Genomic DNA, 72089 nt, shown 5'->3' with positions numbered 1-72089 from the left:
TTCGCTCGGGCAGCTCACAGCCCAGTGTTATGATGTTGATTTCTCTAACGTTAATTAACCCGGCATTCCCTCTCTCTCCATCACCCCCACCCAAGTCACACTAGCTTCTCGTTTTCACCCACCAAACACCAAACACTTCAGTCTGAAGAAGGGTTTCGACCCGAAACGTCACCCATTCCTTCTCTCCTGAGATGCTGCCTGACCTGCTGAGTTACTGCAGCATTTTGTGACATAAACAGCTAACAATGGCGTGTTTCGTTTCTCATCGTTACTTTTTCGCATTTCTTTCATTCATTGTTCTTTATCTCTCTACCTCTTCATCGTCTTGATCCCCTTTCCCTGACTCTCAGTCTGAAGAAGGGTCTCGAACCGAAACGTCACCCATTCCTTCTCTCCTGAGATGCTGCCTGACCCGCTGAGTTACTCCAGCTTTTCATCTCTGACTAGGATTAGTGTCCTAATTCTCCCACTAATCTTGAATGTCCCGATTGCACTTCCAAGCACTTCGGCCCCGAAGAGGGAATTGTAGGAAGAATCTGCAGATTTTGCTCAGTTTAAATGTTAATATTTATATTTCGGAAGCCTAATTATCTTAATTTGTCTGACAGTATATTTCATGGTTTTCAGATTTGCCTTTCTTTAAAAAAACACATTGTGTACTGAACTGCCGTAATCAGGAGTCAGTTGGAATAACACTCCCACCGCCTACCAGCCCCACCCTTTAGTATTCAGCTGTTTTCACTTGAACTACCTGACAAGGAGATACATGAAAGGGTCACTTTCACAGCTTCTGAGCTGTGCCAAAAATGGTCTTGGCACTTGACAGCCCTGGATCAGTTTCGCACAATCAAAAGCAATTCGGAAAGCACCTTGTAAAAATTGGGCAATTTACTCACTTTATTTTCTTATTTAGTTCTTTGGAATGAAAATTGAGATGTATTCATGTTAAAAATGCCAAGGCAGGAAGCTTGTGATTAAAACTGAAACAAAAGCCTGCCAGATATGCCATGGTCTGTTTCACCATGGATGCTGCCCGGCTTGCTGAGAATACCCAACACCTTCTGTTGATAAAATGTGCAAGAAGCGGACTGCAGATGCTGGCTAAGCTACTCCAGCATTTTGTGTCTCTCTTCGGTGTAAACCAACATCGGCAGTCCCTTCTTTCACATTTCATCAACAGATGTCGGGTATTCTCAGCAAGTCAGGCAGCATCCACAGTGAAAAGAACAGCAGCAGCTGACAGGGTTTGTTTTGTGTAGGAAGGACATAAATGTAAATATTAACATTTATACTTAGCAAATATACATACACACTCTCTCTCACACACACACACACTGACACACACACACACACACACACATACACACACTGACACACACACTCACTCTCACACACACACACACTGACACACACACACACACACACACACTGACACACACACACACACACACACTGACACACACACACTGACACACACACACTGACACACACACACTGACACACACACACACACACACACACACACACACACACACACTGACACACACACTGACACACACACACACACTGACACATACACACACACACACACACACACACACACACACACACACACACACACACACACTGACCCACACACACTGACTCATACTAACACACACACTCCCTTTATTTTATTATTTAGTGCCTTGGAATGAAATTGAGATGTATTCATATTAAAAATGCCACGGCAGGAACCATGTGATTAAAACTGGAAAAAAAAACTGTCAGATCTGCTGCTGTTCCTTTCACAGTGGATGCTGCCTGGCTTGCTGAGAATACCCAAAATCTTCTGTTGATAAAATGTGAAGGAAGGAACTACAGATGTTGGTTGACATGGAAGATGGACACAAAATGCTGGAGTGATTCAGCCAGCATCTGCAGTTCCTTCCTACACATTCCGTCTGCTCCACTGTGAAATCTCCTCAAGGTATGCCTACTTTGAAGAAGTTCTCCTCCTCTCTCCGACAAGAGTTTTGCAACACCCTCTCTCATTGCACCCCCCTCTGTGATTCTATGTACCTTTTCATATCTCTCTCCTGACTCTCATTCTGAAGAAGGTTCTCAACCTGAAACGGCACCTATTCCTTTTCTCCAGAGATGCAGCCTGTCCCGTTGAGTTACTCCAGGTTTTTGTGTCTGTCTACTGTTGATGTCTTAGATTACCAGAGTGCAGTATTTCTCACATGGAAACCGTGTGCCGACTCAATGATCTTATTGTCACCTTTTCATTTCACCGGCAGAGAAACAGAAGATCTATCAAGGTGTGAGGGTGAAGATCACAGTTAAAGAACTTTTGCAGCAGAGGAGGGCACTTCAAGCGGCAACAATAACCACCACAATGGTATGTACATCTCCCCTTTGCATGCCAACTATGTAATCAATGCACAAGACCACTCACAGCCAACAAACATCAACTTTGTCAAACAAAAGGTTCATTTCATGAAGCATGGCAACAGTAAAAAATATTAACTGCCGAGAGAGGCCTATCTCACATGCCAGCACAGTTTGATCGAGATGGAGATTGTAGGTTTAAATTCCACTCGAGAAATGTTAGCACAAAATCCAAATCAACACTCCACTGTGCATTGCTAGAGGGTGCTCCCCTTATTTAAGATACAGCCTATCTGCTCTAGGTAGACACAAAGAGCTGAAGTAACTCAGCGGGTCAGGTAGCATTTTGAAGAAAATGGATAGGTAATGTTTCAGATCAGGACCTTTCTTCAGTGATTCTGGGGGGGGGGGGGAGGTGGTGGGGGGGGGGGGGGGGGGGGGGAGGTGGTGTGGGGGTGTGTGCGGGGGTGGGAGGTGTGGTGGTGGTGGTGGGGAGAACTGGAAACAAGGAAAGACCAGGACAAATCAGGGCCGGCAACGGATGACCCTGATTTCTCTCTGTCGTTTAGAGTGTACTATCTTTACATATTCTGTTGTGCTGCAGCAAGTAAGAATTTCATTGTTCTATCTGGGACACGTGAAAATAAAACACTCTTGACTCTCTTTCATGACCTCAGGTAGGGTGGTTAGAAAAGAGCAAACTTTCTGTCCTGGGCACTTGTAAGCTACTCAAGCGAGGTGCTGTTCTCATTCTGGTAATGGAGGAGGCTCAGGGGCAGAGAGGTCAGTGTGGGGAATGGGCAAGTGCCTTGTATACACTGGAATTTAGAAGGATGAGGGGGGATCTTATTGAAACATATAAGATAATTAGGGGATTGGACACATTAGAGGCAGGAAACATGTTCCCAATGTTGGGGGAGTCCAGAACAAGGGGCCACAGTTTAAGAATAAGGGGTAGGCCATTTAGAACGGAGATGAGGAAGATTTTTTTCAGTCAGAGAGTGGTGAAGGTGTGGAATTCTCTGCCTCAGAAGGCAGTGGAGGCCAGTTCGTTGGATGCTTTCAAGAGAGAGCTGGATAGAGCTCTTAAGGATAGCGGAGTGAGGGGGTATGGGGAGAAGGCAGGAACGGGGTACTGATTGAGAGTGATCAGCCATGATCGTATTGAATGGCGGTGCTGGCTCGAAGGGCTGAATGGCCTACTCCTGCACCTATTGTCTATTGTCTATTGTCTATTGACCGAACGTCTGCTGTTTCAGGTGGTTGACATGTTCTCAAAGGGCACATTCCTTGCTGTATATGTCCATGATTCAATGAGTAGGTTACACTGCCAGCGAATGTTTGGCAAATGGACTACAGTATGGGGAAGTGAGAGTTATCCATCTTCATGAGATGGATAGAAAAGCAGAATATTATTTAGCTGGCAAGAAAGAATGAAGAATACTATTGTACAGAGGGTGCCTTCATACGTTTAATGCAAAGTTGAGATGAGGGTACAACTTATAAACACGAAAACATGGAATATTCACCTTTCTTGCAAAGGAGGGTGATTATAAACATTAAGAAGCTTTGTTTCAACTGCACATTTTGTTGAGACCACACCAGAGGGCTGCATACAGTTTTGTTTCCTATAAACTGGAAGTCATTTGCATTGGAGACTGTTTACCAGAAAGTAAACAGTCTCCAGAGGACTACCAGAATGATGCCTGGATCAGTGGGTATTAGTTCCAGAAAGAAGATGAACTGGATTGATTTCTTGGTGTTTTCTTGAGATAGAGTTCATTAGGCTAGATCAATACCTTTTAGACTTCAGAAGATTTGGAGATGATTTTATTGTAATATGAGATTTTAAACAATCTTAGAAGGTAGAAGCTGAGAAGAGTTTTTTCCTTCATGTCCAAACGTTGAACTCAAGGACATAGTTTGGCTTCAGATCCGCCATTTAATTTAGATATGATGAGGAATTTCTCTCAGAAGATTATGAAGCTTTAGAACCCTTTATCCCAGAGAGTTACCAGGTATTTTGCATATCACTGTACCTTAATTGGTACACGTGACAATAAAAGGCCTTTGAAACCTTCGAAGCCTTTCCCAAGGTCAAGTCATTGGCAGATAGTCAAAGTGAGTTTGGAAGTGTCCTGGTCTTTGGGAAGGTTATGGTAAACAGGCTGGTAAGTGGAGCTGTGCCTAACATTAGATCACCACGATCTTATTGAATAACGGAGTCGGCCTCTGGGCCCCTGCTCATACTTCCTGCATTCTAACGTATACTCATGATATCCCAGGTCAAGAAAGAAGACAGTTTAGCTCATTGTGCTTCTGCTGGATCTTTGAAAGAGCTAGTCCCAATCTTCTGTCTTTATGTTGCTTGCGATCTTTTATTTCAACGGTATATCCAATTCCTTTTGGAAGTGTAAAGTTGGATTTGCTTCCATCAGGATTTCCCTGCAGTGCAGTCCAAACCCCACCAATCTGCTGCAGAATAACTATCCATCTCCACTACATCTGGAAGATGTCCTAAATCCATGGATTGTCTCACCTGAGCAACACTTCCCTCTTTGAGCAGTTATTTGGATATGTGAACGGCTTCACCTGCCCAATGAAGCTGATTGGGGCCAATTGGGACCTCATTGTTGAGGACTTTGGACAGGGGAAAAGGTGCTGATGTTGGTTCGCTTCTCCTTGCGGTGAATTTGTAAGACTTTTCAAGACTATGTTGTCTACATTCCAGTGCCAAGAGATGAATCAGTTCTCAGAGTCATATGAGTAATGTCTTTCCACATTCAGAGTATCCAGAGCATTTTACATTTAACGTTTTTCAGCCACAATTTTGGAAGTCACTTCGGTGGGAAGTGGAGCAGGCACTTTCTGCAAAGTTCTCCGTAGACAGGGATGCACAGATTTCCGGCAACAGGTTCAGTGGTAGCGGTCAGGAGATAAGTTTTAGCCAGTACATGGGATATTTCTGGAGTTCCCAATCAGCAGGAGATTCACAGTGGCTAAAGGCTAGGTAAGTGTCTGAACATTTGCCCTTTGCTTCTCCCATTGAGAGAGAGAGTGCAATGTTCCCTAGTCCTTCCTTCCCATCATTGCTGCAGAACTGATGCACAATACTGGAAAAAAGGATTTTGCCAGCTGCATTGTTGCTTAAAAGATAAATGCAAATACATAGTTATTTCTAATGCAGCTTAATAGGACTTTGGTTAGGCCACACGGAGCATTGTTTGCAGTTCTGGTCACCCCATTGCAGGAAGGACCTGGAGGCTTTGGAAAAGGCTGCAGAGGAGGTTTAGCAGAATGATGCCTGGATCAGCGGGTATTAGTTACGGGGAGAGGTTGGACAGACTTGGATTGTTTTCTCATGAGCATCGAAGGTTGAGGGGGGAGGCCTGATAGAAGTGTGTACAATTATAAGACGCATAGTTAGGGGAGACAGTCAGAACCTTTCCCAGGGTGGAAAATTCAAGTACTAGAGAGCATAGCCTTAAGGTGATAGGGGCAACATTTAAAGGAGATGGGCAGGGCAAGTTTTTTTACACAAAGGTGGGTGAGTGCCTGGAAGACATTGACCTGGTGGAGCCAGGTACATTAGTGGTGTTTAAAAGACTTTTGTGGATATGCAGGGAATGGATGGTTAGGGTTTATGTGTAGATAAGTGTTGGTTTTGGCATCATGTTGAGACATTGTGGGCTGCAAGGCCTGTTCTTGGGCTGTACTTTTCCACGTTCATTTTTTTGTATTGAAATGTGTACAAGACCAAGAAAATACCACAGTTTGTCCATTAACCCAAAATAGGTCACCTCTGCCATCTCCATGCTTCCAGCAACCACCAGAGTTTAGATACGGTTTAGTTTAGAGATACAGTGTGGATAAAGGCGCTTCGACTCACCGAGTCTGTGACGCCCAGCAAACCTCTATGGTAACACACTGGAGACAATTTACAATTTTTATTGAAGCCATTTAACCCACAAACCTGTACGTCTTTGGAGTGTGGGAGGTGCAGTCACTGGAGTACCCAGGGAAAACCAAGGAAGTCACAGGGAGAACGTACAAACTCCGTACAGACAGCACCCATAGTCAGGATCAAACCTAGGTCACTGGCGCTGTAAGGCAGCAACTCTACCGCTGCGCCACCGTGTCGCCCTTGGTTTTTAATTTAGAAAACAACCATTTGTGGTTCCAATGCTCTGAAAATGTAAGAAGGTTCATAATTCTGGACACCGAATTATCTGTATCTGTGCCAATCTGTAACATTTTTGATTCTGGTAACTTGTCTGGGAAATTAATAGAATGTCAGTATCTTTGAAATTATTTCAATTTTTGAAGTTTTCTAACAGATATTATCATATCATATCATATATATACAGCCGGAAACAGGCCTTTTCGGCCCACCAAGTCCGTGCCACCCAGCGATCCCCGCACATTAACACTATCCTACACCCACTAGGGACAATTTTTACCTTTACCCAGCCAATTAACCTACATACCTGTACGTCTTTGGAGTGTGGGAGGAAACCGAAGATCTCGGAGAAAACCCACGCAGGTCACGGGGAGAATGTACAAACTCCTTACAGTGCAGCACCCGTAGTCAGGATCGAACCTGAGTCTCCGGCGCTGCATTCGCTGTAAAGCAGCAACTCTACCGCTGCGCTACCGTGCCGCGGGGACAATTGTATGAGTTGGTCTCCAAGTACTTTAACCGAGGCAAACATAGTGAGGAGAGGTAATAGTGTCCTCTTGCAGGAAATGTTTCCATTGCAAAGATGAGCACAATGCTAATGCTCTGATAGTGTCCAATAGGCATTTGGTTGTTGTGCGAGTTGGATGAATTCAAATTGTTGCATTACTCCAATCCCCAAACCTTTCAAACCCAGATTGAATCATGCAGTAAAATAAAAATCCATTTAAAATGTTAAAGCTTCAAAACATACTCATATATTCCACTGTAGTTATTGAGCATGTGGGATGTGGGGTTTGTGGTTTTACTTCTGGGGAATTGGATTTTCCGTAATGCTTTTTTCAAGTTCATGTTTCAGTTTTAATGGCCCCTTAAGTTAATCGGTTTGAGAAAGAAAGACATTTATTGAGCATGTTTTTTTAATGCCTGAAAGCAAACGCAGCATCTTTGAGATTCAGTCACTTTTGTAATATAGGAAGCACAGCAATGCAACTTTAGATAGTTCCTCTGTCCCTCTCTTCCCCTCCCCCTTCCCAGATCTCCCTCTATCTTCCTGTCTCCACCTATATCCACCTATATCCTTCCTTTGTCCCGCGCACCTGACATCAGTCTGAAGAAGGGTCTCGACCTGAAACGTCACCCATTCCCTCTCTCCCAGATGCTGCCTGACCTGCTGAGTTACTCCAGCATTTTGTGATACCTTCGTCTTGATTTATTATGTGAGCTGCCATTAGTACCAATGCTAGACTCAGTCTACGTGTAGGAAGGAACAGCAGATGCTGGTTTAAACCGGTTAGACACAAAAATCTGGTGTAACTCAACGGGGCAGGCAGCATCTCTGGAGAGATGGAATGGGTGATGCTTCTTGAAGAAGGGTCTCGACCCGAAACGTCACCCATTCCTTCTCTCCAGAGATGCTGCCTGTCCTGCTGAGTTACTCCAGGTTTTTTGTGTCAATCTCGACTCAATCTAGATTTGTATCAGAACTCTGAAGGGGGGACTTGAAACCACAACTTTCTGAGTCATCCCTAATGCCTGATAACTGGACCAATCATTTAGGATTTGCATTGTCTTCAATCTTGAGAACAAAGAATTAGAAATACAGCAAACATTTTCTAATACAGAGAGAGGACTGTCACCTTGACTCCCCATTTAGAATGCGAGTTCCTGGTGATGATCTTGATTCAGTATTAGCTTCACACAAGACATTGGTGATACCCATTTTGTGAAGCACCAAGGAACGTTTTACTACATTAACCATGTTGTTCCTATTGCGATTGAGGTGCCAAGATTTTCAGACTTCCTGAAAGCCCTTCCTGAAAACGGAAAACTGGAATCTTAAGTGAAAAGACAGTTGTTTGGCTCATCAACCTTTTCTTGATTGAAACATTTACAGGCAACTTGAGGTTAAAGTTTAGAGGTTGTGAATTTCAAATTCCAACATTTTTACATAAAATAGCATCAAGATCTTGACAGCGTCAGCTACAGTTCAGCTGGTCAAACTGTTGCCTTTCATTTGGAAGGTTCTGGCTTAACAATCTATTCTCGAGGCTTGGATGCAATTATCTAGACTGTTGCTTCAGCTGGGTGCTCAACTCTCTGAGGTGCTGTCTTGAAGATGAGACATAGAAATGTCGCCCTCATAGATAAGCATGATGGGCTCCATAGCTGATGTAATGGAGAGCTGTTCTCCATGTCCAATCACCATTTACTCCCTTCTCAATCCCACTGAAAACTGATGATCAGGTCATCGCTACATTGCTTGTTATCAACAAAGTGCCTGCCAACAGCAATGATACTTCAGAAGTACATCTTTGCCACTAGAGTGCTTTGGAAGGTTCTGCAAGGATGCAGAAGACTAACAAATGTAATTTGTCTTATTATATATTTGCAAAATAACATTTGATGATGTTGGTAATAAACAACAGGCACTATTCATGATTATGATCAGATAAAGGATAAAGGGATCAGCATTTTGGACTTGAAAGCATTTTATAGGGATGCATCACAGCCTGGTTTGGGAACAGTTCCAACCAAGACCGCAAGAACTTGCAGAGGGTTGTGGCCCAAATGTTAGCCCAGACCATCACACAAACCCACCTCCCTTCCATCGACTCCATCTACACTTCATGCTGTGGCTCGGCAAGGCCACCTGCATAATCAAGCGCCAGCCTCACCCCAGTCACTTCCACCTCTCCCCTCTCCCATTGGGCACGAGGTGCAGAAGTGTGAAAATGCACACCTCCAGATTCAGGGACAGTATCATCCCAGCAGTTATCAATCAACCGAATGACCCTCTAATCAGCAAGAGTGTGGTCCTGATCTCCCATCTACCTCAGTGGAGACCTTTGAACTATCTTTAATTGGACTTTACTGGTTTATTGTCTTGCACTAAATGTTGTGCCCTTTATCCTTTTTCTACACACTGTGGATGGCTTGAGTGTACTCATGCATAGTCTTTTATTTGATTGGATAACATGCAAACAAAAGCTTGTCCCTGTAGCTCAGTACATGCGACATTAATAAACTAAACTAAACTGAACTGAACTGAACTGAACACAAAGGGCATGCCCCTGAAACATTTGCCTGCTTCCCAGTAGAAATGAAAGACTGATTTACATATTCACAAAATGCTGGAGTAACTCAGCAGGTCAGGCAGCATCTCGGGAGAGAAGGAATGGGTGACGTTTCGGGTCGAGACCCTTCTTCAGGTCTCGACCCGACACGTCACCCATTCCTTCTCTCCCGAGATGCTGCCTGACCTGCTGAGTTACTCCAGCATTTTGTGAATAAATCGATTTGTACCAGCATCTGCAGTTATTTTCTTAGACTGATTTACATACGGTTTGGCCTTGGGCATTTTAACACTGAATGTAATTGTAGCAATCTTCAAAGCTAAATTGAAGCTAAGCTGAAGCTAAATGGTGTGACATTCATCCAATTTTGATTCATATTTGATTTGTGCAAATTCAGCAGCTCTGATGTTTCAGTTTTGAAGGCTCAACAACCTGAGCTCCTTGCAGTGCAGGAAGCTGTGGAGCAACAGTGTCGAGGTGTTTAAAATCACGAGGGGAACAGATAGGCTGAATGCACAGGGTCTTTTACCCAGGTTCATGGAATCAAAAACAACAGGGACATATGTATAAGGTGAGAGGGGCAAGATTTAGTACGGACCTTAGAGGCAACTTTTTCACTGAAATGATGGTGGGTATATGGAACGAGTTGCCAAAGGAGGTAGTTGAGGTAAGTACTTTAACAGCATTTTAAAGACTTTTGGACAGGTACATGAGTGGGAACCATTTTGATGGACATGGGCTAAAAGCAGAAAAATGGACTATCTTAGATGGGGCATCTTGGTCACTGTGGATGCGTTGGGCCGAAGGGCCTGTATTTATGCAGCGGCCTGTATCTATGACTCTATGATTCTAAGTGTGCATGTAATCCGATGACCCTTGTGGGATTACCTCAATCTTGTGAATTAGTGACAGATTTAAACGCAGATGATTAATACTCGGCCGAATAAATTGTTGGGAGTGAAATTGTCCTCGAAGAGGCCCAACTTGCAATCTCCAAGATCCCTTGACGCCTCTCAATAATACGACACCTGTAGGAAGGAACTGCAGAATCTGGTTGACATCGAAGATAGACACAAAATGCTGGGGTAAACTCAGCGGGACAGGCAGCATCTCTGGAGAGAAGGAATGGGTGCCGTTTCGGGGGAGACGCTTCTTTAGACTGAGAGTCAAGGGAAACACAGAAACATAGGAAATAGGTGCAGGAGTAGGCCATTCGGCTTTTCGAGCCAGCACCGCCATTCAATATGACCATCCAAAATCAGGCTTTTTCCCCATATCCCTTGATTCCCTTCGCCATAACAGCTAAATTTAACTCGAGAGAGAAGGAGAGGGAGACACGGAGATATGGAAGGTAAGGTGTGAAAAGGAGAGATCAAAGGGGATGGCTCAAGGGAAATGTAGAATGGATCATTGTGACCTGGGAGAAGGGAAATACTACACGTTCGACAGTAGCGTTTAGGTCTGCAGCGTTAGAGTGGCTGCATCACACGAGGTAAACATTATCGGTGTGATAATGGCAGGTTAAAGTACAAGGTCTTAATGCGCACTTAACATCTGTCAATGAGATGTTCTAACAACAGAACCAGTGCAAAAACTGGACCTTCCCTCCAATAAATACATCTCCACATTCTTATGGAAACCGCTGTGATTGTAGATTATTCATTCTCCGGCTAGAAAAACTGTCTATGAAGCGGATCTGAAATCAGAGGCGCCACAGAGCCGAATCCTTGTGGGGGTTGTTTGGATGTAAACTCGATGTGCTTCGATCCCGCTGTATAAATGCACGTCGCTCATTTTAGTGTATCGGACACGCACCGGCCATTTATGTAGTCATGCCTGAGATGGGACGTGTTAGTTAAGTTCCAAGTATCAAGGGGATTTGCTCGAGTCGAGATGGATATTGCGATTGTATGTATCCAGAAAAAAAAACCGAGAGTGCAAAAGCTAAACGCCGCACACATTAGGAATTTGAAATAAATTAGAAAACGCAGGGAACACAGCGGGTCAGGCAGCATTTGTGGAAGGGGAAACAGAGTTCATGTTTAAGAAGGAACTGCAGATGTTGGTTTACACCGAAGATAAACACGAAAGGCTGGAGTAACTCAGCGGGTCAGGCAGCATCTCCAGAGTAAATGGATAGGTGACGTTTCGAGTCTGAAGAAGGGTCTCGACCTGAAACGTCACCTGTTCCTTTTCTCCAGAGATGCTGCCTGACCCGCTGAGTTACTCCAGCATTTCGTGTCTCCTTGTTTCACTAAAGAGGGATCTAAACATGAGCCGGTTTCTCCCCCCTCAAAATGGTTAACAGCCCACACTGAGTTTTGAAACGGATGCAGAGAGAGCGAGATGTCCCGAGCGAGGCAAAGTGGAGAGGGGGGGGGGGGGGGGGGGGGTGGAATAGAAGGTCACTGGATCCTGTGGCATTGCCGGCTCTTCTCGCCGAGGCCCTAGGGCAGTCCGGTCGCTGAGAGAAGAGTAGTAAAAGCGACTGAGAACAGTCCCCAAGATCCCTGTGGAAAGACTGAAGGAATCTCTGCCACACTCAACACTTGGCTTATGAGCAAGTCTGAAGACAGACACAAAATGCTGGAGTAACTCAGGGGTCAGGCAGCATCTCCGGAGCGAAGGAATGGGTGACCTTTCGGGTCCAGACCCTTCTTCAGACCCGGACCGTCTCACCGCCGACCCCCCCCCCCCCCCTCCCCCCCGGCTGAGAGGCAAACTATTCAAACAACCCATCTTTCACAAGTGCACTGCGGGCGCAGGTTCACTCTGAATCTCAACAGCATCAGTTTGTGCAAACCCCGGGCGGACCACACCCGGGATCCAGGCATGCAGTCCACCTACACATTATCCCAACCCGTTGCCCACAGCACTAGGGTCCCGCTGTCTTGCCGTGGAGTGAAACGCTTCTGAAAGTCCAGGCAATGATAAGATTCGAAGCACACGGACAGGACACACTGTTTAAAACTGACAGCGCGGTGAAACTCCCAGAATATTTCCAATGCTAAAAAGATTAGAAAGACCAGAGCTATGTGGGTACCGGGACTATCCCGGGTGATGTAATTGAAATCCGATCCAGGCAGGCTTGAGTTTAAGTCACGTGTGGGGGAAGAAACCCAGGAAAGTGTTATTCTGATCAGTATAAGAAAATAACTGCAGATGCTGGTACAAATTGATTTATTCACAAAATGCTGGAGTAACTCAGCAGGTCAGGCAGCATCTCGGGAGAGAAGGAATGTGTGACGTTTCGGGTCGAGACGCTTCTTCAGACTGATGTTAGACTCGACCCGAAACGTCACCCATTCCTTCTCTCCCGAGATGCTGCCTGTTATTCTGACCAACCTGACTGTACTATCTATCACGCTCGGCTCTACATGAACCTGATAACAAACTCCCACCCAACCCCCCAATTCCACTGTAACTCGACCCGAAACGCCACCTATTCCTTCTCTCCAGAGATGCTACCTGGCCCGCTGAGTGACTCCGGCTTTTTGTGTTTACCTTCACTGTATCTATAAGAAAATAATTGCGGATGCTGGTACAAATCGAAGGTATTTTATTCACAAAATGCTGGAGTAACTCAGCAGGTCAGGCAGTATCTCGGGAGAGAAGGAATGGGCGACGTTTCGGGTCGAGACCCTTCTTCAGATTGAATATCACTGTATCTCGTCGATTGCACATCCTTTGGTTACCGGTCTGCAAAATAAATAGCCAGGGTCGACAATGAAAAAGAAAGAAAAAAACGGTGTCTAATCGTTCCAACAAAAATCTGGACGCAGCTACTCGCCTGCCATGCACAGAAATGACACGGAGTCATCTTGCAATGGGGCCACAAGGAACTGCAGATGCTGGTGGAAAATAAAGACACAAAGTGCTGGAGGAACTCAGGCAGCATCTCTGGGGAACATGGAGGGTTTCGGCTCGGGACCTGTCCTCAGAGATGCTGCCTGACCCACTGAGTTACTCCAGCACTTTGAGTTTTAACTGGTAATGCATTTGGTTGATATCAGTGTAAGAAAGCCGTGTTCATCCCTGGCTACTCGGGCTGAGGCTGGGGTTTTTAAAAAAAAGAATCCCACACGTTTGCCTAAAGTCCACCCCTTTATTGTTCTTATATCTTTCAGCTTACCCGAGCCAACAGTGCAGAGATCGCCGAGCCAGCCGCTCTCTCTCATCCAGGTCAGTTACAAGGGACAGCGCTAACATCTCCCCAAAAAACAGAGGGTCAACTCATTTCTTTAAGGATAGTGCACCCACTCCATTCACATTAAAGTACAGACAGCACATAAGTCAGCCAATCCGCCAATCAGCTGCACAAAGAGAGAGAAAGGAATGCAGATGAATGGGTTAGGACGAATCATCCAGCGATCTCGCTAGCAGAGGTGACTCCATGTAAAAGGCCGTCATCACAGCTGCGAATGTGGAGGCACGGTTTCAACGTTATACCCTGTGAGCGCAGCCCCTGCGCTCTTGTTGGCTGAAGGCTTTTCCTCTCTCGCGTGTTGTTACCAGGCAAACGGCGACTCTCAGGTGCAGCTGAGACCTCTCCAACGCTCTCATTTTTCACCCCTGACTGGGGGAGGGGGGGGGGGGGGAGAGAAAAAAGCCAGCGGGCTACGCTTGTTTCCCAGAGCCTGTTCACCTGCCGTGACCGATTATACACCGAGCACCCTACCCCCACCCCCCCCTCCCCCCCCCACCCCCACCCCCCCCCTCCCCGCCCCACCCCCACCCCCTTCAATTGAAACGCTCAAACTGCGGGGCAGAAGCTTGGGAGACCTAAAGTAAGACGTGAATAACAAAAATGAAAATCTCCCCAAATCCACCCCCCCCCCCCCACCACCACATCCAAAAATAAAAATATTTATTCTCAAAGCAGCAGTAATGATTGTATTTAATCGCAGGACACGCGCTCCTACGTTTAAATTGGGGGTTAACTCCGGAAACATCAGTGATTCCCGCCCCTTGGAAACCTGTTCCATGGGGCATTCATGTTGGGCGATTCCTGTATCTTGTTCAGAATTATCACCGAACGAGCTGTCCGAATGGGAGGCAGTGCGCTTTAAATTAATCCGCCAGTGACTCAAGAGAAACAAGATGCAGGAACTGTGCAGGTGATTGTCGGAATTAACAGCTCAGGCAGCATCTATGGAGAGAGAAGCAGCGTTTCGGGTCGTTGGCCTTTGATCCGAACTGCTGATGAGGCATTGATCTAGACTCGAGGCTAAGTCTATGATCGGTGACGTCTCATTCCCTCCCTGCAGATCTTGCCCGCTGAGTTTTACGGCAATTTCTACCTATATATTTAAGGAATACTTCCCCTGGCTGGGATCACTGAGCCGCTGCCCCAGAGAGCCGCGTTCGATGCTGACCCCGGCTGCTGTCTGTGTGGAGTTTGCACGCTCTCCGCGTGGCCGCCTGGGTTTCCTCCCGCATCGCCAAAAAAAACCAAAAAACGTGCGGATTTGTAGGTTAATTGGCCTCTGCGAAATTGCCCCTAATGTGCAGGGAGTGGATGAGAAAGTGGGATAACACATAGCTGGCGACCGATGGTCGGGATGGGCCGAAGGGCCTGTTTCCACGCTGCATTTCTCAATCAATCCGATTAACCAAACCAACGCAAAAAAAACCCCCAACCCAAACAGCTCCAAACACATCTGAAAGGCAGCGGATTCCATTCGAGCCAACGGCATTTTAAAGTAATGTCGACTGGAAGGGCATTAAAGTTACCTCGCTGAAGGCAAGGACTGGAACCAAGTGATCAGCTCAGAGCGCAAACCACATCGCTGCCTTTATCATCAGCCCGAAATCTATCGCAGTTGCAGATATTTCGAGCCACCGAGAGACTCTCCTGGTGTTTAACAGTCCATCCGCTCGCTCGCCCGCCCTACAGAGAGCTCTCGCCACGGCGAGCAATCACACATTATCTTGTCAAAAGCCAAAGCAAAAGACTCCTGCTTATTCTTTGTTCCTAAAAGAATTCCACCCTTTCTTGTCCAATCTTCGATGCGATTTCAAGAAATTGTAATGTTTTCTTTCCCCACGTATCGCACACTGCCTTGCTTTTGGTCTGTTTTTTTATTCCCGATTGACACCACTTGCAGTTTGCAGGAGAGGCTGTTTTCACACCGAACTTGAAATAATTCCAAACGCGCACTCATCAACTTGTCAAATGCTTCCATCTGCTTGCCGGGGAAGAAATTGGTGCTAAATCCTTCTCTGTTGTATTGATTTTTTTTTTTAACTTGTCGTTCCAGCTCCTCAATATGACAACCCTCCGCCTAACGGGTGCGAATCCAGTTTCTATCAAGGCAGCCTGTTCCCAGAGAGTGCTTCGCACGGCGAGAACCCGATCTTATATGACGAGGTGTACGAGACGTGCCTGTCTGACCTCTGCGCTGACACTGCCTACACTTCCAGCTTCTGCAGCCCACCCGCCTGTTACCAGACACCAGCCCACTGCAGTCATTCAGCTGTGGTAAGTGAGCCACCCTTTGCACTTCCACCCCACGCTATTCGACGCCCTTGACCCAGTCGGTCTTTACCGTCAACGGCGTTTCCCTGTCAACCGCATCTCACTTCACCAAAACGAAGCAATGTTCGAAATGTAGCAACAAATAATTTTCAATTTTCTCCACTTCAGGTCGTTCTTTGAATTGAATTTGTAGGAAGGAACTGCAGATGCTGGTTTAAACCGAAGATAGACACACAAAAATGTCTGTGGAAGGGTCTCGACCCGAAACGTCACCTGTCCCTTTTCTCCAGAGATGCTGCCTGACCCGCTGAGTTACTTCAGCTTTTTGTGTCTATATTCGATGTAAACCAGCATCTGCGGTTCCTTCCTAGACATGTACTGTCTATGATGCTGGTTTATACCAAATATCTGCAGATAGTATAAGAAAATAACTGCAGATGCTGGTACAAATCGATTTATTCACAAAATGCTGGAGTAACTCAGCAGGTCAGGCAGCATCTCGGGAGAAAAGGAATGGGTGACGTTTCGGGTCGAGACCCTTCTTCAGACTGGCGTTCAGCGTCTCGCAGCGTCTCCTCTCAAGTCTTATGTGTTAAACATGTCATAGAATCAATACGGTGTAAATAAAGAACAACGTAGAAACAACAGGGGCAGTAGTAGGCAATTCGGCCCATCAAACCTAATCTGGTGTTCAAAATTTGATCATGACTGATTATCCAAATTCAGTACCTATTTCAGCTTTATCTCTTGATCTCTCCAGTGTGTAGAAAATATATCCAATATCATCTTCAATATATTCAATGATTTAGCTTCAACTGCCTTCTGTGGCAGATAATTCTACCGGTTCTCTCTTGGGAGCTGAATTTTCTCCTCATCTCAGACTTAAATCATTACCTGACCCCTAAAACAAACCCAATCTCTAGAATCTCTACTTTTTTTGTGACAAGAACCCATGCTGCATTCTCTTCATAAGGTCACATTTCCTTTTTGCCTGCAAACTTGGTGTTAACTATGACGTCCATTGTTAGTCATCGAGTCACAGAGCCATTTGGCAAGGAAACAGGCTCCTCTGCCCCACTAGTCCACGCTGACCTATATGCTGGTTCCATTTGCCTACATTTGGCCCATGTCCTCTAATTGAACTGTCCTCATCTTTGAGTCAGAAATTCTACGGTTGAATCCCATTCCAGAGAAGGACATTGTAATCTTGTGAAGAGTTGCTTTTCTGGAGATGTCCTTTCGGGGGGATGCTCAGTCTCGCCAATTTCCTCGAGTAGACTCAAAACATCTCATTGCACTATTTTTCAAACAAGGGAATTATTCTTGGGGCCCAATATTTATTGCTCAACTAACATTGCAAAAACACTATCTCGAGTGTTTTGACGTTTCTCTTTGATGAGTGTTGATGTACAGATTATTGAGTGTCCTGCTTCCATAGATTGGTTTCCTTGAGCAGTGTCCAGATCTAAAAGATACTTTATTGATTTTGCAAAGTCCAGAAAGGGGCATAAAAGACAGACAAATGCACCATACAAATACAAGGCAGTCATCTTCATAATCTTTTGAACAACTGGAATTTATTGAGAATCCATCAGCAGGATTCTGATGTCTGTATTTTGTGTTTGTATTTTGGGGGGCTTCATAGCAATATCACTCCAAACATCTTTCATTAGCTGCAAAATACTTTGAGATTATATAAGGTTGCAAATACAAACCTTTCTTCCCACAGGATAAGGTGGACTACCAGTTAGAAGGGTCTCGACCCTAAACGTCACCCATCCCTTCTCTCCAGAGATGCTGCCTGACCCGCTGAGTTACTCCAGCATTTTGTGTCTACCTTCGATTTAAACCAGCATCTGCAGGTTTTTTTCCCTACACCCCTAACATTGGTCAAGCCTGAGGATTAGAACTTTGCTGCTCTTGACACAAGTTGTTGTGACATGTTCATTTGAAGTATTGAATCGTCTTTATCTTGTAGTAGAGCAGTCATTGATGTCAACGATACCGAGAGAGCGATGACTGCAGGCAGAGTGGTTACTTAGGAACTTGATCTGAAATCTGCAACTTGTTCTTACCAGTATGAGCCCAGTCAATGAACGGGTGTGCACATACCGGGAGAAATTGTTGCAGATATATGATTGCAGAAGAACATAAATACCTCACAGTTAGTTAACTCCTTCCTGCTTCTCTACGTATCCGCAAGAGCTTTGCAGATTAATATTTAGTTTTCAAAATATGGATAAAGATGGCAGTGAAATAGACACCAGACAATGCAGATGCCGAAATATGGAACAAAAAAAAAAACTGCCGGAGGAAGAGACGGAAGAAGGAAGGGTTCCTTTCGACCTGCCACGTCCTTTTTTCTCCAGAGACGCTGCCTGATCCACCGAGTTACTCAAGCACTTTGTATCCATCTGCTGGACGAACTCTCTCGGCCAGGCAACATCTGTGGAGAGAAATGGACAGAGAGTTGGGTCGAGAGGCTCTGGAACAGTTCTCTCAGTGGGGTTTCTTTAGCGAGAAGCATGACAATGAATTTTCCAAGCTGTGAAAGAGCCTTTGGATGCTTGACCTATTCATTTATTTTGAGGTCAGGGGCTAAGTGATAAATATTAAACTGGACACTTGAATTGATTGATTGATTAGTTGGTTGATTGATTAGTTGACAAGTCCATGCCGACCATCGATCACCTATTCACACGAGTTTTATTCACCTCCAGCATTCGCAACAAGGCTCCATCCACTCTTCGGATTTTAAACTTTCGAGATACTTTAGAGACCCTCATACCTATTGTTTCAATACTCATACCTCAGTAAACTCATACTGTTTCCTCTAAGATATGGCACTATATTTTTAATTCTCACTTGAGTAATTAGGTAAGGACTCCATGTTCAGAAGAACTTGTGCAATAAACTATCAGCCAAGCTGATATCTTAGAACGGGCTTTGGACCAACTGTGCAGAGAAACAAAGACAAAGTGCTGGAGTTTGTACCTTCTCCCAGTGACCACGCGGGTTTTCTCCCGATGTTCCGGTTTCCTCCCACACTTCAAAGGTTTGTAGGTTAAATGGCTTGGTAAAATTGTACATAGCCCCCAGTATGTGTAGGATAGTGTTGCAGGGATCGCTGGTCGGTGCGGACTCGGTGGGCATGCATGTTTCCGCACTGTATCACTGAACCAAACTAAACACTGTGTGTAATTTTTGCACAAGATTTCAGCATCTGCAGATCCTTGTTTCTCCCGTGTATCGGTACGAGAGCTCATTACAATTGGTGACATAAAACTCTTCGAATATACACATCTGTAATTGTACCGTCCCTATTAGATTTCAGGATCTCCCGCGTACGCTGCAATGGATTACGAATATTCCACCCAGCGGGTGGCATTGTCTCCACAAGACCTCTGTCCACCTTCGCACTTGGAACCGAAATCCTTTTACCCGACTTCGGAAGACTACTTCGCCCATCAACACTACAGCTGCACGTCAGCTATCTGCTCCATCTTTTCCTGCATGCCAGACAACATGGAGGTGGGCTCGGTGTCTGAAAATGGGCCCTTCACAATCCAGGACTACAGGGACTGCTCGTCGGGATTTCTCACAGAAGATCTCTGGAGGGGAACCCTAAATGAATGTTTGGACTATTGAGATAATTATCAGGAGTGGTTTGCAACCTTCCTTCTTATGCGCCTGTAAATAATCTTAGTTGTGTTTAAATGTGAGTAATTCCTCTGAAAAATGTTGTAGTGCCAATGTGGCCAAGACATCCAAACCCAGAGTACTAGAATTACTGCTGCCTTAATTTTTCTTCATTCATTTTCTCTGTAATTTTTTTCACACTCCATCCAATTATAATGTATTTTTGCAAGGGGGTTAGTACCATATGCTGCATCCTATGTCTTTTGGTGGCCTGTTCTACCTTAGGTGTTTAGTTAGTGCGTTTAGTTTATTGTCACGTGTACCGAGCTACAGTGAGAAGCGTTTATGTTGCTTGCTAACCTGCCAGCGGTGGTTTCATGATTATATTCGAGCCGTCCACAATGTACAGATACAATGATAATGGGAATAAGGTTTAGTGCAAGCTAAATTCCAGTAAAGTCTGATTAAAGATAGTCCCAGTGTTTCCACTGAGGAAGATGGTAGCTTAAGAGTCTGACCTAGTTGGTGATAGGATGGATCAATTGTCTGCTAATAACTGGAAAGAAAGTGTCCCTGAATCTGGAGCTATGCGTTTTCAAACTTCTCTACCTCTTGCCTGATGGGAGAGGGGAGAAGAGGGGTGACCAGGTTAGACTCATCCTTAATTTTGCTGGTGGTCTTGCTGGTTGGTTTGTGTGATGGTCCACAATTCTCTGTAATTTCTTGCGGTCTTGGATGGAGCTGTTGCCAAACCATCCGGTGATTTATCATGAGAAAATGCATTCTATGGTGCATCTGTAGATGGTCAGGGAAATATAAACACGTTGGATTTTGTAGACAAAAGTTAGATACTTTTCAGAAGTCTCTGATCTGTAAATCAGGGCACTAAGATGAAGAATAACAGCTGCTCTGCTAATATGTAGGTGTTCCTGGCCTGTATGTCTTTGCTAACCACTGGATAAACCTATTGAGCCATACAGATAAGGAGAATCCTTGCTAAGTCACAAAGAGTTTCCTCAAAAGCATGATCCCATCAACATCAGCTTGCCATTTACTGTGAACTTTGGGATATTTTAGCTTAGCTTTTGTGGGAACATGCAGCACACTTGCTAATGTGTGGGATGCTTTCTCCTCTTCTTGTTAGTGAAGAGCATTTACATGTTAAGTATGCAGCAGTCAGCAAATTCCACCATCCTAACAATGAATGTAACCAGTGATCTGAAAATCCATCCAGTCCATGCACTCACAATCCCCTTCCTGATTTCACGTGATAAATATGGATGGAGAAACAATTTGAATCACCTCAGTTTATTCACCTGAAAGAACTATTCTTCCCTTATTTCAGAATTCAATCAACAGTTACTTGACTCTAATATCTTTTCTTTTCATAGAAATGTATTGATATGTTCAGGTGTGTGACATTTTTGATCTCAAACTTTGACTTTGCTGTTTGCCATGACTTTTACCACTTTGCCAAAGTTCACCCATTGAGCTATGTTACCCTAAAGCAATCAGCGACCAATCATTTAATGCACATAACACCACACCACCAACCAATTTTAAGATTATAATTTTAATGCAAGCTACTTAAATGTAATTTGTTTTTTATACCCTTAAAAAATTGAATGACCATTTATTCCAAAACTTTTTCATCATAACGTATCTGAGAGAAGAATTCGTTCTTTTTTAGTTCAGTTTACTCTTGTCACGAAGCACCAAGGTATGGTGAAAAGCATTTTGTTGTGTGTTATCTAGTCAGCAAGTGAACTATGCATGATTACAATCAAGCTATCCACAGTGTACAGATACAGGATACGGGATAAAGGATAGACGAAGAATTGTTACAAATGTGATTGCAGATTGGTTTAGTCAGAAGGACTCCCACAAATATTGACGTGCACAGAGAGGTCTACCCCCTTTTGCTCACCACCCAAAACAAGCTCAGGCCTCAATTGCCTTTAATCGGCTCAGCATACTCTTGGAAATGCAGTGCCCTGCTGAAGCTGCACATCATTGTACCGACTTACTTCCATCGTCTTGCTTCACTGTCATCACTTGAGCAACTTTCCAGTGTTGCTTCTGTTTCTGTGGTGTTCCAGATTGGCATTTGAATGCTCGTTTTAACATTGTATCCATTACGGAAATGCCTCAACTCAATAACCAAATAAATGTTTTGGCAGTTGTGTTTCCAGTTGACTGACAACTGCATATGGAGTGTAAAGTCTGCATGATGATCCAAGTACATATTATGCAAAGCTGATACGCAGTGATTGACTTCATTGCTCATTTCTCGGTCCCTGGACTAAAAGTGCACTTAGCTCCAAATTGATTTCCAATGGCCTAATGTGAATGTACAGTAGACACAAAATGCTGGAGTAACTCAATGGGACAGGCAGCATGTCTGGAGAGAAGGAATGTGTGATGTTTTGGGTCGAGACCCTTCTTCAGACCAATGTGAATGATGGGTAATGGATTGGTTGACACTACCTGGGTGTGTAGCTCTTGATTGCTTTATATGTGTTATTTCTATCGCCTGTAGGTCAATAGGCTTGGCCTTCAATTTCCATTGAAGCGTGAAATGATGGTGATTTTATAATGATTGTTACTCTGATTTGGTCAAACTCATGGATCACTCAAGTGAACATTGTTAAACCATGCACATCATCTGGAAAAACCGGGCTCATTTTGCTTTGGGAAGAAGAGGGAAAAAAAATCCTATTGATGCGTGAGTGGTTAACTAAATTTCCATTGGTGAAGGGGGAAATACTGCCGCTTTCTTGCGTGCAGCGTAGGTTCACTAGGTTAATTCCCGGAATGTCGGGATTGTCGTATGTTGAAAGGCTGGAGCGATTGGGCTTGTATACACTGGAATTTAGAAGGATGAGGGGGGATCTTATTGAAACATATAAGATAATTAGGGGATTGGACACATTAGAGGCAGATAACATGTTCCCAATGTTGGGGGAGTCCAGAACAAGGGGCCACAGTTTAAGAATAAGGGGTAGGCCATTTAGAACGGAGATGAGGAAGAACTTTTTCAGTCAGAGAGTGGTGAAGGTGTGGAATTCTCTGCCTCAGAAGGCAGTGGAGGCCAGTTCGTTGGATGCTTTCAAGAGAGAGCTGGATAGATCTCTTAAGGTTAGCGGAGTGAGGGGGTATGGGGAGAAGGCAGGAACGGGGTACTGATTGAGAGTGATCAGCCATGATCGCATTGAATGGCGGTGCTGGCTCGAAGGGCTGAATGGCCTACTCCTGCACCTATTGTCTATTATCTATTATCTATTAATCCCTTTGACACAATTTAAAATTTCAGCTTTATTAAAATAGAAATGGCACATTTCTATTTTTCCAGCTGTTTCTCGTGTGCTGGTCAGTGATTAGATTGTTTAATCTCACAGGGCAAAAAAAAATGTGGGAATAGTTTTTATTCAAATTATTCTGAATTTATTTTTCCATTTAACTATATGTCATTTGTTCAAACTGCCGAGAGAATATATTTTTCAGAATAAATGACTGGATTGTGATTTTTTAAAAACGTTTTTACTTCATGTTGTTTGAGTTTTATTCACATCAATAAAATTATTTTGCTTATGTGGAACTGATGTACTACTGAACCATTATTTCTATGTTTTGAAAAGATAACATTTTTAATGAATTCAGAAAATAAAAAAAATATATAATCCTGTGCTATGCTTCTGTGATTAATCAAACAAAATGCATCTCTGTAGGGCTTTGGGTAGGTGCAATTGGAGTATTGCATTCAGTTTTGGTTCCCCCTTAACAGGGAAGACTTGGAGGCTTTGGAGAGGATGCAGAGGAGGTTTACCAGAATGCTGCCTGGATTGGAGGGGGTTTTGCCACTGGGAGAGGTTGGAGAGACTTGGAACATTGGAGGTTGAGGGTAGACACAAAATGCTGGAGTAACTCAGCGGGACAGGCAGCATCTCTGGAGAGAAGGAATGGGTGACATTTCGGGTCGAGACCCTTCTTCAGACTGATGTCGGGGAGTGCGCGGGACAAAGATAGACTGTAGTCGGAGACAGGAAGACTGGTGGGAGAACTGGGAAGGGGGAGGGGATGGAGAGAGAGGGAAAGGAAGGGCTATTTGAAGTTAGAGGTCAATGTTCATACCGCTGGGGTGTAATCTACCCAAGCGAAATATGAGATGTTGTTCCTCCAATTTGCGCTGGGCCGCACTCTGACAATGGAGGAGGCCCAAGACAGAAAGGTCAGATTGGTAACGGGTGAGGGAGTTAAATTGGAGGTTGAGGGTCGACAAGTCAGAACCTTTTTCCCAGGCGGAACAGTGCAACTTTATAAGGTTAGAGGGAAAAGTTTAATGGAGATGTGTGCGGCACGTTTTTTCCACAGTAAGTAGTGGGGCCCTGGAACACATTGCCAGGGGTGGGTGGTGGAGGCAGATACGGGAGTACTGTTTAAGAGGGTTAGACTCCCTGTTCAGTGCTTAAAAAATAGTGCTATGTCATTCGAATTCATATGGTCTGAAGTCTAAGTCAAGAGACTGAGAGACTGTAGTCAAGTCCTAGTTTCAGAATTGGGATCAAGGATCATGGTGAGTTGGCATCAACAAAGATAAATGGCTGAGAAGTGTTTTGGGATTTTCTGTTTTTTTTTGAGATACAGCGTAGAAACAGGCCCTTCAGCCCATCGACTCTGTGCTGACCAATGATCACCGGTGCACTAGTTCTACACACAAGGGAGAATTTACAGCAGCCAATTAGCCAACAAACCTGCACACCATTGGTGTGGGGGGAGGAAACCAATTCTCCCATAGAAAACGCACACGGTCACAGGGAGAACGTACAAACTCCACACAGACAGCAGCTGTAGTCAGGATGAAACCCGGGTTTCTAGTGCTGTAAGGCAGAAATTCTACCGCTGTGCCACTGGTGCTGCCCCTTAAGTTTAGTTTTTTTAGTTTAGAGATACAGCGTGGAAACAGGTCCTTCGGCCCACCGAGTCCACGCCGACCTACGATCACACATACTCTATTTCTATGTTATCCCTGTTTCACAATTTACAGAGAGGGGATCTTATTGAAACGGATAAGATTATTAAGGGGTTGGACACGTTAGAGGCAGGAAACATGTTCCCAATGTTGGGGGAGTCAAGAACACGGGGCCACAGTTTACGAATAAGGGGTAGGCTATTTAGAACTGAGATGAGGAAAAACGTTTACAGTCAGAGAGCTGTGAATCTGTGGAATTCTCTGCCTCAGAAGGCAGTGGAGGCCAATTCTCTGAATGCATTCAAGAGAGGGCTAGATAGAGCTCTTAAGGATAGTGGAGTCAGGGGGTATGGGGAGAAGGCAGGAATGGGGTACTGATTGAGAATGATCAGCCATGATCACATTGAATGGCGGTGCTGGCTCGAAGGGCCGAATGGCCTACTCCTGCCCTATTGTCTATTGTCTATTGTCTATTGTCTAAGCCAATTAATTTACAAACCAGCACATCTTTGGAATGTGGGAGGAAACCAGTGCACCTGGAGATAACCCATGTGGCCATGGGGAGAATGTACAAAACTCCACACTGACAGAACCCGTAGTCAGGATCAAACCCGGGTCACTGGCGCTGTAAGGCAGCAACTCTACCGCTGCATCACTGTGCCACCCTCATGAAGGGTGATTTGCATCTACTTGTTTTGCAGCTTGTAAGGTTTTGTTGCGATGATATAACCTGTGGCATTGAAGACGGCAGCAGGTCGGCACCATTCTGGTTGTGCCACACCTGGAATTAACGTTTGGCTCAAAGCATTGCCAAACTCATTATCATCTTTTGACCTCTAACTGGGCTGAGACAAGAACAGCTTCCAGGCATTCTCAGCATCAAAAGGGAGCTTTAAGATGTTTGTTGGTTTTGGGAGAGCCTGAGGATCTAATATTTTGGGACTTGCCAACAAATGGGGAATCGGAGAGTTGTGCAGTACAGAACAGGCTCTGTGACCCTTCTCGTCATTGTTGATTGTTCATCAACACTAATCCCATTTGCTCGCATTAAGTTCTTCTATACCTTGACTGCTTAAGTGCCTGTTGCCTAACTGTCTTTTGAACGTAATGATTGAATTAGACTCCTGAGGCAGCAAATTCCAAATACTAACCACTCTCTGTGTAAAAAACGTTCCCCTCAACTCCCCTTTAAAACGTCTTCCTATCGTCTTAAGCCTGTGTCTTCTTGATTTTGATACACCTACCCTGACAAAGACACAAAGACATTGTGGCCATCTGAAGAAGGGTCTTGACCCGAAACGTCACCCATTCCTTCTCTCCAGAGATGCTACCTGTCCCACCAAGTTTCTCCAGCTTTTTGTGTCTGCCTTCGGTTTAAACCAGCATCTGCAGTGCCTTCCGACACATTGTGACTATCTCTTCCTATCTATGCCCATATCTTAACTCCATTTAAAATTATAAACACAAAGGATTTATGTTTGAATTAGGTGAACCCTAAGCATGCCAAACACTGGCTCAAAGCAAAGGTGTCGGATTAATTTATTTTTAATGATCAGGCAATGAAATGATTGAAACAATGGAGGAATGTTTTTTTGTTCTGACATGGATTGAAGTTTGTAAGTCATTCTAAGAGTGAGTGGGACTTCCAACACAAGCAACTACATGCAGGGAGTGGCTCCAGGCAGCAAACATTCAATGGCCCCATAAAAAACAACATATGTAGGAAGGAACACCAGATTTGATGGTTTAAACCAAAGATAGACACAAAATGCTGGAGTAATTCAACGGGACAGGCAGCATCTCTGGAGAGAAAGAATGGGTGACATTTCGGGTCTTGATTTCTCTCAAGGGCAGCACGGTGGCACAGCAGTAGAGTTGCTGCCTTACAACGCTTGCAGCGCCAGAGACCCGCGTTCGATCCCGACTACATGTGCTGTCTTTACCGAGTTTGTACGTTCTCCCCGTGGCCTGCGTGGGTTTTCTCTGAGATCTTTGGTTTCCTCCCACATGCCAAAGACTTACAGGTATGTAGGTAAATTGGCTTGGTATAAATGTAAAATTGTCCCCAATGCAGGTAGGATAGTGTTAATGTGCGGGGATCGCTGGTTGGCACAGACTCAGTGGGCCGAAGGGCCTGATCCACGCTGTATCTCTGAACTTAAAGATGCAGCCTGTCCCGCTGTGTTACTCCAGCAATTTGTGTCTAAAAACCAGAACATGTTCACTAAAATCACAAACCTATTGCCAAGCCAATAGGCTTTGTTCAATCTGTACATCTATTCTGCAAATTAAGTTGTGACTGCATCCCAGTTCAATGGTCTTCTTCTTCTTGCGTTTGAGGCAGCAGAAGTTATGAAGCTGCTTCTGCTTCTGCTGCCTCTGTTTGTTGTCGTTCGCCTGACTGAGGTCAGTTGACAGGGCTCACCACGGGGAGGTCGACAACGTGAGCCGCAGTTCAATGACGATTCGCTCAGATGCCGAGGCTGGAGCCTTGCGGGTCGGAGGTGGAGTCTCTTGGGTGGACAAGGCCCGCGGCCAACTGCCTGCGGCTGGCGCCTGGTTCGGCGCCACGGAAACATCCGGAGAGGACACCCGGCGGCGAAAGTGGAGAGGTTGGTGTGGCGGTCAACGATGGCGCTGACGGACGGACGGACGGACGGGGATGGACATGCGGAAGTGAGGACGCCGTTGCCGGGGGGGGGGGGGGGGGGGAAGGAACAAAGAAGGACCCTTCGTGGAGGAACTGCCTAGAGGGAGGGGGAAGAACAGTGGACAATGGAGAACCCAGCATGCAGGGACTGCCGTGAGGAAGGGGAGGGGTGGAGAACACAGGGGGGGTCTAGCGCGGGGGCACTTTGTAAGCGCCCTTTATGGGCGTCTATTTGCATGCCTTGGGTACGTAAGCAAAGAATTTCACTGTGACTTATCACGTGCGACAATAAAGTAGTCAATTGGATTCAGTTCAATGTATAAGCTCAGGTTTCCGATAATAGATAGTTTGACACCTGATAAATCCTTGATAGGGACTAAGGGTCAATGATCAGCATCCTCACCTGTGACACGTGCAAACTCCTGATTTGCAATCTTTCCCTTCAAACGGGAGCACCTCAGGTAATGTCCACTGGTTTCAGAGACGATGTTTGTTCCAGGTTTTCAAGCATTCTGCTATGTTTCTAGTTAGCTTGTAACCTACAATGAACTCTCATTAATCCAGTGTTTACATCTCCAGAATTCTCACGCAAACAGCAAACATTTTCTAAGAGCATTAAGCAACCATATGCATAAAGGTTCGTGCATGACCTAGATAAGATTGTTTTGGTTTTATGAAAATAATTTCGAACAGTGAATTTTATTTCATGTGTTATGCAAAACAGGTGTAAAAAGACATTAGGGGTTTGGATCCATCAGGGCAGTGCAGTTTCCTCATATTTCGCCTGGGAAGCTTGCAGCCCAGCGGTATGAACATTGACTTCTCCAACTTTAGATAGTTCCTCTATCCCTCTCTTCCCCTCCCCCTTCCCAGTTCTCCTTCTATCTTCCTGACTCCACCAATCTCCTTTTTTTGTCCCGCCCCCCCTGACATCAGTCTGAAGAAGGGTCTCAACCCGAAACGTCACCCATTCCTTCTCTCCTGAGATGCTGCCTGACCTGCTGAGTTACTCCAGCATTTTGTGAATAAATACCTTCGAAGGGCAGTGCAGTTGTTGGCTGATTAGCAACAAACATCCTCTTTGAAGTTTTGACACTTTATGAGACGGTGTGAGTGAAATCATCCATTTGAACTGTGTGACTTGGGCTGTGTTTCACATTGATACCATTTACCCCTAAAATATAAACCTGCAATGTAAAACATTGTTATTTAAAAGGGTAAGGAGATGAATATTTTAGCAATTTATTTAAAGATGTAATATAAAGATATTAAAGACATGGACTCATAGAGTCACGGAATTGTACAATAGAGAAACAGGCTATTGGCAGTCTGAAGAAGGGTCTCGACCCAAAACGTTACCTATTCCTTTTCTCCAGAGATGCCATCTGACCCACTGAGTTACTCCAACTTTTTGTGTGTATCCTCAGTTTAAATCAGCATCTGCAGTTCCTTCCTACACATTGGCCCAACTTGTCTACGCCGACCAAGATGCCCCATCTAAGCTTGTCCCATTTGCCCATATCTAGCCTATATCTCTCCAAACCTTTCCTATCTATGGCCAGTCCCATTTTCCCATGTTTGGCCCATATCCCACTGAGCCTTTCCAATCCATGCACCAGTCCAAGTGTCTTTTAAATACTGTTATAGTACTTGCCTCAATTACCTCTTCTGGCTGCTCATTCCATATTGTCATTCCATATTATATCTAATATAAAAACATTATTTAGGGGATAACTTATATTAAAAAAATTAACAAATTGCTAATAAAAGATATTATTATATATCCCTTCATCCTCCAACGTCCGTTTTAAATGATGGATCTTAATCTTCTAACCATAAATACTCACCTCCTGAGCAAAACACAAATTGCTGCAGTAACTCAGCAGATCAGGTAGCAACTGTGGAGAGAATGACCTTTCCATTCCCTCCCTGACTTGCTGAATTATTCCAGCACGTTGTGTTTTGCTGAAGAATCCTTCACCCGCACTTCCTTATGTCTCCATTTTATTGCTCACCTGTTAATCTAAAACCAGGGAATAAGAACAGGAAATGTTGGAAGTGTTCAGCAGGTAAAAACAATCGGCAGACGGTGAGGAAAGAGTTAATGTTTCAGGGAAGTAAGACACAAAAAATAGACAATAGACAATAGGTGCAGGAGTAGGTCATTCGGCCCTTCGAGCCAGCACCACCATTCAATGTGATCATGGCTGATCATTCTCAATCAGTACCCCGTTCCTGCCTTCGCCCCATACCCCCTGACTCCGCTATCCTTAAGAGCTCTGTATAGCTCTCTCTTGAATGCATTCAGAGAATTGACCTCCACTGCGTTCTGAGGCAGAGAATTCCACAGATTCACAACTCTCTGACTGAAAAAGTTTTTCCTCATCTCAGATCTAAATGGCCTACCCCTTATTCTTAAACTGTGGCCCCTTGTTCTGGACTCCCCCAACATTGGGAACATGTTTCCTGCCTCTAACGTGTCCAACCCCTTAATAATCTTATGTGTTTCGATAAGATCCCCTCTCATCCTTCTAAAAACTGGAGTAACTCAGCGGGACAGGCAGCATTTCTGGAGAGAAGGAATGGGTGACGTTTCGGGTCGAGACCCTTCTTCAGCCTGGTTAGGGATAAGGGAAACGAGAGATATAGGCGATGATGTCGTGAGATAAAGAACAATGAATGAAGATGTGCAAAAAAGTAACGATGATAAAGGAAACAGGTCATTGTTAGCTGTTGGGTGAAAATGAGAAGCTGGTGCGAGTTGTGTGGGGGACGGACAGAAAGAGAGGGAATGCTGGGGTTACTTGAAATTAGAGAAAACAATATTCCTATCACTGGGCTGTAATGTGGAAGAAGGAATTGCAGATCCTGATTTAAACCGAAGATAGACGCGAAAAGCTGGAGTAACTCAGCGGGCAGGCAGCATCTCTGGAGAGAAGGAATGGGTGACGTTCCGGGTCGAGCTTTTCGGGTCTGAAGAAGGGTCTCGACCTGAAACGTCACCCATTCCTTCTCTCCAGAAGTGCTGCCTGTCCCGCTGAGTTACTCCAGCTTTTTGTGTCTATCCACTGGACTGTGAGCTGCCAAGCGAAATATGGGATGCTGCTGCTCCAATTTGTGTTTAGCCTCACTCTGACAATGGAGGAGACCTAAATGTGGGAATGGGAAGGAGAATTGAAGTGTTTGGCAAATGTTTTGGGGTGCCTGTCTGCTGTTGTGTATCAGCGTCGGAGCAAGGAGCAAAGTTCACTGCTGGAGCTGAGTGCATCTTTCTTTCAGAGCACCTCACCACCTGATACAACAGGGCTACGCAATTAACTCTGCCTCGGGAATGTTCGGTGATGTTGTGACAACATTGCCGAGTTGGCTTTTGCGGTTAGAGTAACAATTGAAGCTTGGACTAAATCCACAGTTGCAAGGAAGCTGCAATCATTAGAGAAGATAACACGATCAACTGACAAAGCACAATACACTTCTCAGCTGACTGTTTCTTTTTATTCCTGCATGTACCTACAGATTTCCGCGCACTGGCAGTTATTATTCAATATTAAGTGCAGGTGTAAGTCAGTACTGTCCTCAAAATCCAACAGCTCCGTGCAAACAAAGAGGGAACTAACCGGCACAAGAGAGAGAGTCAAGAGTGTTTAGATTGTCACTTGTCCCAGGTAGAACAATGAAATTCTTACTTGCAGCAGCACAACAGAATATGTAAATAAATGTTGAACACATGTCCCCCACTATCTCAAAATGTGATGAACCTGAAATTCACAGGAATTCAGTTCAGAACATTTGGAGTATATTCAAGAAATTCTGCTGCAGAAATTATTATCTGAGTTTTCATCTAAATGTTTGGCCAAATATCCTCCTCCTGCGCCTATTTTCAATTTTCTATGTTTCTGTTTTCGAATAACAAACGCTGTCCTCTGACTGACTTTTGTGCAATCAGTTCAGCCCCGCGTGAGCCGCGCTTTTCTCGTGGTTTGAGCAGATATCTAATATATAAATGTGAAAGTTACTAAATAGGCAAATTGGGAGGACATGGGAGAGAATGCCAAGACTGAGATGAGTACACTGTCTGTACAGTGGGCTGGCACGAGGCACAGCGGTAGAGTTGCTGCCTTACAGTGCCAGAGTCCTGAGTTCGATCCTGATCAGGGGAGCTGTCTGTATTGAGTTTGCACATCCTCCTTGTGACCACGTTGGTTTCACCTGTGTGCTCCGGTTTCCTCCCACATTCCAAAGACGTGCATGTTTGTAGGTTAATTGGTTTAATAGTCCCTGGTGTGCAGGATAGAACTAGGGTGATTGATGGTCGGGCCGAATTACCTGTCTCCACGTTGCATTTCTCAAAAAACTGAAACTGACACACTGGAGGGTTAATTTAGACAAAGCAAGACGGAAGACAATAGACAATAGGTGCAGGAGTAGGCCATTCAGCCCTTCGAGCCAGCACCGCCATTCAATGTGATCATGGCTGATCACTCTCAATCAGTACCCCGTTCCTGCCTTCTCCCCATACCCCCTCACTCCGCTATCCTTAAGAGCTCTATCCAGCTCTCTCTTGAAAGCATCCAACGAACTGGCCTCCACTGCTTTCTGAGGCAGAGAATTCCACACCTTCACCACTCTCTGTCTGAAAAAGTTCTTCCTCATCTCCGTTCTAAATGGCCTACCTCTTATTCTTAAACTGTGGCCCCTTGTTCTGGACTCCCCCAACATTGGGAACATGTTTCCTGCCTCTAATGTGTCCAATCCCCTAATTATCTTATATGTTTCAATAAGATCCCCCCTCATCCTTCTAAATTCCAGTGTATACAAGCCTAATTGCTCCAGCCTTTCAACATACGACAGTCCCGCCATTCCGGGAATTAACCTAGTGAACCTACGCTGCATGCCCTCAATAGCAAGAATATCCTTCCTCAAATTTGGAGACCAAAACTGCACACAGTACTCCAGGTGCGGTCTCACCAGGGCCCGGTACAACTGTAGAAGGACCTCTTTGCTCCTATACTCAACTTGTTATGAAGGCCAACATTCCATTGGCTTTCTTCACTGCCTGCTGTACCTGCATGCTTCCTTTCAGTGACTGATGCACTAGGACACCCAGATCTCTTTGAACATCCCCTCTTCCTAACATGACACCATTCAGATAATAATCTGCCTTTCTATTCTTACTTCCAAAGTGAATAACCTCACACTTATCTACATTCAACTGCATCTGCCATGTATCCGCCCATTCACACAACCTGTCCAAGTCATCCTGCAGCCTTATTGCATCTTCCTCACAATTCACACCACCCCCCAGCTTAGTATCATCTGCAAATTTGCTAATGGTACTTTTAATCCCTTCATCTAAGTCATTAATGTATATCGTAAATAGCTGGGGTCCCAGCACCGAACCTTGCGGTACCCCACTGGTCACTGCCTGCCATTCCGAAAGGGACCCATTTAACCCCACTCTTTGCTTTCTGTCTGTCAACCAATTTTCTATCCATGTCAGTACCCTACCCCCAATACCATGTGCTCTAATTTTGCCCACTAATCTCCTATGTGGGACCTTGTCGAAGGCTTTCTGAAAGTCGAGGTACACCACATCCACTGACTCTCCCCTGTCAATTTTCCTAGTTACATCCTCAAAAAATTCCAGTAGATTTGTCAAGCATGATTTCCCCTTCGTAAATCCATGCTGACTCGGAATGATCCTGTTACTGCTATCCAAATGCTCAGCAATTTCGGCTTTTATAATTGACTCCAGCATCTTCCCCACCACTGATGTCAGACTAACTGGTCTATAATTACCCGTTTTCTCTCTCCCTCCTTTCTTAAAAAGTGGGATAACATTTGCTATCCTCCAATCCACAGGAACTGATCCTGAATCTATAGAACATTGAAAAATGATCTCCAATGCTTCCACTATTTCTAGAGCCACCTCCTTAAGTACTCTGGGATGCAGACCATCGGGCCCTGGGGATTTATCAGCCTTCAGTCCCATCAGTCTACCCAAAACCATTTCCTGCCTAATGTGGATTTCCTTCAGTTCCTGAGGGTGAGGGTGGATTAAATTCCTTGCAGGAAAAGAAGGAACAAAATGAAAGAAAGGCTTCACACAAATTTTCTGACATTTGTTAAACTAAATCTTGCCGAAGCTCAACATTTGGCTAGAAACTGAATCACAAAACATGAAACAAATACCAGTCCTACACAATCCAATTTTAATCTTTTATTTTTGGAATCTTTAGACTTTAGACTTTAGAGATACAGCACAGAAACAGGCCCTTCGGCCCACTGAGTCCGTGCCGACCAGCAATCACCCCGTACACGATAAGATAGAACTTTATTAATCCCAGGAGGGAAATTGGTCTGCAAGATATTTGAAACATGAAATTAAAGTGGCTGGCTTAGCCTATCTCTTTTGGACTTTACTGGGCTTTCTCTTACATTAAATATCACCCAGTATCTATACACTGTGGACAGCTTGATTGTATTAATGTACAATCTTTCTGCTGACTGGATAACATGCAACAAAAGAGCTTTTCACTACACCTCAGTACATGACAATAAACTAAACATGATGGCGAGTTACCTTCTTGAACTGTTGTATTTTTTCTGGAGAAGATACTTCCACCTCTGTTCAGTTTAGTTTTAGTTTAGGTTAGAGATACACCGAGCCCTTTGGCCCACCGAGTCCGCGCCGACCAGTGATCGATCACCTGAACACTCGGGCCAATTTAAAGAAGCCAATTAACCTACAAATCTGCATGTCTTTGGAGTGTGGGAGGAAACCGGAGCACCCGGAGAAAACCCACGTGGTCGCAGGGGAGAAGGTATAAACTCAACACAGACAGCACCCGTAGTCTGGATCGAACCCGGGTTACTGGCGCTGTGAGGCAGCAACTCTACCGCTGTGCCACAGCGCCACTCCCTCCCTGCTAGGCATGGAGACCCAGGATTCAGACCCAGTGACCATGTATTTCTAAGTCAGGATGGTGCGTGAGTTGGTGGGGCAACCTGAATGTGATGTTGCTCTCTTGCACCGGGTGCCCGTCTCTTTCTTGGTTGTCGACCTATCGGTTTTGGAGGTGATATTTAGTGGTCTGGCTGAGGAAACGTGCTGCATTTTATAAGTGTGGATATGGAGAGGAATATCAGACAGTACTCAGGAATTCTTTGAAAAATGCCAAAATTTATTATGCATTATTATTAATAGGCATACAGATGAAAGGCCAGTTAAACCAGCAAAAATGTTACATTGTGCATTCACAATAAATTATATTCTAATAAAGAATAACAAACTCAAGCTTAAACTATTTCCCAACCACACCAATAGACAAGCCTGCTGTGACAGAAATATTTTTTTAGGAATCAGGAATAAATACAAGATGATGATATCTCAAATCCAAGGGTAATGTCTGATTCGTTTTGCAACATCATTGTATACAAATGATCAAAACTTATGCATCCGTGGCAAGCAACAGATGCAAATACTGTTGGGGTAAAACCAAATTATATAAGACACATCATGCCTGAGATGACTGAAATCTCTGGGTGTATTGTATTATCGGAAGAATAGTTTTGTTTTGAGATCGAGTGTCAATATCCAGCATTCTCAGATCAGGTGTGTCAAAGGTTAGAAATAGAGCAGAGCTCATTTTGAAATGCACGAACCTTCTACTCCATTAGTAACTTGACAAGTGCGCCCATTCCTGCCCTCATTGACTATTTGTGGGCATTACCAGATTTACAGTAGGTTGGTCATTTGCTCGCACTGAAATTGGTTATTTCAAACTTGAAGTACATGATATTGAACATAGTTAACTGTCTCCTCAACTGACTCCTGACAAAATTATTTCCGCACAGGGTTCATTCACCTTGTTGAGGATCAGAGCAAAAGTTGAATGTTTTACAAGTAATAAGCATCTCCTTTCTATGCGTTGGAGCAGAACGGAAAAGGTGGAACAAACGTCCAATTGCTCTCCTAGACCTATGGCAAGGAATACCCATGGAATGACTTCAGGCTTTCTTAAGCTTCTGAAAAGATACATACATCCATGGAGCTTATCTCCATGAAACAATTTGGAGCTGAGAGGAATGACTTTGGAAGTAGAAAAATACCTTCCAAAAGATTTATTGGAAACATCAGAGAAAATGTTAAATCTTGGGCTTTCATGGCACTGAAGCAGCTTATCCGGCCCATCTTTCTCAGGATGGCCAGAGCGGAATTGAGACTAAAAACCTGCTTTACAATTTTTTTTATCCACAGATTTATGAGCCAGTTCCCAATTTTATCTATTATTGCAAAATTAGAACAATGTTGCCCTGACAGATTATTCATTGCTTGCCATGATACTGTTTTAAAGAACAATAAAGCACAACGGACTTGTATGCTGTTAAACCTGAATCCTGTGATATCCTAAAGCAAAATGCAGGCAAGCAAAACAGCCCCGCCACACTGATGCAGTGTAATCAAATCAGATCTACACCAAAAAAATATACACAGTATATATTCATATCTCAGATAGACACAAAATGTTGGGGTAACTCAGCGGGTCAGGCAGCATCTCTGGAGTGTTGAAAAGGAGTGGGTGACATTTTCAGGTCGAGACCCTTATTCAGACAGGGGAGAGAGAAACTCAAGGTACGAATAGGTACAAAGAACAAATGTATGAAAGATCTGCAAAGGGACAAATCAAAGCCAGCAACAATGATCAAGGAAAGGTGGAGCCCACAATGGTCCATTGCTGGTTGTGGAGAAGGTTGAACAACGGATCTTTTTGCATTCCTTTCATTCATTTGATCTTTGTACCTCTTCTCAGACTGACAAAGTGTATCAACCCGAAACGTCACCTATTCCTTTTCCCCAGAGATGCTGCCTGACCCACTGAGTTACTCCAGCACCTGGTGTCTAACTTCGGTGTAGACCAGCGTCTGCAGCTACTTCCTACACATTCATCTCCCAGATTGTTTGACAATCAACGATCTATTTCACAGAAATAATCATTTAAAAGTTCTGCTTTAACCTGATCCACAAATCTGCCACAGATCTGTAGAAAGGTGCATCGTTGTCACCAGGTCCTAGTCCCCAAATGCATTGGAGAAAGAGAAAACACGGAGACAAAATAACGGCCCAAGTTGTAGAAAATATGGTCCCATGTGTACATAATGAACCAAAAACAAGGCAGACAAATTGGAAATCTAATAACAAGGAAAACAAGTTGTGAGATGATCTTTTCTTGCTTGAGACGTGATTGTTTACAGGCACCCACATAATGGATGAAGATATCCCAATCCTACCAGTGACGTTTTGGCGTGTAACGCTCACTTGAACCATTTCAATCTGCAAAACTATTCTTGGCATCGGCCCAAAATCGGAAAAGCCCCTTTCTGGAGCTGATAAATATTAGTGATGTAAAGATAGAGCAATGGTAGGTATTAGCTGAGAAAATCCATATCACATTTCTCATCTGGTTTAAGAAATTTTCTGAAATTATTTAAAAGGGACCTTTGTAAGAAATTGTCATGAAGCTATTTCTGACAGTCTCACGTTACCTGAAATTGAAAGTCTGCCGTGTATTTATTTATCAATGAAATACACCAGCCAAGCCAGCTGAAATACAAGAAGCAATGGTTAAGGCAGTTTATCGAATTAATTTGCTAAATTAACCACATGTATTTTCTGGGCAGCGATATCTGTAATAGTGCAAAATATCCAGTTTTCAGGATAACACATTTGATAGATCAGGGAGGGTATAATAGTTGGAATGCTATTACCTTTGTTACTATGAGATGTTACTGAACATGTATTAACAAGTGAACAGGACTTGTATCCATTCCAGCTTACTTGTTGGTAGACACAAAATGCTGGAGTAACTTAGCAGGTCAGGCAGCTTCTCGGGAGAAAAGGAATGGGTGACGTTTCGGGTCGAGACCCTTCTTCAGACTGATGTCTGGGGAGGGGGCAGGACTTTGTCCCGACCCGAAACGTCACCCATTCCTTCTCTCCCGAGATGCTGCCTGACCCGCTGAGTTACTCCAGTATTTTGTGTCTACCTTCGATTTTAACCAGCATCTGCAGTTTTTTTCCTACCAACTTATTTATTTATGTGGATTTGTAGGTTAACAGGTCTCTGTAAATTGTCCCTTGTGTGTAGGGAGTGGGTGGGAAAATTGAATAACATAGAACTAGTGTGAACGGGTGATCGATGGTTGGCGTGGACCCTTGTGGACCATCCATGCTGTATCTCTCAATTAAACTAAATTCAATCAGTAATAATAGAGTGTTATCCTCAAGCATAGTTTACCATGCAATGGAATCGGGGAGCTGAGACTTACTGATGCAAGAACATGTTGGGAAAACTTTGAGAATGATCAAGAATGAGGTTGCGTTCTTGCCTTGTCCTTATGCACATCCTTGCAAAGTGTGCATACGGAGTGAGATTGGAAAAATATCCTGATGCAATTTGTTCATGTTAGAATCTGTCAGTACACCATTCGAAGGTCTGGGTAATTCTACAATCGAGGTCCGAGACCAGACAGGTGAACATTGAGCAATTGGTTTTTTAGATTACAATCAACAGAATATTGAAAGAAAAATAAATAATGCTATTTTGGATAATACCAACATTTTGTACAGGTTCTAGCAGTTTTCTGATTTACTTACCCTATTTTCTACCCTTTTTTAGTCTTGCCTGTGTGCTTATCTGTGGCCTGTAAGGAACGTGTTCGGATCAAAGTCCCTTTCTTTCCTGTTTTAAAATCTAAACTTAACAGGGACTGGGGTTCAGCTCTGTGGGTTACTGATAACTCACAAATGAGCAACACAAAATCCACAAGATGGGGCAAAGTGCGGAATCAGAGTGAGAAGCAACGCTGGGATACTCTGGTATATTTGCTGGAAATATGCTCAAGAGGGGCATAACCTTGGATCACGTTTTTTTCATGTAGGTGTATTGGGCGAGAGAGAGAGAGAGAGAGAGAGAGGAAGTAATATCAATGGGAGGAAATTCATGATTGGCCTCCATCCCTCAAGACTACCGGAGCATTGGATACCAGTTATGTTCACCTTCTGACATTTGGTTGCACATTGGACAAAATTTGAGGAAGGATATTCTTGCTATTGAGGGCGTGCAGCGTAGGTTTACTAGGTTAATTCCTGGAATGGCGGGACTGTCCTATGTTGAAAGACTGGAGCGACTAGGCTTGTATACACTGGAATTTAGAAGGATGAGAGGGGATCTTATCGAAACACATAAGATTATTAAGGGGTTGGACACGTTAGAGGCAGGAAACATGTTCCCAATGTTGGGGAAGTCCAGAACCAGGGGCCACAGTTTAAGAATAAGGGGTAGGCTATTTAGAACAGAGATGAGGAGAAACTTTTTCAGTCAGAGAGTTGTAAATCTGTGGAACTCACTGCCTCAGAAGCCAGTGGGGGCCAATTCTCTGAATGCTTTCAAGAGAGAGCTAGATAGAGCTCTTAAGTATAGCGGAGTCAGGGGGTGTAGGGAGAAGGCAGGAACGGGGTACTGATTGAGAATGATCAGCCATGATCACATTGAATGGCGGTGCTGGCTCGAAGGGCCGAATGGCCTACTCCTGCGCCTATTGTCTATTGTCTAAATTAACTAACAAACACTGAGAAGCCAAAGTGGGGAGGGGGAAGGGGTGTGGGTGTGGGAGGGGGAGCGGGGAGGACGGAGTGGGATGGAGACTGGAGAGGCAGTCACCCTGATCACTAGTTCTAACCTACACACTAGGGACAATTTACAGCAGCCAATGAATCTGCAAACCTGCACGTCTTTGGAATATGGGAGGAAACAGGAAAAAACCGACCCACACAGTCATGGGGAGAACGTACAAACTCTGCACAGACAGCACCCATTGTCAGGATGGAACCCGGGTCTCTGGCGCTGAGAGGCAGCAACTCTACCGCTGCACTACGGTGCCACACCTGCATTCATTTTCATCAGGCTCCAATGATCAATAACTTACACAATTGATTTAAATTAACACAGAGATTTTTAGAAATCTGTTAAATAACTATTAACCCTGTCTTTGTTAAACAATTCAATTGTGACCTGGCCTTCATTTTATAATCGGAGAAGTTAAAATTATTTTGTGATTTAATTTAGCCAATATAAATAAAGTTACAAAAATAAAGGGGAGTAAAAATATATTAAATTATCTTATTATTCAAATCAGCCAGTTTTACCTTGAGATATTAAAAAGATATGACTTCAGGCGAGGGAATTAGTGGAGTTGGACTCCATCCTATCTCATTTCTACATTTCCCTACATTCAGTTTCTATCACGACCAACCTTGTCACATTCAGGAATGAGGTTTCGGAAGAAATTTATTCCCTCTCCAAGCTCAATCATGGTGCATTAGACTGTTCTAGCTCACACCAGATAGAAAATTAAGAATCAATATTTGATCTTTGCCTGGTAAAAAAGCCAGTTCTTGCTCATCGACTGGTCAATTAGCTTAGTTTAGTTTAGAGATACAGCGCAGAAACAGGCCCTTCGGCCGATCGAGTCCTAGCCAACCAGCGATCCCCGTACACCAACACACTACACACACTAGGGACAATTTACAATTTTTACCGAAGCCAATTAAACTACAACCCTGTACGTCTTTGGAGTTTGGGAGGAAACTAAAGAGCTCAGAGAAAACCCATGTGGTCAAGGGGAGAACGTACAAACCCTGCACCAGACAGCACCCGTAGTCAGGATCGAACCCGGGTCTCTGGCGCTGTGAGGCAGCAACTCTACCGTTGTGCCTCTGTGCCACCCTAATTCTCAGTAGCTAGAGTTATGAGCTCGCTTGTACAATTAAACTATATTTGTTGATATTTTAGTTTTTGGGCGAGAAGTGAAGAAGTAAACATATTTGTCCTTTGAAATACTATATTGAACCTCTGCTGAAACTATGGTCTGCCAACCAAACTAAAAGAGACTCTTCATTGGTTGTAAAGGAGGTGGAAATTTCCTTCAGAAAGGAGTGAAAGAAATGACAAAATACAATAAGAATCACGGGTCTCTAGCACGATGAAGAAAATAGAAGTTGGGTTCAATAATTAGTGAAATAGCGATATTGGATGTGATAAATTATATCAGCAGTGAAAATCATGAGCTGAGCAGATGAGTACGTGTTAAACCATTCCTAATATAAGGTACACATTCATTTCGCAGGGGTGAAGAAGTTGGCACTGGTCTCCGTCCAGAATTAACTCTATCCCTAGGATGTGGCATTGCGGTGGTTTGGTCCTAAGCCAACCCGTCCTTTCTTCAAGAGATGCCGTATCTATAAAGCCATAAACATATTCACAATAAGCTTTTGTAAAATCATTTCTCATGCTCAATTACAGTGCCCGACAGATAATAAGCAAATCAATGTCAAGGTTACCTGCTGCTTTGAACAGAAGGTGTGTGTTTGTCTGTAATCTGTGGTGGTGGCCTTAAATGTGATAAGGTTAGTCTTGTTGTTGCTAAATTCAATAGATTTGATTACATATTGAAAAGGGGTGCATCTACGAAAAATAGTGCCTGTGGCAAGCACTGAGATTGCACCCCTGTCCAAACATCTGATACCCATCTTTTAGACAACTTTACCATAATATCAGCTCAGAAATACACGTCAAGCTTGATAGTCAACCACGAGCACGAGGTTTTTGAGTTGTTCCCAGCGATGTGTTGAAAGAGGTTCAAAAAATGTAGAAACTGCTCCCCTTCAAGTGGTGCCCCGTGCATACCTGCCGCGCCCTAGATACGTCATTGCATGAGGAACAGACAGGGTGACACAGACACAGTGACACAGACACAGTGACACAGTGACACAGTGACACAGTGACACAGTGACACAGACACACAGTGACACAGAGTGACACAGACACAGTGACACAGACACAGTGACACAGACACAGTGACACAGTGACACAGACACAGACACACAGTGACACAGACACACAGTGACACAGACACACAGTGACACAGACACAGTGACACAGACACAGTGACACAGACACAGTGACACAGACACAGTGACACAGTGACACAGACACAGTGACACAGACACAGTGACACAGACACAGTGACACAGACACAGTGACACAGTGACACAGACACAGTGACACAGACGCAGTGACACAGACACAGTGACACAGTGACACAGACACAGTGACACAGTGACACAGTGACACAGTGACACAGACGCAATGACACAGTGACACAGTGACACAGTGACACAGTGACACAGTGACACAGTGACACAGTGACACAGACACAATGACACAGTGACACAGACACAGTGACACAGACACAGTGACACAGTGACACAGACACAATGACACAGTGACACAGTGACACAGTGACACAGACACAGTGACACAGTGACACAGACACAATGACACAGTGACACAGTGACACAGTGACACAGTGACACAGTGACACAGTGACACAGTGACACAGTGACACAGACACAATGACACAGACACAGTGACACAGATACAGTGACACAGTGACACAGACACAGTGACAAAGACACAGTGACACAGTGACACAGACACAATGACACAGTGACACAGTGACACAGTGACACAGTGACACAGACACAATGACACAGACACAGTGACACAGATACAGTGACACAGTGACACAGACACAGTGACACAGTGACACAGTGACACAGACACAGTGACACAGACACACAGTGACACAGACACACAGTGACACAGTGACACAGACACAGTGACACAGATACAGTGACACAGTGACACAGACACAGTGACACAGTGACACAGTGACACAGACACAGTGACACAGACACAGTGACACAGTGACACAGACACAGTGACACAGTGACAGACACAGTGACACAGACACAGTGACACAGTGACACAGACACAATGACACAGACACAGTGACACAGACACAGTGACACAGACACAGTGACACAGTGACACAGACACAGTGACACAGACACAGTGACACAGACACAGTGACACAGACACAGTGACACAGACACAGTGACACAGACACAGTGACACAGTGACACAGACACAGTGACACAGACACAGTGACACAGACACAGTGACACAGACACATTGACACAGATACAGACACACAGTGACACAGTGACACAGACACAGTGACACAGACACAGTGACATAGTGACACAGACACAGTGACACAGACACAGTGACACAGACACAGTGACACAGACACAGACACACAGTGACACAGACACAGTGACACAGACACAGTGACACAGACACAGACACACAGTGACACAGTGACACAGACACAGTGACACAGACACAGTGACACAGTGACACAGTGACACAGTGACACAGACACAGTGACACAGACACAGTGACACAGACACAGTGACACAGACACAGTGACACAGACACAGACACACAGTGACACAGACACAGTGACACAGACACAGTGACACAGTGACACAGACACAGTGACACAGACACACAGTGACACAGACACAGTGACACAGACACACAGTGACACAGTGATACAGACACAGTGACACAGACACAGACACACAGTGACACAGACACAGTGACACAGACACAGTGACACAGACACACAGACACACAGTGATACAGACACAGTGACACAGACACAGTGACACAGACACACAGTGACACAGTGATACAGATGCAGTGATACTCTATCTCCAGGTCCCTCAGGGCGGCCGACTTGGGGCTACTCACTATCCCGCGGTCTGGGCTTAAGCTCAGGGGTGACCGCGCTTTTGCGGTTGCAGCTCCGAGACTGTGGAACAGCATCCCTCTCCCCATCAGAACTGCCCCCTCCATCGACCCCTTTAAGTCCAGGCTCAAAACCTATTTCTACTCCCTAGCGTTTGAGGCCCTCTGAATTGTTTATGTATGTGCTGTTATGTTTGTGTGCCATTGTATGTTCGTTCTTAGTACCTGAACTGATGTACAGCACTTTGGTCAACGTGGGTTATTTTTAAATGTGCGATACAAATAAAATTGACTTGACTTGACTTGATACAGACACGGTGATACAGATACAGTGACACAGTGACACAGAGGGTGAACGGCAACATTCATTACAAGAAAACGATGACTTGCTCACAAGAGATTTTTACTTTAGTTTGGAGATACAGCGCGGAAACAGGCCCTTTGGCCCACCGAGTCTGCGCCGACCAGCGATCCCCGCACATTAACACTATCCTACACACACTAGGGATAATTTACAACTATACCAAGTCAATTAGCCTCCAAACCTGTACGTCTTTGGAATGTGGGAGGAAACCAAAGACCTCGGAGAAAACTCACGGGGAGAACGTGCAAACTCCACGCAGACAGCACCCCGTGGTCAGGATCGAACCCTGGGTCTCTGGCGCTGTAAGCACTGTAAAGCAGCAACTGTACCACTGTGCCACCGTGCCACCCTAATCCTGATCCTCACCTGATCTCCCTGCTCTCCCGGTTGCACCAGATGAATGGGTTGGTCATTCTCCAGGTTTCGAACGCTGGGGTCGGCCCCGTGGTACAAAAGCAGTTGAATTATTTTCTCCTGGTTTCTCTCATTGTGAAGGCCAGCTGCCATGTGCAAAGCAGTGTTCCCATGAGCCTAGGAGAACGCAAAAAGAAATTGTCACTTCTATATTTTAAATGACTAATTCTTTGATTCAGCTTAGTTTAGTTTAGTTTAGAGATACAGCACGGAAACAGGCCTTTCGGCCCACCGAGTCCACGCCGACCAGCGATCCCCGCACACCGGCACTATCCTACACACACTAGGGACAATTTACAATTTTTACTGAAGCCAATTAACCGACAAACCTGCACATCTTTGGTGTGTGAGAGGAAACCGGAGTGTGGGAAGAACGTACAAATTCCATACAGGCAGCACCCAGGGTCAGGATCGAACCCGGGTCTCTGGCGCTCTGAGGCAGCTGCACTACCGCTGCGCCACCGCGCCGCCGTGCTAGATTCTCTTTGACTGTGTCAAACAGTGACAACTAGAGGATGTAGCTGGTGAGGACAGGAGGAGAGCCTATATTGTCGCCCATTTCACCAACAATAAAGGACTGTGCGAGTTCCAGGCCTCATCCTGCTGTAGCAGCAGGTAGATAGATAATGTCAGCCAACGTTGCTCATGCAAGTTTTGCTGATCGCTTGTGCTCTGTCCACCAAGGCCTGCTGGATCTCTCATTGCTAACCATTTCAACTCCCCTTCTTATTCCCCTTTCTGTCCTGTGTCTCCTCCATTGCTAAATGCAAACTGGAGGAACTGGAGGAACCCTTGGCTAGCTTGCAAACTAATGGTGTAGGAAGGAATTGCAGATGCTGATTTACACCAAAGATAGACACAAAATGCTGGAGTAACTCAGCGGGACAGGCAGCACATCTGGAGAGAAGGAATGGGCGACGTTTCAGGTCGAGAACCTTCTTGAGACTCTACAAACTAATGATACGAACATTGAATTCCCCAATGTTAGGTAACTAACCAACTGCAACCCACCCCCTTCCACCTCCCCTTCCTTCCCTGTGCCCCATTTGGATTTCCACCTGTTTCTCTCCTTCCCCCTCTTCCGGTCCCATTCCACCGCTATTTCTTCATTTGGCTTCACTATTCACACCTCCCTGTCCATATCTCATGCTTTTTGTCTTTTCATTTCTCTCCTTTGTCCAACCATGATCCTACCAATCGATCGGCACTCACTAGTATCCACATGTCTCTTGCCAAGCTTTGTCCTGCCCCACCCAGCTCTCTCTCCCCCCACTTGTCAGAAGGGTCCCAACCTGAAAAGTCACCTACCCGTGTTCTCCCGAGGTGCTGCCCGACCCGCTGAGTTTCTCCTGCACTTTGTATTTTGTTTCTCCTGCAAGAGCTGACTTGCATGAATATAAGCTGACTCATCACTTCGGAAATAGCTGAGGCAAATGGCTCAGGTGCCTGAACATGCCTTAGAGCAGTCATGAGGTTTTGGTGGCAGTAGGGACTGCAGATGCTGGTATCTATAGCAAGGGAAAAGAAAAGCTGCTGGAGGAACTCAGCGGGTTGAGCAACATCTGTGGAGGGAGAAGGGTCTCGACCCGAAAAGTCACCCATTCCTTCTCTCCAGAGATGTTGCCTGTCCCGCTGAGTTACACCAGCATTTTGTGTCCATCAGTGGAGGGAAATGGACAGACCATGTTTCAGGTAGAGCCCCTTAATCTAGATCTTCGGTTTCCTCCCACACTCCAAAGATGCACAGGTTTGTAGGTTGTTGGTATGAATGTGAATTGTCCCTAGTGTGTGTAGGGTAGTGGTAGTGTGTGGGGATCGATGGGCTGAAGGGCCTGTTTCCACGCTGTATCTCTAAACTAAACTAAACTATGGACATGGGAAGACCTCTTAGTTCACTCTAACATTGCGGAAATCTGGCATGGTTGGGACTTGATGTAATTTTAGGCCCTTCATAAGTGGGGATCTCTTAAATGCCCTCTGGAAACACCTTGGGTGGAGAACAAATTCCAAGCTAACCGGAGGCAAATCATTGGGATGTGGGAGGAGACCGACGCTCCCTAAGGAAGCCCACGTGGTCACAGGGAGAACATGACACTCCACACACAGATGGCACCCGAGGTCAGGATTGAACCCGGGTCTCTGGCGTCGTGAGGCAGCACCTGTGCCACTGTGCTGGCCAAAATATAAATTAAAGTATTTTATTCAAACGTTAAACTATCAAAGAATCTAACCAATGTGTTATCTCACGATAGCTACATCATGTTGTGAATGGACATCGCTAACATCACAAACCTTCATGTTGACAAATTCGGCTGAGCAGATGATGCCACTGAGCTTGAGGAAGTAGTCCAGTAGCAGCAGGTTCCCTTCCTGAACGGCAAGGTGCACCACTGTCTTATTGCTCTTCACGTCCTGTTTACAGAAAGGAGAACAGTTGACTTTGCCGTGTGTTGCTGAGGATGTTCCTGGTTAAGAGACACGCTACACTTCACTGTGCATTGTTGCAAATGCTAAAACATCAGCTTAGCCTTAGAGTCGTAGAGTAATATAGCGTGGAAACAGGCCCTTCGGCCCGACCTGTCCACACCGGCCAACATGCCCCAGCTACACTCGTCCCACCTGCCTGTGCTTGGCCCATATCCCTCCAAACCTGTCCCATCCATGTGCCTGGCTAACTGTTTCTTAGACATTGGGATAGTCCCAGCCTCAACTACCTCATCTGCCAGCTTGTTCCATACACCCACCACCCTTTGTGTGAAAAAGCCTTGACGGTAACAATAGACAATAGACAATAGGCGCAGGAGTAGGCCATTCGGCCCTTCGAGCCAGCACCGCCATTCAATGTGATCATGGCTGAACATTCACAATCAGTACCCCGTTCCTGCCTTCTCCCCATACCCTTACTCGTAACCTACTCGATTCCCAGAGGTTGTGGATTCAGGTACCACCCTGAGGACAAATTCTGTGCAGTACCAAGGCGATGATGCAGGGAGAACTTGATAATACTAGTCAGGAACAATTAAACCTTCTGGTACAACATTCCTAGAACAGTAGAGTGGTTGAGTAGAAGTTGTCCATGCTGACCATCTATGCTAGTCCCACATGCCCAGTCTGACCCTTATCCCTCTAAACTTTTCTTTCCATGTACCTGCCTAAATGCCTTCTAAATGCTGTTATAGTATCTGCCTTAGCTAGTTCCTCTGGCAGCTCATTCCATGTACCCACCACCTTCAGTGTGAAAAATATACCTCTTGTTCCTATTAATTCTTTCCCCTCTCACGTTAAACCCATGTCCTCTAGTTCTTGATTCCCCTACCCTGGGGAAAAGACTTTGTGCATTCACCCCATCGATCCCCATCACAATTTGCAGCAAACTTAAAATCTCATTTAAAAAAAATATCCAAACACACCTCTCCAAATAAAACTGGCAATCAATGTAAATTGCCCATGTTATGATAACTATAAAAAGGCTAATGTTTGGAAAACTGTGAAGAAAGCTTTGTTTCTAGCCTGGCTGGAGGGTACACAGATTAACAAGGCATAATATTCGAGAAAAATTCCCCAAACAAGTGCCAGCAAGTTTAAAAAGAATCGGTGACGTTTCGGGTCAAGACCCTTCTTCTGTCTTGACCCGAAACGTCACCTATTCCTTTTCTCCACAGATACTGCCTGACCCACTGAGTTACTCCAGCATATTTGTGTCCATCGTTTGTTTTTAGTTAGGTAGTTCTGCTAAACAAGTTACCTGGCTGATTATTAAGGCTCCCATTTCTATCAGTAACCGTATGCAGGACTGCAGTTGCTCGGCCTTATACTGTAGCTCATCTTGCCTCTGTGGTATCGGGTCAGGATCATAAAAGAGTTCTCGATAAACGGCGTTGTGAGAGATAACTGCGCAATGCAGAGGAGTGAGTCCTGAAACACAAGAACGGAAGGGTCATTCCATGGCAGGCAGGCAAACCTCGAACATGACAACAACATCGAAACCACAAGACTGACTGAGCCGCATGTTCGTGCATGTGGTGGGAAACTGACAACGTTGGTGCAATTATTGGCTTACACTGGCTCTGTGCCGCTTACTATTTAGCAGTAGTTATGTTCCAATTGGTATCTTGGAGGGGGAGAGATAATAAAGGTTTCCATAATCTGATCATGTCTTTCGCATTCAAATTTTATTGCCTTAATTATCGGCACCTACAGACAAGGGTGTGCTGGGAGTGTTGAGAAGTGTTATGTTTTAATAGAATTGCTTTTGGCAGCCAAGGATGAGAGCAATCTGTCCACCATCTCAGATTAGATGACAGCACAGGCGGCAGGCAGTAAGTGAAAACAAAGACTCCAATTGTAGGGGAGCTGCTATGCAGGTTGAGGTTGTGCAACGTATCTTTTTGAAAACATTGAGTTTATTAGTTGATTCAGCAGATCTGGTCAATTTCTTGGAAGGTCCACACAACTGACCTCTTTGTGACCTTGCAATGTGGTCACCTTACTTTCTGTGGCCAGAATCATGTTGAGTGCTAGCTGGCATTTCCAATGACTGATGGACAGCAGAAATCTGGCATCAGTCATTCCCCCCTCAACATTTCTCATTGGTGAAAGGTAACGAAGCTGCGGTGCCAGCATTGGAAGTTATTAGCTATAAGGAGAGTTTGGTTGGGCAAGTTTCAAGACACAGCGTGCAAACAGGCCCTTTGGCCCACCGAGTCCGCGCCAACCAAAGACCACCCAATACACTAGTTCTCTCCTGCACACTGGGGGTCAATTTACAGAAGCCAATTAACCTACAAACCTGCACGTCTTTGGAATGTACCTGGAGAAAACCCACACGGTCACAGGGAGAACGTACAAACTCCGAACAGAACTATTCCTCCACAGAAGACTATATTTGAGATGCTAAAGATGGAAATCGTTTTGATGTCACTAATTGGTAAGAACATTTATTTTTAATGCAGTATTCTGAAATTAAAAAATCTTAAAACAGCACAGACACAATGATCTGGGAATGTTTGGGAAAGATGGAGCCGATGGTATCGAGCCGCTGAGAGAGTGGTCTTCTATCAGAAGATCTAACTTGTTGGCATAGCCAGTAGCTGCATTGGCTATGCCAACAACTGGCTCCAAATTGCAGATAAAATCAATTTACAGACGTCTGTAAAAACAAAACCCATTGAAGAATGGTCCCGATCCAAAACGTCGTCTGTCCATCCCCTTCACTGATGCAGCCTGACCTGACCCACTGGGTTCCTCCAGCACTTTGTGTTTTACTCAAGATTCCAGCATCTGCAGTTCCTTGTGTCTCCAGAACCTATTTGTTATTCGGTCGTAGGTCTGCATTGCAGTGGTAGCGTTTCTAGCCAGGATCACACCTCGTTGAACAGCAATGCGGGTTGCATACAGCTAATGAAGCCAGACCATGAACGACAGAGCAGTAATCACGTACCTTCAAAGTCTCGCGCCTCCAAGTCCACCAGTGTCCCCGTTGTTATGACCATCTGCAAAAGCAGACAGGTTTGACTCAGGTCACAAATGATAAGTCAAAAGACACTTCCTTGTACATTCTGCAGAGATCGGCATAATAAAATCTACACATCCTCACACCCTAGGAATATGATGAGGCATCCTGCTGTAACTAGAATGCAATCCCATTTATTTCTCCAATCGCTAGATGGGATTCCACATCTCTCACAAGGTAAGAATGTGTTTCCATGTGTCATGACCACGCCGGACAAAAATAACCCCTTGTTTTTCTCATCGCCCTTTCGTTTCCATTTCACCTCCACCCTTTCTTTACAATCTCCACCCACCTGCCAAGTACCCCTCCTCACCTGAATCCACATTACTGCCCAGCTCTTGCCCCCACCCTCTCCTCTCACCTTTGTTTACCAACATTCTCCCCTCGAGTTCTGCCTGACCCGCTTAGTTACTCCAACACTCAAGTGTTTTTTTTTGTTGTAAACCATCATCTGCAGTTCCTTGTGTCTGCCCAAGTTCACAAGTTATAGTAGGAGAATTAGGCCATTCGGCCCATCGGGTCTACTCCACCATTCAATCATGGCTGATCTCTGCCTCCTAATCCCATTTTTCTGCCTTCTCCCCATAACCCCTGACGCCCATTCTAATCAAGAATTTGCCTACCTCTGCCTTACAAATATACACTGACTCTGTGGCAATGAGTTCCACAGATTAACTACCCTCTGACTATAGAAGTTCCTTCTCTGTTCCTTTTTAAAAGAGTGCCCTTCAATTCTAAGGCTATGACCTCTGGTCCTAGACTCTCCCACAAGTGGAAACATCCTCTCCACATCCACTCTGTCTATGCCTTTCATTATTCTGTAAGTTTCAATGAGGTCCACCTCAATATTCTAAACTCCAGCGAGTGGAGGCCCAGTGTTGTCAAGCGCTCTGCTAACCCACTCATTCCTGGAATCATTCTTGTAAACCTCCTCTGGAGCCTCTCCAGAAACAGCACATCCTTCCTCGGATATGGGGCCCAAATTTGCTCACAGTACTCCAAATGTGGCCTGACCAGTGCATTATAAAGGCTCAGCATTACATCTCTGTTTTTGCATTCCAGTCCTCTAAATATAAATGTACTTGCAATCTAGTTTTCTGTTCATGCTGCCTTCTCTTTGGTACTGCGGGGATAAAATCCAGACCAAGCTTCTGCCTATTCAAGCATCATGCCAATACTACATTAGCTATCACTCTTTCCTTTATAGCAATTTGAAAGATGATGCCACAATCTCCAAGTAGCTTTTATGCTACATCCTTACTTGCACACTCTGTGAGTAAGTGTTTGAAGGTATCGCGTTGAGGAGCAATTCACAGGTAACTAGGGTGATCATAAAGGCTTTTGGCACATTGGTCTTCATCAGTCAGAGTGCTGGGTATAGAAGAAGTTGAGAGGTCATGTTGCAGTTATATAAGATGTTGGTGAGGCCGCATTTAGCGTATTGTGTTTAGTTCTGGGCACCAGTGTCAAGTTGGAAAGGGTATAGAGAAGATGTATGAGAATATTGCCAGGACTTGAGGGCCTGAGCTGTAGGGAGAGGTTGAGCAGGCTGGGATTCCATTCATTGGCGCATAGGAGGATGAGAGATGATCTTATATAGGTGTATAAAATCATGAGAGTATCACACTAACCATCATTAAACAAGGTTTACAATCTGCTTGCTTTCTCATCTCATACATTGTAAAATTTAACAATCATTGGTCATGTTTGGGGCTTTTCATAGCTGTGACCATGCATTACATGGGGCGATGATAGCTAGCTGTCACATTAAAGAAGCCAGATCACTGAGAATAGATTTAATGAGAACTTAGGGAACAACAAAATTTCAACATAGCCAGAATTAGACAAGCAATGAGTTATTATTCCAGATATTTGATTAGCCTCGACTTGACAAACTATCATTGAAGTCCTTTATTGCTGGGCGTTGGCTGAAGTAAGCATGTAGGAGTGACAAGGGGTAAGTTGAAGAGCTAGAAGCTCTAATGTTGAGCCCGAAGGTATGTGATTCATTTAAATTTATGTCCCTTCTGTTACTGTGCCTGTTTATACAAAAATTGTGCCATATTATAGAATCGAAACGCAGTCTAGTTTTAACCTATTGTCAGTGTTAACATTTGAGAGAACTATATCAACTTGGTTTCATATAGAACCTCATTGTAGCAGAACATTCTTCTTAGCACTTGAAGGCATTGGTTCCAATAATGGAGGATTACATTTGGCAGCGACTCAGAGACTTAAACTGGAGGCTGAGTTGTTCTCAAACGACAGCAAATTGAAACTTGTTTCAATGTAATCCTCCAGCGTTTGGGAGGGAAAGAAAGACATGGCATAGTTCTTCCCAATCTATAGGTTGAAAGCACAGTCTAAGCTGAGGACACAGGTTTAAGGTATGATGGGAAAGATTTAATAGGAACCCGAGGGGCAACATTTTCACTCAGAGGGTGGTGGCTATATGGAATGAGCTGCCAGAGGAGGTAGTTAAGGCAGGTAATATAACAGCATTTAAAAGGCACTGGGACATGTACATGGACAGGAAAGGTTTAGAGGGATGTGGGCCAAATACAGGCATTGGGATTAGCATAGATGGGGCATCACGGTCGACACTGGCTAGTTGGGCCGAAGGGCCTGTTTCCGTGCTGTATGATTTGATGACACCATGATGTGAAATCTAATGTTGGAAAATGTAGTGGGTGTGAGGATTGGGAATATTTTATAACATGAAACATATAAGAAAGGAGGGAGAAAACCCCCCCAACAAAAATGTCCAATCTTTGGTCTAAAGCAGACAATTGAGGCTGCAGATGCTGGAATCATAAGTAAAGATCAACTTGCTGGAGGAACTCAGCACATCAGCCAGCATCTGTGGAGGGAAATGAACACACAACGTTTCGGGTCAGAACTCTTCTTCAGTTTAAAGAAGGGAATGACAAGATGTGGGGGGGATTTACAGGGAAAAGGCATCGAAGTAGATAAACCATGATCTTACCGAATGGTTGAGCAGATTCCTCCTTTAGTTTAGAGATACAGCGCGGAAACAGGACCTTTGGTCCACCGAGCCTGCACTGACCAGCGATCCCTGGACATTAACACAATCTTACACAAACTAGGGACAATTGTACACATACACCAAGCCAATTAACCTAAAAACATGTACGTCTTTGGAGTGCGGGAGGAAACCGAAGATCTCAAAGAAAACCTACAATGTCATGGGGAGAACGTACAAACTCTGTACTGACATCACCCGCAGTCGGGATTGAACCCAGGTCTCCGGCGCTGCAAGCGCTGTAAGGCAGCAATTCTACCGCTGTGCCACCGTGCCGCCCCAGATGGGAAGAAACTGTCCCTGAATCTGGAGGTGTATGTTTCCACACTTCTGTACCTCTTCGCAGATGGGAGGGGGCGAGAAGAGGGAGTGGCCGGGGTGCGACTCGTCCTTGATGAGGCTGCTTCATTATGCTTAGTGTCTTTGAGTATCTTTAAAGGCACAGTCGGCAAGGCAGTTATTGCAGGTGAAGGAGGCTCTAGGGGAGAGTGTCTACTACTGCGCCATCTTATTCTTAATATATAGAAGCCCCTTGCCTTCTATATATTCCTCTTCAGTGAAATGCAGTGAAGAAAGCTAATGGCATATTGGCCTTCAAACCAAGAGGAGTATTGGAGCAAAGAAGTCCTTCTGCATTTGAACAGGGCCCTGGTGAGACCACACCTGGAGTACAGTGTGCAGTTTTGGTCTCCAAATTTGAGGAAGGACATTCTTGCTATTGAGGGAGTGCAGCGTAGGTTCACGAGGTAAATCCCGGGATGGCGGGACTGTCGTATGTTGAAAGACTGGAGTGACTGGGCTTGCATACACTGGAATTTAGAAGTACAGTAGGAAAAGTCTGAAGAAGGGTCTCGACCTGAAACGTCACCCATTCCCTCTCTCCTAGCTGCTGCCTGACCTGCTGAGTTACTCCAGCATTTTGTGATACCTGGAATTTAGAAGGATGAGAGGGGATCTTATTGAAACATATAAGATTATTAAGGGATTGGACATGTTAGAGGCAGGAAACATGTTCCCGATGTTGGGGGAGTCCAGTACCAGGGGCTACAGTTTAAGAATAAGGGGTAGTCCATTTCGAACTGAGACGAGGAAAAACGTTTTCACCCAGAGAGTTGTGAATCTGTGGAATTCTCTGTCTCAGAAGGCAGTGGAGGCCGATTCTCTGGATACTTTTAAGAGAGAGTTAGATAGAGCTCTTAAAGATAGCGGAGTCAAGGGATATGGGGAGAAGGCAGGAACGGGGTACTGATTGTGGATGATCTGCCGTGATCACGGTGAATGGCGGTGCTGGCTCGAAGGGCCGAATGGCTACTCCTGCACCTATTGTCTATTGTCCCATTATTCCTTGTGTTCTTATATTCAAATGCCTCAAAATATTATTTGCAGAGTGATCCATCTTTAAAATTTCGCTAATGAACAATAAACTGGGGACTAGATACAGAGGTCGGGTCTGGTTTGAGTTGCTTGTTGCTCCGTGCTGCCGCCCTTTGTGAAAATGAATAAAGCGAATAAAATATAAAAATAAATTGGACAAATAAATGCCTGCTGTGAAACCATTAATTCCACCGACATAGAGTGGTTCGCGGTAATATTAAGTACGGAGGAAATAGTTGCAAACAAGAAATCTGTCCCTGCTTGCATTAATTTCCAAAGGAATGTGTCGTGCAAGTCTGTTCAAAATCCATTATTTATAAAGAATGCTCTGGCAAATTAATCATTCTATCAATTTTAAACAGATGGAATGCAGAGTCTTTTACGACCTGACTATCTTCAGCAAGACAGATGTGCAAGTTGCCAGCTCGGACTGCACACTACAATCCTTGCCGCTCCAGAAATGCAACACATGCGCCCAGAAGCATCGGAGTGTTGAAGGACATGTGCCTCTTTCTCTCTGTTATTGGCACCACCCTCCGGACAATAGATTTGACATCATACAGATCGATCTCTGAAATGTTTCTTTGTCTGGTTCTTTTAAAATTAAACCCTTTCCCTCTGGCAGCCATCTATCAGTGGGAACAACTTTCTTTCATTTATTTCATTTAAAACTATTCATTAAATTGAACATAGAAGCATAGAAACATAGAAAATAGCTGCAGGAGGAGGTCATTTGGCCCTTCGAGACAGCACCGCCATTCATTGTGATCATGCCTGATCATCTACAAACAGTAACCCGTGCCTGCCTACTCCCCATACCCATTGATTCCACTAGCCCCCGAGAGCTCTATCTAACTCTCTTTTAAATTCATCCAGTGAATTGGCCTCCACTGCCTTATGTTGAATGTCCCATTTACCCCATGTCTCTGTAATATTGCACCCAATATGCAGGGAGTGGGTGGGAAAGTGGGATAACAGGGTGGTACAGCGGTAGAGTTGCTGATTCACAGCACCAGAGACCCGGGTTCAAATCCTGACTACGTGTGCTGTCTGTACGGAGTTTGTACGTTCTCCCCGTGATCGCGTGGATTTTCTCTGGGTGCTCTGGTCCCCCCCTCAGTCCCATGTCGTGCATGTTTGTAGGTTAATTTTTATTCTGTAAATTGTCCCTAGTGTGTAGGATAGAGCTACTGCACAGGGGGGTCGCTGGTCGGGCCTCGATCTCTCAGAGAAGCTAACGATCAGTGGAAAGATTGACTTCATACTTAAGAGGTGCTGTCTACACGCTGTATAACTAAACCAAACTAAAGTAAACTAGTGAGATGGGTGATTGATGGTCAATAGACAATAGACAATAGGTGCAGGAGTAGGCCATTCGGCCCTTCGAGCCAGCACCACCATTCAATGTGATCATGGCTGATCATTCACAATCAGTACCCCGTTCCTGCCTTCTCCCCATACCCCCTGACTCCACTATCATTAAGAGCTCTATCTAGCTCTCTCTTGAAAGCATCCAGAGAATTGGCCTCCACTGCCTTCTGAGGCAGAGAATTCCATAGATTTACAACTCTGACTGAAAAAGTTAGTGTTTAAGACATGTAATGTAAGAAAATAACTGCAGATGCTGGTACAAATCGAAGGTATTTATTTCACAAAATGCTGGAGTAACTCAGCAGGTCAGGCAGCATCTCGGGAGAGAAGGAATGGTTGACGTTTCGGGTCGAGACCCTTCTTCAGATTGATGTCAGGGGGCGGGACAAAGGATATTAGGAAGGATAAAGGAAGGATGGTGTTTAAGACCTGGTCGACCTGGACATGGTGGGCTGACGGGCCAGTTTCTTAGCTGTATCTCTAAACTACACTAAGCCTTCTCTGCTCCGAGTAGAACATCACCTGTGGGCCCAATCCCTCCAATCCTGTAATTCAATCTTTGCTACCTTTCTATTAAATCTCCAGAGTGTCCCCTCTGAAACATCCACTGTCCGTCTGAAACTGTGATGCATGGAAGCATTCCAGCCAAGGCCAACCCGGAGATTCACAAATATTTAGGGCAGCTTTTGTACATTGTACTTCTGTTAATAAATCTAAAGATTCCAATTGCTTTTTCAACAGCTTTCTCGACTTGTCCCGCGATCTTCTAGGATTCCTGTTCATTTAAAGTCGCAGAGTGAGTGATACAGTGTGGAAACAGGCCCTCTGGCCCAACTTGCCCAAACTGGCCAACATGTCCCAGCTACACTGGTCCCACCTGCCCGACACTTTCAAGTACCTTCATACTTTAAAATTGCACCATTTTGTTTACATTTCATACTCTCAAACTCGCTGGCAAACGTTACTATTTCACGCGTTCTACATTACATTGCTTTCGCTGCACATCTGATCAAAGTTGCAGTCTGTCTCGGTTTTTCTGCACTCTCTTTCCACCCTCTGCTGTTAATTCTACCTCTGCATTTCACGGCACTCTTTGCACATTGAAATCACACTGTGAATACCCAGGTCAAAGCCATGAACCTATATGACAACAGCACTGAGACCAACATCAGTCGCCGATTCACACCTCTCTCGAACAACTGTTCACCACTCCTCACTGCCGCTGGCCCTATAAGTCCCTTAAACACAACTATTTGTTCTATTTCTATGGGATTCAATTCAGCAAACGAGTTAAGTTTGCCATGATCATTAGAAAGTTCATTTACAGTACGTAACATTCATTGCACTATGCAATTTAACAGAGTGTGGCACGGTGGTCGCAGCGGTAGAGTTGCTGCCTCACAGCGCCAGAGACCCGGGTTCGATCCTGACTACCGGTGCTGTCTGTACGGAGTTTGTACGTTCTCCCCGTGACCTGCGTGGGTTTTCTCCTGCTGCTCTGGTTTATTCCCACACTCCAATTTACTGATTACTGGGAAGCCTTGAACAAACAAGCCTTGAGCATATTTCTAGGAAATATGGTGATAATCTAAGATTGAAAGATATGTGTCAGAATGCACAAAGGAGCTAGAATGCCTCCGTTTCAACACAATCATGACTGAAACGGCCCAGCTCTCCTGTGCCAAATTAATACAGCCACCAATTAAAAAAAAACACATCTGACTTATTTTGAATCACTTCCAGTAATCAAGCCCAGCGGTAGAGTTGCTGCCTCACAACGCCAGAGGCCCAGGTTTGACCCTGACTACGGGTGCTGTCTATACGGAGCTTGTACATTCTCCCCGTGACCGTGTGGGTTTTCTCCCTGTGCCCTGGTTTCCCCCCACACTCCATTTCACGTACAGGCTTTGTTAAAATTGTAAATTGTCCCTGGTGCGTGTAGGATGGTGCCAGAGTACGGGGTGATGGCTGGTCGGCGCGGACCCAGTGGGCTGAAGGGCCACAGTGTTTCCACGCTGTGCCTCTAAAGTCTACAGTCTGAAAGTAAAGTTAGCCAAACAGTAATTTGCCTTTCACAAAAGCATTAACAATGTTCTCCTCTCTCACAGATGTTATGCAACCTGCTGTAAGAAAATAACTGCAGATGCTGGTACAAATCGATGATGATGATTTCCAGCATTGTTTGTTTGTTGGTTAAGTATCATTAATGCACCCTCGCTCTGCACCAATAGACCTCTGCTTTTACTTCCACAAAGTTGATGATGAACATCAACCAGGTTTCACAAGTCGCATTTCACTTGCCCATTATTCTACGTCAAAGCCCATCGTGTGTTTTGTGTGCTTCTAGACCAGTTCAGACTAGACCTTGATTTCCCAGACTAGCTAGCTGTCAATAGAAAAATTTACTGCATTTTTAAAAAAAAAATCATCTCCATCTCACATTTCTGCAGCTTTTCTTAATTTGGCTTCCACACATCAGGCTGCTAGAAGTTGGCAATAATAATTTCAAACAAAACTCTTCAACCATTAAAATATGCAATTTAAAGCTCCAGTGTGATGATGGTTAAAAAAATACAATCTCTTGGCAGTCATTTCATGAATGTCTGTTGCTACTGGAAACCCAGGTGTTCAGGTTATTTACAATGGAGAACACTTCAATCAATCCTTATGCAAATAACCTCATAATCTGATTATTAATGTACAAAAGCTTGAAAGCTTGAGAGTGCACACCACCAGACAGGAATAGTTTCTTCCCCTCTGTTATCAGTCTTCTGAATGATTCTTCCATAAATTAAGGTACTGTCCCATTCACCTCTACCCCACAGTGGCCATTCAACTTTGTCCATGGAACTCATGCACCTACAATGCTGAGAGCTATATTCTGCACTCTGTATAGAATACAACTATATGAAGCACCCTTTGCACTATCTACTACGATACGATACAATATGATATGATAGAAACGTATTTATCCCAGGAGGGAAATTGGTCTGCCAACAGTCATAAAACACAACAAGATACATGAAACATGAAATTAAAGTGGCAAGTCCACTTTGGGGGTGTGCAAAGATTGGGGGGTAGTTGAGGCAGGTACTGTAATAATATTTAAAAGACATTTGGACAGGTACATGGATAGGAAAGGTTTAGAGGGATATGAGCCAAACACAGGCAGGTGGGACTAGTGTAGATTGGGCATCTTGGTCAGCAGGGGCAAGTTGGTCGGCATGGACTCAGTGGGCCGAAGGGCCTGCTTCCGCATCGTATCTCTAAACTAAACTAAAAAATAATCCTGTTTGCAAAATTAATTCATTCAACTGGAGGAAAACAACTCTCCAACAATAAACGGAGTGGTTTTACACCAAATGCACATTTATGATGCAGTTTCCACGCATCCACAACTGTGTGTATAATTCTATAACTTCACCCCATGACACGGGGTGAATGAACTAAATTGCAATCAATTCGAGCGCTGGGTAAATGCACTCACCACTGTAATGGATAGCATTAGCTATCAGTAATAGCCTATGTGATTAGCGCCAACAGAAATGCTTACCTGTATGATGTTCACATGGCCATAAGTAGCAGCCAGATGGAGAAAAGTTAACCCCTTGTCGTCAACAGCATTCAGGTCAGCACCAAGCAGAATGAGATCTCGGACAATTAGCGGCTGGTTAGCTACCACAGCGACCATTAGGGGTGTCTAGGAATGTAACATAGTGCATAGTTGGCATTGAGAAGTGATGCATAAATAATAGCAGCAAACAGAAGAAGGTGCTCAATATTCTATGTTTTAGTGTTTATGATCTATAAGTTAGCGTTTATGATCTATGCTTTATGTTCTAAGGACCAGTCAACATCTCCAGCCTATTTGATTAGTACGGGTGTCAAGGGTTATGGGGACAAGGCAGGAAAATGGGGTTAGGAGGGAGACATAGATCAGCCATGATTGAATGGTGTGTAGACTTGATGGGCCGAATGGCCTAATTCTTCTCCTATCACTTATGACCTTATGACCTTATTCTTCCATCCAGCTAATTTGAAGCGGATTTCTATCTTTCCTTCATTTATTTGGTTTGAAGTTTATTTTCTCAGAATAATCTGAAGATACAATCGATTGCAGTTATGAACTTTTCACTGAACCTACGCTCAGTACCTCTTTGGAAGAGAATTCCAAACTTTCATCATCGTTTGTGTGAAGAATTATTTTTGGACATGTTCTCTGCACAGTATTACTCTAACACGTTAAGCCCTTTGAAACTGAACTCGCCTTTGGAAGAAATAACATCTTTGATCGACCCCCAAAAAATCCTTTAACTGTTTTAGATGCTTTAATTGGATCATCTCTTAACTCTGTCATCAAATATGAATTACTTTCTGGTCACACACACCAGGGGAAATTTGTGTTTGAAAATTAGTTAGTTCATTATGAAATTAGAGTCATAGTCATTAAGCTCGGACAGGCCCCCTCGGCCCAGTTTATCCATGCCAACCAAGGTTCCCCATCTACACTCGTCCCACCTGCCTGCGTTTGGCCCATATTCCCGTAAACCTGTCCTATCTTCAGACTTTTGAGATGCAGCATGAAAACAGGCCCTTCGGCCCACCTAGACCGTGCTGACCAGCGATCACCTATCTTATACACTAGGGACAATTTTTCAATTTTACCGAAGCCAATTAACCTACAATCCTGTATGTCTTTGGAGTGTGGGAGGAAGCTGGAACACCCGGAGAAAACCCATGCGATCATCGGGAGAATGTCAAAACTGCATATAGACAGCACCTGTAGTCAGGATCTCTGACTGAACCTGCGCTGTAAGGCAGCAACCCTACCACTGCGCCATCATGTTGCCCCTATCTATGTACCTCATCAAACCTCTCCAAACTAGGCTCCTAAGTCTAAACAAAAGTCACAATGAAGATGTGCGAGAATACATTGAAAGGTATGATGATGCAGAAGCAATTGATTACATCTCAAGAAATATATTCCTTTAAAGCAGAGAAACCCAAAGGCAAAGTAATTAATTGGTGAGCAATTGAAGATAGTAGTGAATTAAAGAAAGAGTCTTGTAAAGTTGTCAGATAGCTAAAGACCAGAGAATTTTAATCATTAAATTAAAAGGAAAAGATGCTGGAGATCTAACAAAAAAACCCAGAAAATGCTGGAAATTCTCAGCAGGGTAGACTCATCAGTGGAAAGCCAAACTGAGTCAACATTTCAGGTTGGACACTATTGCAAAGGTGCCAGATCGGATGTGAAGCATATTGGATAATTGTGAAGATCACTGCAAAGCAAGCCTTTCTTTATTTTGTTTTGTTGAAGTGTTGTCGACCTCAACAGGGTGGTCAAGTAAGTAGTGTCGAGATACAGTCACATGTAGAAAAATCATAGTCCCATTTACAGGAGTACCATGTTTAATTATGATCAAAATATTATATAAAGGGTACTGGAGAGGATGCAAAAGGGATTTATAAGTACCAAGAGTACAAAGTTATACCAATTAGGAAATTATTTTTAGGATGGGTTATTTTATAAAGAGAAAGCTGAGATTTGGCACACCCAATAGGTGTTATGAAATATCTTAAGCATGATATTTTTAGAATTGGTCAACCCTTATACTAGATGTGTGTAGGATGGAAATGCAAATGCTGGCTTACACTGAAGATAGACACAAAATTCTTCAGTAACTCAGGCAGCATCTCTCAGACTCATTCTGAAGAAGGTCTCGACCCAAAACGTCACCCATCTATCTAGAAATGTTCCTTCTGTCTAGAGATGCTGCCTGTCCCGCTGAGTTACTCCAGCATTTTGTGTCTATCTTCCTTATACTGGAAGATCTGCTTGAGGAACCCAGGCCACGTTAAATGCAATGTCCATGGGACCATGGAGATTTTACTCTTGAGGAAGGTAAGATTCACATATATATAATTATTTGTAGAAAAGATTGCAGAATAAACTGTAGAGTAGATTGAACAATAGATCTGTAAAATAAATCATAGAAGTTTCTCTCCAGATTCAGGAACAGTTTCTTCCCAGCTGTTATGTTAGCTGAACCATCCTATCACCAACTAGAGAGCGGTCCTGAGCTACTATCGACCTCATTGGAGACCCTTGGACTATCTTTAATCGGTCTTTACTGGACTTTACCTTGCACTATTCCCTTTATCGTGTATCTGTACATTGTGGACGGCTCGATTGTAATCATGAATTGACTGCTTAGCGCTCAAAAAAAAGTGTTTCACTGCACCTCATTACAAGTGACAACAAATTAAACTTGTATTTCCTATAATCATTTTAATGCTTTGATGCGTTTTATGATTAATCCTTGTTAAAAGTTTTAATTGCCTGATTTTTAACAGGGACATTCGGAAACATTGCTGGGCAGTGCGGGAGCTTGGCTATTGGGAATGTGATCTGTGGCCTTGCACATGTCCCTGCTGTCGTGGGGAAAATGTGGTAAGTGGAGTGGTGGACGTGACTGCAGCAAGTGCAATATGGATAAGGTTGTCATGGATGACCTTATCACGGATAAGGTTGTGCAGGCCAATTGTGCATCTTCGCAATGAGGCTCAACAATCAGTTTGTACCCCTCGAGAGGTGGGCAAAAGACGCAGGCAGTTATGAAGATGTTTTCCGACTGAAGGACTGTGACCAGTGGAGTGCCTTAGGGATCGGTGATGGGTGCTGGGCCCATCGCCATTTGTGGTTTATATCAACGGGTTCACATGAGAATGTACAAGGCATGATTAGTAAGTTTGCACTCGCCACCAACGAAGGCGGTCACGTAGACAGTGAAGATGGTTCTCCAAAATTACAGCAGGATCTTGATCAGCTGGGCAAGTGGGCTGAGGAATGGCTACTATATTTACGGGGAAGGTCTAGCATTCACCAAAATCCCTGGCCGGCTACCTCTGTCTACATTGAATGTTCCATACATTCGGTGATAAGTGGGTTCTATTAAAAATATGGTTCAAACATTAATTTGCCTTTCTTGGTTTTAATGTAGTAAAAGCCTCTCGGAGTCGATAAATCACATTGCAACTGAAATATTCAAAATTTAGCAGCTGAACTCTCCCATTTGTTTGAACGAGGCTTGTCGTACCTGCGCCAGGTTTAACCCGGCACTGACAGCACTGTAGGCAAGATTCCCAGCCTGGCAGCTGGGAGAGGGTAAGATACTGAAAGACAGGATGAGATCCATTTGTAGTGTATACATTGAAATGGTTTTGCAGAAAAGTATAGCTCAGGAAGGGGCCCTTCAGGCCACAATGTCTGTATTGAGCATTATGTCGTTAAGCTAATCTGCTCTTGATCCCTATCCCTCCATTCCTTCGATATCTACGCACCTCTCTAAAAACCTTTGACATGCCACTATCACATCTGCTTCCACTACCATCCCTGGCTGCATGTGCCAGGCACTCACCATCCTCTGTGTAAGAAACAACTTATTCTGCTAATTTCTTTTAAACATTGCGCCTCTTACCGTAAAGATATGCCCTCTAGTCTTGAACATTTTCATCCGGGGAGAAGGTTCTAACTGCCTGCCCTAACAATGCCAACATCCTCTCTCATAACTTTATATACCTTCTCTCCGAACAGTGTTTTCAGGAATTCTAGACAAGCAAACGAGTTGAGGAAAGAGAGCACGTTAAGATTTTTATACCTTTCCCCTGTGTTCTTTTGTGTCAAGTCTCCTGAGTTGGTGCATCCGCTCAGCGGCAGCGTAGGAGTGTTCCCGCATACCCTTTGCTGCATAGATGTGGAGGATTCTGCAAAAGAAGAAATCATACCGTTGGCAGGTCAGACTGATTGCTAACTTTGCTACCACTTTTGAGAACAATGGATGGGCATCCAGTTTTTTTGCAAACTAAAGCTTCAGGATGCATTGGGTGGAGACCACACCCGGCGGGGTTAATGAGTAAAGCAATGTGTTCTCCCCATCCGCTGCCTGGCTGATCCCCACTGGTGTCGTGAGAGGAAGTTTGTGGAACGATACGACACGATATGATTGAACTTTATTTATCCCAGGAGGGAAATTAATTTGCCAACAGTCATGAAAACACAAAATACGTGAAACAGGAAAATAAATGAAGAGTGGTGAGGCTGTGCACAGATTGAGGAGGTGGGGGTGGGGGGGGGGGGGTGGGGGGGTCGGTCTCAGTCTCAGTCACCCCCATGACAGAAGGGGAGGAATTGTAAAGTTTGATAGCCACAGGGAAGAAGGATCTCCTGTGGCGTTCTGTGAAGAATGGATGGTTCGCATGGTGAAGAATGGCTCAACTGAAAAGATCATATGGACCAGCGCTAATGCACCTCCTTGCAACTTTCTAAAGGTACTGATGACCGAAGGCCCAAAGAAGGTCATCACATGTTCCTCTGAACACGGGTTAAGGATAGATTCAAGAATCATCAATAAGAGATGGGAGTGAAGATTTATGCTTTGGAGAGATGACACTTTAGTTTAGAAGTGTTTCCTATTTCCTTCATAAGTTCATAAGTTCCTATGTGATAGGAGCAGAATTAGGCCACCTGGCCCATCAAGTCTACTCCGCCATTCAATCATGGATGACCTGTGAGGTATTGTTACAATTGTATAATCTGTTGGCTGGGTTGCATTTGCAGTACTATGTACCGTGTAAGAAGGAGCTGTAGATGGTGGTTTACACCGAAGATAGACACAAAATGCTGGAGTAACTCAGCGGGTCAGGCACCATCTCTGGAGAGAAGGAATAGGTGAGGTTTTGGACCGAGACCCTTCTTCAGACTCTGTATACTGTGTATCGTTTTGGTGCCTACCCTTATTTAATAAGAGATATATTAGTATTGGGAGTAGCTCAGAAGAGATTCAGGAGGTTAATTCCCATGGTGAGAGGGTTGTTTAAAAAAATCAAAAATGGCTAAAATAAAAGGCTAGCTGACCTGTTCTGGAGTTTAGAAGAAGGAATGGTTTTATTGAAACATTTAGGGCCCTAAAGGAGCATGAGAGAGTAAATGTGACGATGTTTCCACCAGTGAGAGAGTCTTAGCTAGTTAGTTTAGTTTATTGTCAGGTGTACCGAGGTACAGTGAAAAGCTTTTGTTGCGTGCTAAGCAGTCAGCAGAAAGACAATACATGATTACAATCGAGCCATCCACAGTATACAGATACATGATAAAGGGAATAACGTTTAGTGCAAGAATAATGTTTACGTCAAGAATGTTTACTCTTTTTGCAAGAATAACATTTAGTGCATGTTTAGTGCAGTGCTGAGTGAGAGGACATAGTTACAAGATAAGGGGCAACTATTCAAGACCGAAGTACATAGGAATTTCTTCTTTCAGATCTTGGTGAATCTCTGGAACTCTCTTCCCTGGTGGGATATGGAAGCTTTAGTTTAGTTTAGTTTAGAGATATAGTGCAGAAACAGGCCCTTCAGCCCACTGAGTCCGCTCCGACCAGCGATCCCCGCACACTAACCTACGCACATTGGGGCCAATTTTACAACTTACCAAAACCAATTAAGCTGCAAACCTGTACGTCTTTGGAGTGTGGGAAGAAACCGGATCACAGGGAGAAAACCCATGCAGTCACAAGGAGAACGTACAAACTCCATACAGACAGCACCCGAGGTCAGGATCAAACCCAGGTCTCTGGTGCTGTGAGGCAGCAACTCTAATGTTGTGCCATTGTGCTTTATTACTGGAAGTGTTTAAAAAGAAGTTAGATTATTTTTTTAATGAGGAGCTGTATTAATTTGGCACAGGAGGCCTGGGGCGTTTCAGCCATGATCATGTTTAATGAGAGATTCCTGCTCCTTTGTTCCTCTGTACATTCTAACACAGATCTTTTAATCTTAGATTATCACCTAGAAGTGAGTTTGTTCAATGCTCCCCTATAATCAGTGAATTCCATTGCTTTCTCTCACACTTCGCTTATCAGTAATCATTGTGGGACTTTTCAAATTTAACTTGTATTTTTATACAGAGTCGTGGAGCCATAGAGTGATACAGTGTGGAAACAGGTCCATCGGCTTAACGTGCCCACACCAGCCAACATATCCCAGCTACACTAGTCCCACCTGACTGTGTTTGGTCCGTATCCCTCCAAACTCCATTTCCCTCATCACAACTTGTAAGGTCATGTCTGCAATACTTGTCACAGCTCACCCCTTCCAACCCCATTTAAGTGGAGCCCATGTCAGATGCTGCTGCCAATGTCCCACAAACTAAAGCCCCTGTTTCCATCGTCACGAGATCAACTAGAAGGGCTTTCAAACAAATGCAATTTATTGGTAGGAAGGAACCGCAGACACTGGTTTACACCAAAGATAGACACAAAATGCTGGAGTAACTCAACGGGACTGGCAGCACCTCTGGAGAGAAGGAATGGGTGACGTTTCAGGTCCTGACCCTTCTTCAGACTCAGCACTGTGTACAGTTTGGTGCCAGCCCTTCTGAAGACAGTTCTCGACCTGAAACGTCACCGTTCCTTCTCTCCAGTGATGCTGCCTGCCCTGCTGAGTTACTCCAGCATTTTGTGCCTATCTTCACCATTTAATGATAGGTTGATGATAATCCATCGAGCATTGTCCTTTTCGCTAGGCATGTTAGGAAGGGCTGATTTCCATTGCTGATGAACATTAATTTAGTTTAGTTTAGTTTAGTTTACTTTAGTTCAGTTCAGTTCAGTTCAAAATTGTCACGTATTGGTCTCCTAACCTGAGGAAAGACGTTCTTGCCTTAGAGGGAGTACAGAGAAGGTTCACCAGATTGATCCCTGGGATGGCGGGACTTACATATGAGGAAAGACTAGATAGACTGGGCTTGTACTCGCTGGAATTTAGAAGACTGAGGGGGGATCTTATAGAAACATATAAAATTCTTAAGGGGTTGGAGAGGCTAGATGCGGGAAAATTGTTCCCGATGTTGGGGGAGTCCAGAACCAGGGGTCACAGCTTAAGGATAAGGCGGAAGTCTTTTAGGACCGAGATGAGAAAACATTTCTTCACACAGAGAGTGGCGAGTCTGTGGAATTCTCTGCCACAGAAGGTAGTTGAGGCCAGTTCATTGGCTATATTTAAGAGGGAGTTAGATGTGGCCCTTGCGGCTAAAGGGATCAGGGGGTATGGAGAGAAGGCAGGTACAGGCTACTGAGCTGAATGATCAGCCATGATCATATTGAATGGCGGTGCAGGCTCGAAGGGCCGAATGGCCTACTCCTGCACCTATTTTCTATGTTTCTATGTTTCTATACCGAGGTACAGTGAATAGCTTTTGTTTGCGAGCTACCCAGTTAAAGACTATACATGAATACAATCAAGCCACCCGCAGTGTGCAAATAAAGGATAAAGGATGCACTCCTCACATCCTTATCTCTGTGTTTCCCTCTCCTCTGACTCTCAGTCTGAAGAAGGGTCTCGACCTGAAACGTCACCCATTCCTTCTCTCCAGAGATGCTGAGTTACTCCAGCATTTTGCGTCTATCTTCGGTGTAAATCACCATCTGCAGCTCCTTCCTACACAACTTGGCACAGGTATTTACAGTGGCTTTCCAGTTATTCCATACCGTCCTACTATTCCTGGAAAAATTGAATTACTTAAATTAAAATTCCTCAGCTGCTGTTTTTGCTACAAATGAGTTCTGAATAAAACTGCTGCAGCTCAGGTTTGCAAATCTGCTGACATTGACTTTACATAATAATTTACTTTCAATTTCCTCTTCACGGTGCCAAAAATTCATGAGACTGGAGGGAAGTTGTGTGGTAAATGTGTGTTTATTTTACATATTCCACAAAATAATGCACCATTGATTGGCTTTTACAGTTGGTCTACATGATAATGGATAATCTTACATGGAACACAAATACAACTATCAATATTTCAAAAGGAATATATCAGTAATGATTAGTTAAATTGAAGCCATATTCGCTTTTGATTGTATTGCATTCTCAATTGTTTAGACTCTGAGAAAGATCTTCCATTGTTCACCAAAAAAGCGAGCTAGGCTCATGATCTCAAGTTGGGAACATCAAACTCAGTGAAGTAAATTGGAATATTAAAAAAAAATAGCATTATGGATATTAGGCATGTAAATAACTATGTTGAGGAATGGGTATTAAACAGAAACATAAAAAATAGGTGTAGGAGAAGGCCATTTGGCCCTTCGAGCCAGCACCGCAATTCATTGTGATCATGGCTGATCATCCACAATCAGTAACCCGTGCCTGCCTTCTCCCCATACCCCTTGTTTCCGCTAGCCCCTAGAGCAGGGGTTCCCAAACTTTTTCGTCCCGTTTACCCCATTGCAACTTTTTGAAAGTAAATTTACCCCCACCCTGTTTTGTTCAGTAATTTGAGTTTACACTTCTACCATAATAAAGCAACTGACAAAGGGGAAATTGAAAAAATACTGTTTTTAACATTATTATTTTAAGTTCAAATAACAATAATAATAGCACATAACAATGTTGTTTCACTTATTTATGAACAACTAATGATGAACAGATACCAGAACCAAACACAGTCAGTCAATATGTATAAATCCAGAATCAACAAATCTACCCCCTGTGTAGGTGAAATTTACCCCTTGGGGTAAATTTACCCCAGGTTTGGAACCCTTGCTCTAGAGCTCTATTTAACTCTCTTTTAAATTTATCCAGTGTATTGGTCTCCACTGCCTTCTGTGGCAGAGAATTCCACAAATTCACAACTCTCTGGGTGAAAAAGTTTTTTCTCATCTCAGTTTTAAATGGCTTCCCCTTTATTCTTAGACTGTGGCCCCTGGTTCTGGACTCCCCCAACATTGGGAGCATTTTTCCTGCATCTAGCTTGTCCAGTCTTTTTATAATTTTATATGTTTCTATAAGATCCTCTCTTATCCTTCTAAACTCCAGTGGATACAAGCCCAGTCTTTCCAATCTTTCCTCATACGACAGTTTTGACATATTGACTAAACTTTTATGTCAATTTGCTTATTCAGTGAAAATATGCCTGTGATGTAACCTCATATCCTTTAATTACACTGGTTACCCAAAGCCATCAATTTAGTTTACTTTAGTTTAGAGATACTGTGTGGAAACAGGCCCCTTCGGCCCACCGAGTCCACGTCGACCAGTGGTCAACCAGTACGCTAACACTGCCTCCAACACACCAGGCAATTAACCTACAACCCTGCATGACTTTGGAGTGTGGGAGGAAACCGGAGCACCCGGAGAAAACCCACACAGTCACAGGGAGAGCACACAAACTCCGTACAGATAGCACCCGTAGTTGGGATGGAACCAGGCTCACTTGCGTTGTAAGGCAGCAACTCTACCGCTGTGCCACCGCGCCGCCCTTTAAAATTTCAGAATTAATAATGGACTCAGTATAAATTGTTCTTAGAACTTCACGATAGAAAATATTTGTGAAAGGGAATACACTGTCCTTACCTGATGTGAGTCTGGCTTCAGGCCGCACAGCATTATATTTAAATGTTAAACATCCATTGAATGGCAAGCCACTCAATTCCTTGAAATTAGGGATGGGTTATAATTCGTTTGCCAAAGCACAATACTCCAGGTGTGGCCTCACCAGCTCCATGTACAACTCTATGTAAACCACCCATTACTTAAACTCCAACCCCTCTATAAGAAAGGCCAACATGCCATTTGCTTTCTTAACTAGTTGTTGGGGCTGCCTGCTAGTTTTTGGTGATTGATATACTGGACCATCTAGATACCTCTGAATTTTACTCTTTGCAGTGTCTCTCCATTTAGACAACAATCCGCCTTTTGAATCTTTCCGAGGGAGTGCGTGAGGCCACACCTCCCCCCATTTTGCAGGTTTTGGTCCAATCACACCCTGATGTAGAGTCACAATGTCCTTCTTACAATCTACCCTTCCACCTACTTCTGCATCGTGGACAAACGTGAAAACCTTACGTGTCGTTCCCTCTTCCAAATCATGAATGCGAGCGCATCCTCAGGGAACTCTGCAGAGGCTACATCTCTCCAGCCTGAAAATGACCCATTTAGAGTAATCTCTTTCCTTTCTACATGATGTCCGGTTCTTAATACTTGCTAACACACATCCTCCAATAACTTGGGCCCTTAATTTGTGCACTAACTCATTCTGTCATGCCTTACCAGTCTGAAGAAGGGTTCCAACCCGACCCAAAAGATCTGGAGATCTTCTCTCCAGAGATGATGCCTGACCCGCTGAGTTACTCCAACACTTTGTATCTATCTTTGGTATAAACCTGCATCTGCAGTTTCTTCCTACAGACCTTACTAAGTACCATTTCTAAATCTAAGTACGCCAGATTGTCCACTGTCATCTTTTCCTGTCACAACCTCAAAACAGCAAGTTTGTCTATCATGGTGTACCTTTAAGACCATGAGACATAGGAGCAGAATTAGGCCATTCAGCCCATCTAGTCTACTCCATCATTCAATTATGACTGATCTATTTTTCCCCCTCAACCACATTCTCCCGGCTTCCCCTTCCCCAATAAACCATGTTGACTAGAAATATAGAAACATTAAAAAATAAGTGCAAGAGTAGACCATTCGGCCCTTAAAGCCAGCACTGCCATTCAATATGATCATGGCTGATCATCTAAAATCAGTAAAAAGTTCCTGCTTTTTCCCATATGCCTTGATTTTTTTAGCCCTAAGAGCCTTAACTCTCTCTTGAAAGACTAGGTTTGATTATATTCAGCTTCTCTAAATGATTAGTTAGTTTCCGCTTTGATTGATGTTATCTTAAATATTGCTCCTTTGTTTCAGCCTAACAGAGTAATTCCTTTGTTTGAAGGTAGACACAGAATGCTGGAGTAACTCAGCAGGTCAGGCAGCATCTCGGGAGAGAAGGAATGGGTGACGTTTCGGGTCGAGACCCTTCTTCAGAGTAATTCCTTTGTTCTGTCCATTCCTCTTCTTTTCCTTTTCTCAGTTGCACTGCGGGTTCCCCACCTGGAACGCTAACCGTTTCTCTTTCCACAGGTGCAGTCTGACTTGGTGGGTTGTTCCAACTTATTCTGTGTTTTTATTGTAGATTTCCAGAATCTTTAACTTTCATTTAATTTTGAAAGGAAAAGATCCTTTACATCGTAAACAAAGGTTTGTTACATTAAGGCCTCAGCACAGGAGCTGGCCATTCCAGCCAACAGGGCAATGCCTACTAGCACTTTCCAGTAACTTCCTCCAATTCCTTTCCCTCCATAGTTTAATATTGATTCCCTTTCATTACACCCATGTTGTTTGTTACAACCCCTTTCCATGGTACAGTATTTAGCATTCTCAGCTACCTCGGAGTGAGGCGCGGCACAGTGGCGCAGCGGTAGAGTTGCTGGCTCACACCACCAGGGTTTGATCCTGACTACGGGTGCTGTCTGTACGAAGTCTGTACGTTCTCCCTGTGTCCTGCGTGGGTTTCCTCCGGGTGCTCCAGTTTCCTCCCACACTCCAAAGACGTACAGATTTACAGGTTAATTGGCTTCGATAAAATTGTAAATTGTCCACAGTGTGTAAGATAGTGCTAGTGCACTTGGGGTTGCTGGTCGGTGTGGACTTGGTGGGCCGAAGGGCCTGTTTCCGCGCTGTACCTCCAGAGGGTAAAAGGCCAGGAAAAGGGAAAGCTGTCTTGTCTTTGCTTCTATGTCTCAACACAGACCCTTATCTCAAGACTGCCATCAGTTTCTTTACACCGTAAACAAAAATTAACTTCCTAAAGAGTGAAATTACGCAGGACATCAATGATTATCTTTGACCTACCGGCAAAATAAACTGAGAATATGACCTCAATCATCAATGCATCAAATGTAATTGAGAGCAGACATGGTACAGATGCTTCTGTAGGACTTGAAAAGGCCAATAAAGTGGAGACTTCTTACTGTCAATGCTGACAACAAGAGGTATTCTTAAATAGCGTATCGGCCAACACTACCTCTGGGCTGTTAAAGACTACCAACTGGTGACAAACAATCTAATGCTCACACAGCGCAAGGTTCATGCAGATGCAATACAATGCCCGTATGAAGATATTTTTCTTCTTTAGCCCATTTCACTTTAATGAGCAAGCAGCATTAAAAAAAGAAATCCTGTTTACAGATCCAAATCAAGTTAATTCTGGCAAACGTTACACAATCGTGGGCTGATATATAAACAATTTAAACTGTAGCCAGAGTTTGGCAGAGGTTTAATCTGGAATAATAGTCGATATTTTTTTAAAATATTGCTAATATCTAATAATTATAATAATAATAATAATATATTCCTTTATTTGTCCCACACCGGGGAAATTTGCAGTGTTACAGCAGCAAAGTGGATAGGAAGAGTGGCTAAGACATCATAGAAAAATAATCACGTTGCAAATAAGTTTCTACGTTGCAGCTCTGAACTGCACCAAACTGCACCAAACTGCACTAAACTGCACCAAACTGCACCAAACTGCACCAAACTGCACCAAACTGCACCAAACTGCACTAAACTAAACTCCATTAAATAAACTGCATTAAACTAAACTGCATTAAACTAAACTGCATTAAGCTAAACTCCATTAAACTACTGTACTCTAAACTACACTAAGCTACACTAAACACATTGTGTTGAATTCGTAGGCTTCCACTATTATTTAAAAAAATGCAAAATATGGTCACTCTGATACATGCATCTTCCACTAAATCAGTGATAATGGAAATGTACCTTTAGGATGTTTAAATGTATGTCTTAGTGCTGAATGTCAAATGTGAAGGGGTAGTAAATGCTTTTCAATGATCGTGACAGATCGCTCACTGTCCTGCAGGGAGCTTCCTAAAGCGGTCTCTCGGTAAAATAAACCTGACAGAAGTTTAACAAAAATGCGGTGAATAGGTTCTGTTCCTGTTGACAGATCAGTGCTGATCGTAGATCACGGCACACAGCTATTGCCTTGCCTTAAGTCTTAAGCATGGATCCAATTAATAAATG

General features: G+C 44.2%; 1 protein-coding gene across 1 annotated transcript; it reads right to left on the bottom strand.

Moving 5' to 3' along the window:
- Positions 1 to 30669: 30669 nt before the first annotated feature.
- On the bottom strand, positions 30670 to 69038 carry LOC144608630 (NF-kappa-B inhibitor delta-like). The gene is made up of 9 exons (XM_078426603.1): positions 69031 to 69038; positions 62825 to 62930; positions 58717 to 58863; positions 49304 to 49355; positions 47609 to 47778; positions 46156 to 46275; positions 43790 to 43980; positions 36910 to 36967; positions 30670 to 30786 (listed from the first exon to the last, which is right to left on the bottom strand). Exons 1-9 carry the CDS (start codon positions 69036 to 69038, stop codon positions 30670 to 30672), a joined length of 969 nt encoding a protein of 322 aa, XP_078282729.1.
- Between the last annotated feature and the right edge of the window lie 3051 nt (positions 69039 to 72089).

Source organism: Rhinoraja longicauda, chromosome 32 (assembly GCF_053455715.1).
Source record: "Rhinoraja longicauda isolate Sanriku21f chromosome 32, sRhiLon1.1, whole genome shotgun sequence".
NCBI classification, from domain to species: Eukaryota; Metazoa; Chordata; class Chondrichthyes; order Rajiformes; family Arhynchobatidae; genus Rhinoraja; species Rhinoraja longicauda.
The sequence above is the reverse complement of the archived record's forward strand: the minus strand, read 5'-3'. Positions and strand labels throughout refer to the sequence as shown.

Bases quoted from the DNA above. Each gene is read 5' to 3' on its own strand.
- LOC144608630 (XM_078426603.1), bottom strand. The intron at 58,864-62,824 runs GTATAAAAATCT...TTACATTCCTAG, and splicing joins CAAAAGAACACAGGGGAAAG to ACACCCCTAATGGTCGCTGT. The intron at 47,779-49,303 runs GTACGTGATTAC...CTTGTGTTTCAG, and splicing joins GGAGGCGCGAGACTTTGAAG to GACTCACTCCTCTGCATTGC.